This window comes from Salmo salar, chromosome 24, assembly GCF_965601325.2.
Source record: "Salmo salar chromosome 24, fSalSal1, whole genome shotgun sequence".
NCBI classification, from domain to species: domain Eukaryota; kingdom Metazoa; phylum Chordata; class Actinopteri; order Salmoniformes; family Salmonidae; genus Salmo; species Salmo salar.
Window position 1 is genome coordinate 33,380,135 of NC_138314.1, and position 72,089 is coordinate 33,452,223.

The following is a 72,089-nucleotide window of genomic DNA, read 5'->3' on the forward strand; positions in this document are numbered from 1 at the left end:
TAAATTCACCGGAAGTTTTGGGTGGGAATGCATGTCTGAACACCACATGCCAATGTAAAAAGCTGTTTTTGGATATAAATATGAACTTGATTGAACAAAACATGCATGTATTGTATAACTTAATGTCCTAGGAGTGTCATCTGATGAAGATCATCAAAGGTTAGTGCTTCATTTAGCTGTGTTTTGGGTTTATGTGACAATAATGCTTGCTTGGAAAATGGCTGTGTGATTATTTGTGGCTATGTACTCTCCTAACATAATCTAATGTTTTGCTTTCGCTGTAAAGCCTTTTTGAAATCGGACAATGTGGTTAGATTAACGAGAGTCTTGTCTTTAAAATGGTGTAAAATAGTTGTATGTTTGAAAAATTGAAATTATTGCATTTTTGAGGTTTTGTATTTCGCGCCACGCTCTTCCACTGGCTGTTGAAAAGAGTGGGACGGTGACGTGCCACCTAGCCCATAGAAGTTAACAAAGAGCTGCAGTTAGTTTCAGAGTTGGTGGCAAGGAATAAGTTAGTCCTACACATTTCTAAAACTAAAAGCATTGTATTTGGGACAAATCATTCACTATACCCTAAACCTCAACTCAATTTTGTAAAAAAAATAAATGTAAATTGAGCTTGTGGAGGTGACTAAACAGCTTGGAGTAACCCTGGATTGTAAAATGTCATGGTCAAAATGTTGATATAACAGTAGCTGAGATGGGGAGAAGTCTGTCCATAATAAAGAGCTGCTCTACCTTCTTAATAGCGCTATCAACAAGGCAAGTCCTAAAGGCCCTAGTTTTGTCGCACCTGGAATACTGTTCAGTCGTGTGGTCAGGTGCCACAAAAAGCGACTTAGGAAAATTGCAATTGGCTCAGAACAGGGCAGCACGGCTGGCCCTTGTACTGTATGTACACAGAGAGCTAATATGAATAATATGCATGTCAATCTTTCCTGGCTCAAAATGGAGGAGAGATTGACTTCATCACTACTTGTATTTATGAGAGGTATTGACATGTTGAATGCACCGAGCTGTCTATTTGAACTACTGTTGCACAGATCGGACACCCATGCATACCCCACAAGACATGCCATAAGAGGTCTCTTCACAGTCCCCAAGTCCAGAACAGACTAGTACTAGTACGGTACTACATAGAGCCATGACTACATGGAACTCTATTCCACATCAAGTAACTGATGCAAGCAGTAAAATTAGATTTAAAAAACAGATAGAAATACACTTTATGGAACAGCGGGGACTGTGAAGCAACACAAACATAGGCACAGACACATGCATACACACACATGATAACATACGCACTATACACACACGTACACATGGATTTTGTACTGTAGATATGTGGCAGTGGTGGAGTATGGGCCTGAGGGTATACAGAGTGTTATGAAATCTGTGAATGTATTGTAATGTTTTTAAAATTGTATAAACTGACTTCGTGGGGCAACAGGCAGCAGTTGTTAGCTAGTTGGGCCAGTTACTGAAAGGTTGCTGGATCGAATCCCTGCGCTGACAAGGTAAAAATCTGTCGTTCTGCCCCTGAACAAGGCAGTTAACCCACTGTTCCCCAATAGGCTGTCATTGTAAATAAGAATTTGTTCTTAAGTGACTTGCTTAGTTAAATAAAGGTTAAAAATATATATTTTGCCAGACCCCAGGAAGCTAATGGGGATCCATAATACAAACACACCATCTGTGCTGATGTAATTACTCAGACTTGAATGACTATGTCACGACTTCCGCCGAACTCGGTCCCTCTCCTAGTTCGTTCGGCGGTCGACGTCACCGGCCTTCTAGCCATCGCCGATCCACCTTTCATTTTCCATTGGTTTTGTCTTGTCTTCCCTCACACCTGGTTTCAATTCCATCAATTACATGTTGTGTATTTAACCCTCTGTTCCCCCCATGTCCTTGTCCGGAACTGTTTCTTGTAGTGCTTGTGTACGTTATGCTGGTGGATACTGGGTTTTGTTCTGTTTACAGTGGTTTTTATGTTTATTAAACGACACCATTGTAAATCAGTTTTCACTCTCCTGTGCCTGACTTCTCTGCCGCCAGTACGCACCCCGTTACAGACTAGAACATTGTTAGTAGGACACCAACAAGGTGTAAGGATATGCCTATCCACATGGGTGGTATGGGATGTGGAGTACAGGCTACCATACGCCTAAATAAATATTTTAAAGGAACTATTTATTGATGATTTGTTTCCATCTTAAATATGGGTTCATTGCAATAAACCGTGCGTACAACACAGTAACAGGCATGAAAGGGAAGGCAATCAGGCCAAAATCGATGGAGGAGCATGTTGTCGTGTGGGGAGGCGTCACATTCAAGTGGATTACCAAGTCCCTAGGAGGGGTGCATCACTTGAGTGGGTTGAGTCACTGACGTGATCTTCCTGTCCGGGTTGGCCCCCCCCCCCCCCCCCCCCTTCGGTTGTGCCGTGGGGGAGATCTTCGTGGGCTATACACGGCCTTGTCTCAGGATGGTAAGTTGGTGGTTGAAGATATCTCTCTAGGTGTGTGGGGGCTGTGCTTTGGCAAAGTGGGTGGGGTTATATCCTGCCTGTTTGGCCCTGTATCTTCGGACAGGGCTAAAGTGTTCCTCCTGTCTCAACCTCCAGTATTTATGCTGCAATAGTTTATGTGTCCGGGGGCTAGGGTCAGTTTTTTCTATCTGGAGTATTTCTCCTGTCTTATCCGGTGTCCTGTGTAAATTTAAGTATGCTCTCTCTAATTCTATTTCTTTCTTTCATTCTCTCGGAGGATCTGAGCCCTAGGACCATGCCTCAGGACTACCTGGCCTGATGACTCCTTGCTGTCCCCAGTCCACCTGGTCGTGCTGCTGCTCCAGTTTCAACTGTTCTACCTGCGGCTATGGAACCCTGACCTGTTCACCGGATGTGCTACCTGTCCCAGACCTGCTGTTTTCAACTCTCTAGAGACAGCAGGAGCGGTAGAGATACTCTGAATGATTGGCTATGAAAAGCCAACTGACATTTACTCCTGAGGTGCTGATCTGCTGCACCCTCTACAACCACTGTGATTATTATAATTTGACCCTGCTGGTCATCTATGAACATCTTGGCCATGTTCAAATCAAATCAAATGTATTCATATAGCCCTTCTTACATCAGCTGATATATCAAAGTGGTGTACAGAAACCCAGCCTAAAACCCCAAACAGCAAGCAATGCAGGTGTAGAAGCACGGTGGCTAGGAAAAAGTCCTTAGAAAGGCCAAAACCTAGGAAGAAACCTAGAGAGGAACCAAGCTATGAGGGGTGTCCAGTCCTCTTCTGGCTGTGCCGGGTGGAGGTGGGGGCGAAGTGACTATGCATAGGTAACAAACAAACAGCGTTGAGCAGCAGTGTACAAGAGGGGGAGGGGCGGTGTCAATGTAAATTGTCCGGTGGTGATTTTTGTTAATTGTTCAGCAGTCTAATAACTTGGGGGTAGAAGCTGTTGATGAGCTTTTTGGTCCTAGACTTGGCGCTCCGGTACCGCTTGCCGTGTGGTAGCAGAGAAAACAGTCTATAACTTGGGTGACTGGAGTCTCTGACAATTTTATGAGCTTTCCTCTGACACCGCCTATTATATAGGTCCTGGATGGCAAAAAGTTTGGCCCCAGTGATGTACTGGGCCGTTCGCACTACCCTCTGTAGCTCCTTACGGTCAGATGCCGAGCAGTTGCCATACCAGGCGGTGATGCAACCGGTCAAGATGCTCTCGATGGTGCAACTGTAGAACCTTTTGAGGATCTGGGGACCCATGCCAAATCTTTTCAGTCTCCTGAGGGGGAAAAGGTTTTCTCATGCCCTCTTCATGACTGTCTTGGTATGTTTGGAACATGATAGTTCGTTGGTGATGTGGACACCAAAGAACATGAAACTCTCGACCCGCTCCACTATAGCCCCGTCGATGTTAATGGGGGCCAGTTCGGCAAGCCTTTTCCTGTAGTCCACGATCAGCTCCTTTGTCTTGATCACATTGAGGGAGAGGTTGTTGTCCTGGCACCACACTGCCAGTTCTCTGACCTCCTCCCTATAGGCTGTCTCATTGTTGTCGGTGATCAGGCCTACCACTGTTGTGTCGTCAGCGAACTTAATGTGTTGGTGTTGGAGTCGTGTTTGGCCACGCAGTCGTGGGTGAACAGAGAATACAGGAAGGGACTAAGTACACACCCCTGTGGGGCCCCAGTGTTAAGGATCAGCGTGGCAGACATGGTTTTGCCTACTCTTACCACCTGGGGGTGGCCCGTCACGAAGTTCAGGATCCAGTTGCAGAGGGAGGTGTTTAGCCCCAGAGTCCTTAGCTTAGTGACAAGCTTCGTGGGCACTATGGTGTTGAACACTGAGCTGTAGTCAATGAACAGCATTCTCACATAGGTGTTCCTTTTGTCCAGGTGATAAAGGGCAGTGTGGAGTGTAATTGAGATTGTGGATCTGTGGATCTGTTGGGGTGGTACGCGAATTGAAGTGGGTCTAGGGTGTCCGGGAGGATGCTGTTGATGTGAGCCATGACCAGCCTTTCAAAACCCTTCATGGCTACCGACGTGAGTGCCACGGGGCGGTAATAATTTAGGCAGGTTACCTTCGCTTCCTTGAGCACAGGAACTATGGTGGTATGCTTGAAACATGTAGGTTTTACAGACTCGGTCAGGGAGAGGTTGGAAATGTCAGTGAAGAGACTTGACAGTTAGTCCGCACATGCTTTGAATACACGTTCTGGTAATCCGTCTGGCCCAGCGGCTTTGTGAATGTTGACCTGTTTAAAGGTTTTGTTCACATCGGCTACCGAGAGCGTTATCACACAGTCATCCAGAACAGCTGGTGCTCTCATGCATGCGTCAGTGTTGCTTGGCTCAAAGCGAGCATAAAAGGCATTTAGCTCATCTGGTATACTTGCGTCACTGGGCAGCTCGCGTCTGGGTTTCCCTTTGTAGTCCGTAATAGTTTTCGAGCCCTGCCACATCCGATGAGCGTCAGAGCCAGTGTAGTAGGATTCAATCTTAATCATGTATTTGCTTGTTTGATGGTTCGTCTGAGGGCATAGCGGGATTTCTTATAAGCACCCAGATTTGTGTTATTAAAACAAAACTGCTACCACAGGATAGGTTATGTAGCGGGCAGACGGCAGAATATGAAGACGTGGTCAGTACATTTATAATGGCCTGCTAGAGTTCACTCAGCATGCATTAGATAAAGAAGGACTACAATGATTGCATTCTGAAGGATTACAGTATCACAGTATTCTTTCTAGAGAAAGAGATGGTTGCACTGAATTCATGGAGCATCAGGAATGATAATGTACTAACCAAAGAACCTAATTCAAGATATTACATCAGATTCAACATTCCTACATAACAGTTGCAGTGAATGGTGTGCAACAACCTGAAGGTAGAGATGCTGATGTGTGATGTCTTCATTCATAGGCATCGTTGCTTCTGTGTTGTTCGTCATCATTATTCACAAAGTGAAACAAATCATTTTCTCAGTGTTGGGAGAAGTGGGGACAGCTAATAAAGCGTGTTGTGTTTTGTGGCAGAAGTTCAGTCAGCGATGTACGGCGCTGTGTCCAGACCAGCTGTTCCCCTCTGCCAGACGGAAAGATGTTATTACAGTCTATCTCCGTTGCCATGGAGAGGTAATTGTGGGTCCAGATGAGCTACAATAGCAAAATGAGAAACTCCACTGGGCACAAACTGGTTGAATCAATGCTTTTTTCAATGCATTTTGTCAACATAATTTGTCAACATATTGTGATATGGAATCTACATGGAAAATACATTGGATTTGAAAAAAGTAATCAACTGTTGTTTTGAGGGTAAACATTCTACCACAGGATTATGTCATCATGCTAACCACATTTCAACATAGACAAAATATGTTCCATTTGTACCTTTAAAATAACGTCACATTTAAAACGTTATATCCACTATTGGGAAAAACAATGGCTGGGCAGCACCTCATACTAGAGAATGTATCTATCTACCGTACAGCTACCATGTGGTCTCCCATCCAGGGTTTTAACCAAGCCCAGCCTTGCTTAGTTATGTTTGTCACTGACTATTACCAATGTGTGATCAGGAGAGTGATTGGTGAGAGGAGCTCTACTTAAAAATGAAATTGTTGCTATCAAAGTCATTCCAAAGTGTAGGTTTAACAGAGCAAATGAACTGTGACCATACTCTATCATTCCTATATCATGATGAGATATCTGTAATTACACATTTAGATAACAACTATACCAAAAATCAGACATTGTTTTTTCATTTGGTTGTGCTTTTAAATAGTTGAAAGCATAGTAATACCACATTCGAAAGTAAACTAACTTTTGGCTGTCTTTTTGAGTGGGTGAAAATAAATTGTAATCTCATTGATCAATGTCTCAACAAAATATTACCCAATTATACACGTTGAAATTACGTGATATGCCCTGTTGGACATGTCTTTAATGTACTTTCTTTCCTATTTTTTTATCGTCTGGGTTGTACTGTGTTTTTGTGTTAGATTGTCCTATGCCCCATTGATCAAACAGTTGAACATGTAATTTGGACATTGAGATTTGTAGCACTTATCTAAATATATGTGAAATTAACAAATTGCAAATAGGAGACTATATCTCAGATAATCATTGTTTTGACAAGTAACCTGCTCATTCAAAGGTGAATAGGTCCTCTGGTTGATGCTATTCTCAGACATGGATGTCTCCGAAAAAGACCCTTTCCCACACTTCTTTAAACTGAAAACCTGTGCATTTTATAAGCTGCATTGCAAAAAGGGGTTCAATTGAGGCATCTTATTCACAAGTTTATTTTCAGAGATTGAGAGAGTCAATGGTAGAACAAAGATCTTGTTTATTTATATGAATGTTATTGCAGATACAACACATATGCAAGCTCAACAGAATAAGATGTCACAATTGATCTCTCTAAGAAACAGACAGTAGACTTGTGAAGTCAAATGGAATAAAACAGCCAGTGGATATGTCACTGGCTCATAGATACATTGTTTGGTACATTCTCTTGTGATTGTTATAGTTATTCTTTTTGCCAGACAGAACTATATGAGCTAGACAAATTATGTCAATACAATCCAATCTACAAAGACAGGCTATCACAGTAAATATCAATACCAACAATAAGAACATATATCAACCCCAATGACAATAAGAAAGTAAAAAGCCTGCCTTCTAACAGTGCTAAACTAGTCTCCTGCACTACAGCATCAAATATTGCAAAATACATCCGGAGAAGAAAACCATTTTGGTCAGTAAAAATGCCCATGCAAAAACAAGATAGAAAAAGAGAAAATACATCGTACCATCACAAAGACACAGAAATGAAACAGGGTGCTTCCAACAGTCTGTAGTCGGTGTTCCCAGATATACAGTATTTTGTCATTGACTCGTGGTTTGACTGGATTCTTGAAACTGTGCTCCATTGGGCCTCCTTTATCAATCATACTCAGATCCTATAATGTCCATGTAGATGACTCCATGCAAACGACAGGTTGTGTTATATTGGTTCCTGAGAGGTTGTATTGCGCAGGAAAGACTGAGTACATGTTTTGAGGTGCCATTACACATTTTCCAAGTTATGTTGCTACCAATACATGGGGATAGAATTGGATTTCTATTCTGCACATGGCTCTGTGTTAGGACGATCACTAGTCTCCACCTTTACAGAAGCAGGAATCGAGTTACATGGAACATTGCTGCTACATTTGACCATCTTTACCATCTGATCATGTAACATAATTAATTAATTCATTCATTAATGAGGATCCCCCACCTGGGGAAAATGGTCATGATTGTGTGTTTGTGTCCTACAGTTTGGCTTTATACAGGTTGATAAACAAGGCCCGGGATATAATCTCTCTTCAATTCCAAATGTAATTCAATTCAAAACTATGATACAATAGGCTGCACTATCTGTGATGAAATAAAAACAAGTGAAGAGTGTGTAATTCCATAAAAACACAATCATTATAAGCCATTTGAAGTCATCTAAAACAAGAAAGGCATGACATTTTCTGTTCCTGTTCTACTCTTTGTTTCTATACATTATATATCATTAGGTACTGTATTTCTTGTTACTGAGTAAAATATAGGATACTTCTCTACTTCCACAGTTACATATAGTATCTCCTCTACTTTGAAGCATCCGTGGACCAGACCTGGGTTCAAATTTGCATGATATAGCCGGGCTTGATTAGGCTTGCCTGGTATAATGGAATTAATACAATTTTTGCAAAACTGCAAACCCTGCCCATCTGGCACTCCAGGCAGGCTAACACAAATGTTAAATGTATTTGAAAGTTATCCAATAGTATTTGAACCCAGGTCTGCCGGTGACTGAGAAGGTAACAGCATGGCTAGCTATCTACTGCTCCTGCTCTGACCGAATGACATGGAACAAGGTGACATTGTAAAGCACCTGGTGACCGTTATTCCATGCGTACAGTGCTCTGTCTTTAGGGTTATAGTCCAGCATGGAGATGTGAGAGTACTTATTCTGGAATGGTATGTCAATGTACTCGTAGGTGGACGAGTTGGTGCTGAAGGCATAATACACCTTGGTCCCACCGGAGTAGCCATTGGTGACATACAGCGTGCCACAGATCATGAAGGCCTCTCCTGCGCTCCTCTTGGGGTGGTTGGTAGTCCAGCTCTTGACGATCTGCAGGGTGTTGGGGTTCAGTTTACTGATGACAATGTTCCCTGCGTTCTGATTGGTGGCGTAAATGGCCCAGAGCCCGCCCTCGTCCACCATGAGGTCGATGTCTGAGTGGCCGCCCCAGGAGTAGTGGTACATGTTGTTGTAGCCAGCGTAGTCCAGCTGGCGTGACTTGCTGATGACGGAGGTCTTGAAGTCAAACTTGATGATGGTGTGGCTCTGGAACTTGTTGAAGTAGATAGAGCCATTGTAGACCACCTGGCCAGTGCCTGACCACGGGTGGGGGAGACGGTGAGATGTAAAGTTGTCGGAATTCATGAAGTCATAGATGGACTTGTACTCCCGCACAAATCGGTTGTTGTGGTAGCCATCCATGTACCACACCTAGAAAGGAATACAAGAGCATTAGAAACTCTATCTCAGGTATAGTATGATATTGAATTTAGCAAGAGATCAGGTAGTACATGGATAGAGTATGTCCACCCCAATGTCAGGGGTATTCCTTAATGAATTTAACAACACAAGTTCGGCAGGACAATGAGTGATATCTTAGTATGTGCAACACATAAAAATTTACAAATAACTTTTATCCAATCCTGTGATTCATGTCTTTCATTCCCTAGAATGACATAGTTTACTGCAATGACAACCAGGACATGTAGCTACCTTCCAGATTAGCCTCAGAATGTGTTGTGGTGCTAACTTCTCTTTTCAGGCCAGTGAGCAAATCCCAGACAGTGAGGCATGAGAACACATTACTAAAGTTGTGATCCATTCTGGTCAATAATCACTGGTTTATATAAAACCTGTTAATACAAACATACAAGCTAACATTTACAGATTATATTTTACAACACTGCAAATCTGTACTGAGTGTCATCTAATTGCATAATTGATAACAACGTTTTTGGTGAGTCTGTGTTAACTGTATAATGAATAGCATAGGCATTGCAGAACCAGACCTACCCTAGTGTCATCTTCAGGAGCCAGGGGGTCAGTCATCCAGGATCCAAACCTTGATCCAGACGTCTTAATGGTAATTGGATCGCTGATCCCTGTCAGCTTCCCACATGCTGCAAGAGCCAAAGACACAATGCAAGATACTGCATTCATCTCTGGACTATCAATGGTGTTAATAGGTTGGAAAACATTGTGTGTGTGTGTGCGTGTGTAGGTCAGTGACCAACTATACCTACTATACTTTTTGTTGAAAATGATAATATCAATTTGACTTGTTTATGTCACGCCCTGACCATAGAGAGCCCTTGGTTCTCTATGGTGTAGCAGGTCAGGGCGTGACTAGGGGGTGTTCTAGTCAATTATATTTCTATGTTTGGGTTTGAGTATGGTTCCCAATTAGAGGCAGCTGATTATTGTTGTCTCTAATTGGGGATCATACTTAACCTCCCTGGGCAAGGTGGGATGCTTAATATTCCAACCGGGTGACGTTGTATTCATTCAAAGACCGAAAGAAAAACATGGAGTCGTCTCGTGGACGCGCATCTCCAGTGTCATTGTTCCCTGCCTGACCACTCACAAAAACTCCTGCTGTTTTTCGCCCAGAGACTGCAGAGACGTCATTCCACTTTCTGGCGCCTTCTGAGAGCCAATGGAAGCCTTAGAAAATGTCACATTAGAGCAGAGATGCTGTATTTTTGATAGAGATGCCACAGAAGGAGAAGAAATTGTCAGACAGGGCATTTCCTGTATGGAATCTTCTCAGGTTTTGGCCTGCCATATGAGTTCTGTTATACTCACAGACACCATTCAAACAGTTTTAGAAACTTTAGAGTGTTTTCTATCCAAATCTACTAATTATATGCATATTCTCGTTTCTGGGCAAGAGTAGTAACCAGTTTAAATCGGGTACGTTTTTTATCCGGCCGTGCAAATACTGCCCCCTAGCCCCAACAGGTTAAGGAGTTCCTGTTCCCACCTGCATTGTGGGATATTGTTTTTGTGTTAGTGTGTTGAGCACTATGACTTCACGTTCATTGCATGTTTGTTGTTTTCTTAGTTTCACTGTATATTAAAGATGTGGAACTCAACTCACGCTGCGCCTTGGTCCGTCCTTTCCAACGAGCGTGACAGAATATCCCACCCACGCAGGACCAAGCAGCGTGTAAATGAGGTAAAGGAGTTTTGGACTTGGGAGGAAATCATGGGAGGACACGAGAGCCTTCCTTGGCGGGAGTCGCCAAGGAGCATAGGGGGACAGCGATGACGCCGGGGACCGCGGCCACAGAAACCCCAAGATTTTTTTTGGGGGGGGGGCACATGGAGCGGTTGGCGGAGCAGCGGGGAGCGCCAGAGCCCGAATGGCAAACTCTGGAGGAGTTCAACGAGGGATACCGGAGAGAGGTTTTGGCGAGGAGTATGCTGCAGCGCAGGTGCGTTGAAGAGCGCCTTCTCAGCCCGGTACCATCTGTGCCGGCTCCACGCACCAGGCCACCAGTGCGCCTCCCCAGCCCGGTACGTCCTGTGCCTGCTCCCTGCACTCGCCCTGAAGAGCCAGAGACCGTCAGAGAGGCGATGGAGAAGTTGGGAGAGAGAGAGATGATGGTTTGGTGTGTTCGGCACCACATTGGCCCTGAAGAGCGTGTTACCAGTCTGGTACAACCTGTGCCGGCTCCACGCACCAGGTCTCCAGTGCGCCTCCCCTGTCCGGTACGTCCTGTGCCAGCTCCCCGCACTCGCCCTGAAGTGCGTGTCACCAGTCCGGTGCCACCTGGGCCGGCTCCACGCACCAGGCCTCCAGTGCGCCTCCCCAGTCCAGTACGTCCTGTGCCAGCTCCCCGCACTCGCCCTGAAGTGCGTGTCACCAGTCCGGTGCCACCTGTGCCGGCTCCACGCACTAGGCCTCCAGTGCGCATTCACAGTCCAGAGCTTCCGGCGACGGTTCACAGTCCAGAGCTTCCGGCGACGGTTCACAGTCCAGAGCTTCTGGCGACGGTTCACAGTCCAGAGCTTCAGGCGACGGTTCACAGTCCGGAAACCCCGGCAACGGTCCACAGTCCGGAACCTCCAACGACAGTCAACAGTCCGGAACCTCCAGCGATGGTCAACAGTCCATAACCTCCAGTGACGGTCAACAGTCCGGAACCTCCAGCGACGGTCAACAGTCCGGAACCTCCAGCGACGGCAAACGGTCCGGAACCTCCAGCGAAGGTCAACGGTCCGGAACCTCCAGCGATGGTCAACGGTCCGGAACCTCCAGTGACGGTCAACGGTCCGGAACCTCCAGCGATGGTCAACGGTTCGGAGCCTTCTGTGACGGTCATCGGTCCGGAACCTTCGGTGATGGTCATTGGTCCGGAGCTTTCGGTGACGGTCAACGGTCCGGAGCTTCCAGGGACGGTCAACTGTCCGGAGCTTCCAGGGACGGTCAATGGCCCGGAGCTTCTAGTGACGGTCAACGGTCCGGAGTCCAAGCACAGTGTCCAGTCCCGCTCCATGGCAGGAGCCTTCCTCTGCGTCGGTGCCCAGTCCAGGCACGGCATCCAGTCCAGCTCCAAGGCCGGAGCCTTCCTCTGCGCCGATGCCCAGTCCAGGCATGGTGTCCAGTCCCGCTCCTTGGCAGGAGCCTTCTACTGCACCGGTGCCCAGTCCAGGCACGGCGTCCAGTCCTGCTCCATGCCGGAGACTTCTTCTGCGCCGGTGCCCAGTCCAGGCACGGCGTCCAGTCCAGCTCCAGGGCAGGAGCCTTCCTCTGCGCCGGTGGCTGGTCCAGGCACAGTGTCCGGTCCTGCTCCATGGCGGGAGCCTTCCTCTGCGCCGATGCCCAGTCCAGGCACGGCGTACAGTCCCGCTCCGAGGCCGGAGCCTTCCTCTGTGCCGGTGCCCAGTCCAGGCATGGCGGCCAACCCAGCTCCATGGCCAGAGCCCTCCTTTGCGCCGGTGCCCAGTCCAGGCACGGCTTCCAGTCCCGCTCCAAGGCCGGAGCCTTGCTCTGCGCCGGTGCCCAGTCCAGGCACGGCGTCCAACCCAGCTCCATGGCCAGAGCCCTCCTTTGTGCTGGTGCCCAGTCCAGGCACGGCTTCCAGTCCCGCTCCAAGGCCGGAGCCTTCCTCTGCGCCGATGCCCAGTCCAGGCACGGTGTTCAGCCCGGTGCGATGGCCGGATCCGGGGTCTGAGCGGGGGCTACGACCTGCACCGGAGCCGCCACCGACACTAATCACGCCCCCTACCCTCCCCATTTGTTTTCAGGTTTTGCGGCCGGAGACCGCACCTTTGGGGGGGTACTGTCACGCCCTGACCATAGAGAGCCCTTGGTTCTCTATGGTGTAGCAGGTCAGGGCGTGACTAGGGGGTGTTCTAGTCAATTATATTTCTATGTTTGGGTTTGAGTATGGTTCCCAATTAGAGGCAGCTGATTATCATTGTCTCTAATTGGGGATCATACTTAAGGAGTTCCTGTACCCACCTGCATTGTGGGATATTGTTTTTGTGTTGAGCACTACGAGCACTACGACTTCACGTTCGTTGCATGTTTGTTGTTTTCTTAGTTTCACTGTATTAAAGATGTGGAACTCATCTTTCCGACGAGCGTGACAGTTTATCCAGCTTTAGTATTACAATCTATTGATCAGTTTGGTGATTTCTTCAGGTTTTGACAATACTGTTTAAGCTGGAGGTTTTCTAGAAAGAACTGTGTAGATACTGTATAAATGTATGTACCAGAATCTAGATCTCCTGCTTTAGCCACCGATTTCTCTGCCTCAGAATGATGTATTCGGACAGAAAGGTCCGTTTTCATTATTCATAAGTAATGTTATCATTTATCAATGACATTGAAAGGATACTGTTGTACAGAGACCACACAACCACAAGGTGTGAGCCAAAGATGAGAAATGGGCAATTCCAAGGAGTGATGCCCAACCTTTTGGCTTGTAGTCTCTTTGTACATCCTTTCAATGTCATAGATAAATGATAACATTACTTATGAATAATGAAAACGGACTTTTCAGTTTTTACAAAAACCACACACTCAATTGCTCCCCTCTTCAAATGCTATATTAAGAACAGGAACAGTCAGTGCAATATTAAAGTTTGAGTCAATTCACACAATTCCTCCCCCTAACTTCATGTCCAGAAATAAATGTTGGGGGTTACACAAATATCTGCCCCCATTTTCCCAAGATAACAAACTAGCATATAACGTTCTGAGATACATATGTTTCTTAGAGCTTGGTGAGAACGTGGTTGTCCTATGGTTATTTTGCATACAACCTTCCCACAATTTTCAGGTAACGGTGCAGGATAGTTGCTTGGCTTTGGTACATTCTCAGCACATTTAAGGAACTTGACAAAAAAACTAACATTTTCTTGGTATTTCATTACTTTAACAGAACGTTTCCTAAAAGTTAAAATATGGTTACATTTCATTAAAATGTTGGTCATGTTCTGGGAACGTTCTCTAACTGGTTTGACATTGGGAATATTCTCAAATAGTTCAGAGAACGATAAGAAATAACGTTCTTCTGTGGAAATGTCTGTACTGCAGCATTACGTTTCCTACAGAGTTGCATTCAACAAGGGAAATAGTTTGTGAATTGTGGCTAATGTTAGCTAACATATTCGACTTGTTTTGTATTAGCCACGACTGTTCGCTAACGTAAGCTAACAGTCTGAGAAGGTAGAGTGCGGCGAACTTAAGTGTCTGTTTCGGGTCTAAACTGCCACTAAAAATAATCAAGTGGCCATGTAGACTTTCTACTACAGTTGAAGTCGGAAGTTTACATACACTTAGGTTGGAGTCATTAAAACTCGTTTTTCAACCACTTCACAAATTTCTTGTTAACAAACTATAGTTTTGCCAAGTCGGTTAGGACATCTACTTCGTGCATGACACAAGTAATTTTTCCAACAATTGTTTACAGACAGATTATTTCACTTATAATTCACTGTATCACAATTCCAGATGGTCAGAAGTTTACATCTTGGAAAATTCCAGAAAATTATGTTATGGCTTCAGAAGCTTCTGATATGCTAATTGACATCGTGTGAGTCAATTGGAGGTGTACCTGTGGATGTATTTCAAAGCCTACCTTCAAACTCAGTGCCTCTTTGCTTGACATCATGGGAAAATCAAAAGAAATCAGCCAAGACCTCAGAAAAAAAATGGTAGACCTCCACAAGTCTGGTTCATCCTTGGGAGCAATTTCCAAAAACCTGAAGGTACCACGTTCATCTGCACAAACAATAGTACGCAAGTATAAACACCATGGGACCACGCAGCCATCACGCTACTCAGGAAGGAGATGCGTTCTGTCTCCTAGAGACGAACGTACTTTGGTGCGAAAAGTGCAAATCAATCCCAGAACAACAGCAAAGGACCTTGTGAAGATGCTGGCGGAAACAGGTACAAAAGTATCTATATCCACAGTAAAACGAGTCCCATATCGACATAACCTGAAAGGCCGCTCAGCAACGAAGAAGCCAGTGCTCCAAAACCCCCATGAAATAGCCAGACTACGGCTTGCAACTGCACATGGGGACAAAGATCGTACTTTTTGGAGAAATGTCCTCTGGTCTGATGAAACAAAAATAGAACTGTTTGGCCATAATGAACATCGTTATGTTTGCAGGAAAAAGGAGGAGGCTTGCAAGCTGAAGAACACCATCCCAACCGTGAAGCACGGGGGTGGCAGCATCATGTTGTGGGGGTGCTTTGCTGCAGGAGGGACTGGTGCACTTCACAAAATAGATGACTTCATGAGGATGAAAAATGTGGTGTATATATTGAAGCAACATCTCAAGACATCAATCAGGAAGTTAAAGCTTGGTCGCAAATGGGTCTTCCAAATAGACAATGACCCCAAGCATACTTCCAAAGTTGTGGCAAAATGGCTTAAGGACAACAAAGTCAAGGTATTGGAGTGGCCATCACAAAGCCCTGACCTCAATCCTATAGAAAATTTGTGGGCAGAACTGAAAAAGTGCTTGTTTTCTTTGAAATGGGTTCTGTTTGAATAGACTAAAATGAACAGCTTAGTATTCGTTAAAAAAAACATCCTCACTCCATCACGGTGGTGCAGTGGACTAATTCCATGGATTCACAACAGAAGATTATATGTTCAAATCTCACTGATGCTGTGTTACAATAAAAAATAAAGGTGTTTGCATGATTAATGCCTAAGGAAATGCATTTCCATCTGTGCTCAGAGTTTAAAAAAAAGTTAACTCAAAATAAGCTAGTAGTGTTATTAAAAGTCTTATTGATACATTCAGTGAAAGTTAAGGAAGTAATTCAAAAACCTCAAAATAACCTATTATTACCGTTCTCAAAGTGTTAATAAAACTTTCAGGAAACAAGAGTAAATTTCCACTTCTGTTCTCAGAACATTTAAAAAAACATGAAATTTTACTAGTCAGGAAACAGTCATTCTTTCCCACAACCAATGTGAAACCAAAAGCAGTTGTTCCCACAACTTCGAAGGAACCAAATGTGCTAGCTGGGTAGTGTATGCTGTCTACCATAGCTATAGTACTTGGAGAGTTATTGCTGAGCGCTTGAAACAAAAATGGATAATCCTCTGAAATTGAAGTGAGCCCTTCTTTAATCTCTAAGAAGTTGCCAGCACATTGGCTCTACTCCCTGCCTACAGCGTCATCCCTAGAGCTACAGTCAGCATCCTAACAGTCAAAGCACAGTGGCACAAAGGAAAACGACTTCAATGCCTCATTCCTTACAATTGGATTTCTTCTACCTATTTCCTCCTATTTTATTTTGAATCATGTATTTTGCACCATTCATCGATTTGTTCAGCCTTTCACTTACTGTTAGCCTGTCACGACATCAATCGAATAAATATGGTGACAGATAGGATACTGTATATGCTGGGAGAGCCCTTGGTTTAGACACACATCATGCCATCTACTTTGCCCTTGTATACAATCCTGTGGACAACCCATGCAACAAAGAGACTACTGAGAGAAATAATCTGTCAGTTGTTACATCCTGGTACTATTTTTAGATGACTGTCGCTACAATGGTGTGAAGCTTTTGGCCAAGAAGTGGACATAAGCTCACAGCTCATTTCTGGCACACATAACATGACGTGCTAGGGATGTAGTTTCGGTTTAATAGGATTACATTAGCAAAACTTAATCCAAATCACCATCTAACAACTCTAAATCCTAACATGTTTAAATAGCATCTAACCTGACATATGAGAACTGTTTGTCTTTTTTCATCAGCAATATTATTATGCATTGATGTGTAGTCAAGGCACGTGATTGCCTAACATCAGAGAATGACTGAGTATGTTAAAGCTATAATGTAGAGCATGTACCATAGGTGCGGTGGATAGACAGAGATCTGTTGGTGTGAGAAGAATGACTACTATAAATCTGATTGGCCCGTTGCACAAGGAAGCAAAGAGGGTGTTTCGGTGTTCTCTGAGCCTACCTAATTTTTGCATGCATGCACGAAGCCTCTCTTCAAGATTTGACACTCTGTTTTGTAGCTCCTCGTAGTCATAGGCGCCGATCTCCTCCTGGAGTTCGTTTAGCACAGACGTCAGATTCTGGAGCTCCTCTTTAAACCGCAATACCAATTTTGCATCAGCTTTGTACTCCTCCAACACTGGTATCAATGGCCTAAGTTCCTCCATTTTCGCTTTTATTGCCTGAAAGGTTAAAATAGGCTTGGTTCAGTGTTATGCGAGCAAATGGGTGTTCCACACCTGTCTTGCCCTACTCTGGCTGTCTCCCTATGGTGAGTTCAGAGTGGACCTAACACATTCAACAGTATCATGAACGGATGTGACATCATCACAAACATAAGCAGCATGAAACAAGTCCTCGGTACACCAAAAACAATTGGGAAAATATTTTATTTTCACCTTTTAAAATGCAACATCTTAGGGTTACATGCTTTTGTGTCACATACAACAATGTTTCTGTATTTTTTTGTGATAACCAGTTATGCATTGACAAAACTAAACAGGATATGGAATTGAATAAAACAAAAGTAATATTAATTTAAAAAAAACTGAACTAAATCTATTGATGGAATGCATTGACAGTAACATGCAGAAATGCAAAGAGTAGTGCAGGTCTGAGGGTGAAAAGGGTGCTAGTTTTCAAATAAACTGCATGGTGCAAATAGTCAGTGGTCAAGTTCAGGGATAGAACACTGGAATAGAACTGCCTCTTCAGTCTCTGCAGCTTTGATATAATTTCCTAAAGTTAGCCCTGCAAGCAAGAAAATGAGATACTGTTGAGTGTTGAATAATCTAACTCACTAGCCTAATATACACACACAAAACGTGCAAGGGTCATCACTCCCAGGGTTGCTCATGACAGACACATAGCATAAACATAGCATTGGTGAGGATAGGTGGGGAACACACACAAACATACACACACTAACAAACATAAACGTCATCAAAATAGTTGATGACGTTAAATTTTAATTCCAGAGACAAGCATTTAGGTGTACGGGTTTCATACACAGCAGGGGCTGTATGTATCATGCTTCTCAGAGTAGTAGTGCTGATCTAGGATGTGAATGAATACTATTATATGGACAGTAAGGACCTGATCGTAGCTCAGCACTCCTACTCTGAGAGGCTTGATAAATATGGACCCAGAACTCCACTTACAGCACATCTTTGTACAATGTTGTCTATGTAAGATTAGGGTTCCAAAATTCCAGGAACATTAAATAAATTCCCTGGTTTTCCCGGAATCGGGAGGGAATAAGCAGGAAATCCGGAATCCTCCAACCAGGATTTCAGGAAAAACAGGAAATGTATTGAAAGTTCCCGGAATTTAGCAACCCTAAGAGAAATGTTGACATACCTTGTATTGCCTGGCAATGTTCTGCTTGTGGTTCTCCTCCACCTGTTTAAACTTGGTCTCCAGACCTTTCAGCTGGACCTCCATCCTCTCCACGTACTGCAGGTCTCTCTGGGTCCGCTGGTCTAGCACCTGGATAGACTGGGTCATGTTCTGGACCTAACACAGGGGAAAATAGAAAAACATGTCTCTTAAAGCTCTAAATATACCTAAATACAGCCCTAAACACTTGTGTATTCGGGTCTTCCCAGGCTTATTATTTAATTCCATTTTTGGAATGAAAATAAACAAATTATACACCCAATAAACGCAAAGATATAGACTTTAGCCATCAATGCTCCTTTAACAATGTTGGTGTATGACACATTTTCTTGTAGATATGGTGTGGATAACTGACTGCAAAATCTGACACTGTATAACTCTGACGTGTCTAGACAGAGAATACAGCATTTCAGGTGCTCAAGAGCAACTAACTGTTATGTGTACTTAAAGATCAAGCCGAATCAGAAAGACATCCATTTCTGACCCCAAATGACCCACAGCAGTGATAGAGATTGAGAGTATGCCATACATGGACTGCTGGTTGTTCCACATCAAGGTGCCAAAGTTGCACAACATCTGGCCTCCAAAAAAATCTACTGTATAAGACTGAATGTCAGATCATATCAAATGATGATGACAGAAAATCAATATTGGCAATACAGGGTGAACTGAACTGCTATTGTCAAGAAGCCATACAAGTAACTCTTGTCCTCTGGCCAGAGGCTGCTGCTGCTGAGAAGATGATGTAGAGAAATGAGAGAGGGAGAGTGGGAGATATGGTTGTCATGGTGCAACTGGTGAATGGTGCTTGTTCTAGTGGAGGTCTGGTAGTGGGGGGTTATGGGTACTGTAGTACATCATGCTACATGGGGGGGGGTTACTTTTTCTAGCAGCTGTCGGAGCTGTTTGGTCCTGGCGTCCCGCGAGCACATGGACTGTTGAGGTGCCACCACAGTGCAGACACAGCGGCCCTCCGTGTCCTGGGCTGAGCTGTACACCTGCCATGACTCCTCAGGGTTGGCTGGGAGCACCTAGGATGGACAGACAGGGTGAGAGAGAGAGAGAGAGAGAGAGAGAGAGAGAGAGAGAGAGAGAGAGAGAGAGAGAGAGAGAGAGAGGGAAAGACAGACAGACCGGGAGAGAGACAGGACAGGGTGAGAGAGGGAAATACAGATAGGGAGAGAGAGAGATAGACAGGGAGAGATAGGGACAGACAGACAGACAGACAGACAGACAGACAGACAGACAGACAGACAGACAGACAGACAGACAGACAGACAGACAGACAGACAGACAGACAGACAGACAGACAGACAGACAGTGAGAGAGATAGACAGACAGGGAGAGAGAGGGAAAGACAGATAGGGAAGGAGAGACAGACAGCCAGACAGGGAGATAGACAGACAGTGAGAGAGATAGACAGACAGTGAGAGAGATAGACAGACAGGGAGAGAGAGGGAAAGACAGATAGGGAAGGAGACAGACAGCCAGACAGGGAGATAGACAGACAGTGAGATAGATAGACAGACAGGGAGAGAGAGGGAAAGACAGATAGGGAAGGAGAGACAGACAGCCAGACAGGGAGATAGACAGACAGTGAGAGAGATAGACAGACAGGGAGATAGACAGACAGTGAGAGAGGGGGAGAGACAGATGAATGAAAAAAGGTTATTCATATAGAGATGTGATGTGACAGCATTAACGTGTTTACACCATACTGTGCTGGTTCAGACATTTCTCTTTCACATTGTCCTCTCCAGCACGGTTCCAGCAGCAGTGGAGGGTGCGTAACCAAGCCAGTACAGTTCAGCTTGCTTTGGCTTGGCAGGGCACGACTCACCGTAGTGTGTAGGGTTTAACATAGACTACATTACTACTCTTATCTAAAACATATTAGTTTACTCCAAAATTATGTCATTACATTTTTTGAGGTTTGGACAAAAAGCATGATCTCTGCCAAGAAATGTGTACCAGTTTGATGCAGAATATTTTCACCACAGGGATTTACATAACCTTTTTCTTAGATGATGACATATGGTTACATAAAATGCCATCTGTAGTGATGAACCTTGCCGTATGCTCCCGCCTAATCTCTGACCATCAACATGACTATCCATATTCTAAAGACAATGGGGCTGACAAAAGGAGTTGACATCAAATTGAGGGAAACAACTTTGTAAATCTACTGAAATAGCTTTGCTGGATTGTGATGATATTAAGTCATAATCTAGTATTTCTAAATACTTAATGTAGTTTACAGGAATGTAATCTGTGCCATTTATGTCAAGGAAACCTTACATGTTCAACCCTCCAATAAAGTAATGGCGTAAAGTCATTCAATATATATATACATATGCCATTTCGCATTTTTATCCAAAGCGACTTAAAGTCCATGCGCGCATACATTTTATGTACGGGTGGTACGGGGTATCGAACACACTATCCTGGCGGTGCAAGCGCTATGCTCTGCAAAGTGAACTACAGAGGACCAAGCCTATTTAGCACTAAGCCTTCAGAGGAAAAATTCGATACAGAGGATTGGATTGGTTACAACTTTACTACTACATGGTTGAACCCAGAGCCATAAATAGACATATGAACAGAAATATGGCTCTAGATTAACCCTGACAAGTAGTGACATGCAGTGTATTATGCTAAAATCCATTGTCTACAATGTGACTACATTATCTGTTAGTGTTCTTATATAATGTAGCATTATTCTGCTCTTTTTATTCAATTACATTAGTCACAGACAATCTCAGAACTGTTATAATTGTCCATCTTTGCCACACTTATTCTCCAACATATATCAGTTAAACCATTTAGCAAAGAATGTGTGAAAGTTGTTGAAACCTGCACTATGGCTAACAAGAATAGTAAGGTAACGGTTTGCCGTTTTTTCAGCTAACGTTATATGTTTATTGATAGGCCTACTCGTTTTGGCTATAGTCATTACAGTCCTTTTTTTTTGATGCAGAAGCAACACCTGTTTTTTTCTTTCAATTTCCAACCACTACTAAATAACTATTGTAATCTACCCTCTGCAGTACATGGTTCTAATTGTTCCTGTATCTGCTGTCACTCACGCCGGTGCTCCGGTCCGCTGTCCCTCCTGATGCTACCGAGAGCTTGTTGGTGTTAAGTCCCACCAAGGACGGTAACGTCTGCGACATCCAGTTAGTAATCATAGCCATCGTGCTCAACACCACTCCAATCTTCAGTAAAGGCACCGACATATCTGCGCTCTTGTCGTATTACCAAAAATGTCCTTGTCCACATTCCAGTGAAGAACTAACTAGACAATTCATATAGCCAATCATTGGATGCAACGGCGGGACAGCAACAGCGGTGCGTTTAGGTTTGAACATCTTTGGCTGACAGGTGGTTTCTGCTCTCTTCAAAAGCCACCTTGATGATGGCTCAATGCAGTTGTTGGAAAATGTGAAGTGGTTCTCCCGCAATCGCTTTCGAGTTTAGAAGATGACAGGGTTTCAGTCGCCTCTCCCATTCGCTGAATTCCCCCGCCCACCGCGCACGGATAAAACAACCTTCCGTTGAAATGAAGTTCATGGCGCCACGCTTTGGCGCTTGCCACAGCGGAACAGGACTATGTACCTTGCCACCAAGTACAAGAACATGCCATGACAGGAAAACAATATCTAAATAGCATAACTTCAGACATTAAAGTCAATTGTGTGATATATTCAATTTAAGTATGAAACCCTGCAAACGCAATGGAGACAAAACGAACCTAAACGACATTTTCAGACTGGATAGCGTAATTGTGTAGGTTGGCTACTTTAATAACGGTGGCTTGATGACTCTATGCGGACAAGAACTGGAATAATCCAATCACATTGAAACCATCAGCCACAATTTTTGACGAGTGCCATAGAAAGAAGGTCCGTGGCGCAATAATGGGATATTCAGCATCTGTACTGAAATGCAGTTAATGCACTGTCCTTGGCCTGTTTTAACCAACCAGGTCCAGGGATATCGAGGGACATTCCGCCACCTTGTCGTTACGAACGGTATTGCACGTCACTTTGTCAGGTACTTTAGCCTAGTATTGCGTTTTAAAAAAAAAACAAGATAAGCTTTAAAAACGATATATTTCTGTTTATTTTTGTCTTTCATGAGTTACAGACATTTGTATTGCATCATCTCTTGTTTTGTTGCTTCTTTTTGTCTTTCTGTTTAAAAAATATAATATATTTCTTCCACATTTAATAAGCTATATATATTTATTTTCTTTGTTTGTTGTTGGTTATATTGCGCTAGTTGTTTGGGATCAAAAAGAAGGTGTTAACATACAATACATTACATCACATTTACTGTTCATAATACTAACTAGACAATTGATTATAAGGAATTCAAAAGTCAATAATCTTCCTGGTATTGCCATAGCCTGCCATACCAGCATCATGAATGCGATAAGAATGATTAGTTGAATGAATCCGACATTTGGTGCCATTTCATTCAACTAATCACGAGCTTGATGATTAGTTGATTAAGTATGCGATCAAGTATCTTAGTGCTAGTCTAGAACAAAAGCTTGAACCCTTGTTGTCCAGGAAAGTTTGACAGGTTATATTGTGGCAGCCAGGAGGAGGCGCTGTGGCACTGTGAGTGCAATGCATATCTGACTAGAGAAACAATTCCTTAGAAAGATGGAGACAAGAAGAACATGTTCATGGAGACCATTACAAATTAATACGAGTTATTGATCATAGCAAAAGTCAAATATTTTGTAATTGTTTAGAATTTTAGAGCAATAACAGCAGTCTATTATTATTGTGTTGAAATAGTTTTGTTTTCATATTTCTGTCTGTAGTGCTAGTATAACCAGAAGAGTCTATTCGTGTTAGGCTACAATCTGGGGTGGAATCTGGTTAATGCATTGCTTTAATAAGATTTCTAATTAAGCCTTTTATCTGACATATTTCTTATATTCGGACTATCAAATCACATTACAATTGTCTAGATGCAGGATGTCAGTGTGAAATTTCTCGCGTATTTCAATGTAGACATTATAAAGTAGATTACCCTATCGCTCACATAGCTTAATTGGAGTGAATTTGGAATTAGTTCGATGCATTGAATGTGAAACGCCAATTGAAACATTTCAGTATAGCCTACCCTACCTCACTGATTAAATAAATAGATGATTTGGATTTTGTCCAATTTTTGTTATAGATACAATAGATAGTTTGTCTACAGAAATGCCTCTGAACGCACATTAGCGCTTATCAATTTTACGAGGATGATGGAATCCCTTTATCTTTCATCATAATCTATTTTAATCTCTTAATCTCAAGGCCTACAACGTTGTTAAATAGGTAATTTGTAGGATAATTTGCTAAGCATGGTTTGGGTATCTTAAATGGGGAGTAAAATGGCGTTTATAAACCTACTTGGGTGAGTTCCGTGCCCATCAAGACAAGGAGGGTGAGACTCAGGAGCTTGTTAGTAGGCTGCATCGCTTGCCTCCGATAGCACTAGATCCAGTGCTTTCACATGCAGATTGTCTTTTTCCACTGTAATGTCTTCTTCCTCTTTTACACGTCGTCTTGCAATCTTCGTTGCAGCGCTAAACACAAAATTAAAGGTAAAGAACAAATCTAGTGTGAGGAGCAGTCACTGCATGATGTTCAATTCATCTCAGTGCGTTGTGCAGAAGATCCCTTTCCTTCTGTCTTCCTTCTGTCAGCCACCTCGCATGAGAAGCATGGAACGAAAAAACAATCGCAAAAGTTGGCTCCGCAAAACAAGGACAGGGGTGTGTGTGAGAATGCGGGAGGGAGCTGGCTGTGGTGCTGAAACCGGATGTGACAGGAACGGGCGTGTGGAATTCAAGAATGATTGGGCGGGGTTGGAGTGGGCTCATATGAGAAGAGAGGTTCTATAACAGGTTTTTATAGAAAGAATGGGGTTAATAACATGCAGAATCCTACATAATGACTATGATTCAATGCAAAAATGGGTCCTGGGATCTGCTGAGATGTGAAGTCAGACCATACTTAATAGTTGTAGGCTACAGCATAGTAGCATTCCCATATTGCTGTTTGCTTAAACATACCTCTCAAAATAGTTTTGCATGAAATCATGGCATCCATCTAAAGCTTAGGCTGCACCCTTTGTCTTGGTTACTATGTTCATGCTGTGAATACTCACTAAAGTCATGTCTTACATGCCTATCTCATATGAACTCTTTGTAGTTCAACCCTGTGATAATAGATTCCTAGATTCCTGTCTCTAGATTCCTTTTCCCCCTGTCCAGGTCTTTAGATGGCATTTCCTAATCTCCCTCCGTCCTCTTTACCTTCCTTGATATTTTCTAAAAGGGTACAGGGAAACAAGAAAAGGAGGGGATGTAATGGAAAGTGAGGTGCAGAAGAATGTGTGGTATAACCAGCCAATGTCACAAAGAAGACACAAGTCAAGGAAAGCAGTTTGTCTTTTTGCACCCAGTTCAGAAACTGAATAGTAGCCCTGCTGGGATTTTATTTCCCCTATGAACTGTCGGCTAGTGTAAATAGCTCCTCTATCAAACCATGTCAACCTGAAACACAGTGGTATTTCTGTTACTAGATGGGAGTCTTGCTATAATGAAACAGTGATATTTCTGTTACTAGATGGGAGTCTTGCTATAAGTAAACAGTTGTATTTATGTTACTAGATGGGAGTCTTGCTATAAGGAAACAATGTTATTTATGTTCGTACAGTTATTTCAATTACTAAAACATGTTACTAGATGAGATTCTTGCTATAAGGAAACAGTTGTATTTCTGTTACTAGATGGGAGTCTTGCTATGATGAAATTAGGATATGGAGATTGGGGTTTTGTTTAAGTCTCTGGAATATTTCCAGTGTTTCAAATCCTTCCGGCAAACTATCAATGCTGAATTAATAAAGTACAGACATTTTGTTCTTTGGTGTTTTCCTTCCTACATCTGCCTCCTACAGGGTTGGGGATCAATTCCAAGGGGCATGAGATATAGAATTCAATCACACATTCAGAGCAGCCTGCAAATCATGCCTAAGTGATACACACACATGCACAAGGTACTGCATGCTTCCACATCTGTTGCACTGCTGTGTAAAAATCTTGAAGCGATTTTAAAGCAAGCACGGTGCTGTGCCTACCCAGAAATTGTACTGAACAAGCAGTGCCTTTTCCCCAATCCAAGAAGGAGCCTCAAAGACAAAATAGAATAGCCTAGGGATGAGGTGGCCCACTTTCTGACACTTCTTTCTGTTCTCCCAATTGTCCTAGTAGTATGGGGACACCACTGTTTGTGTTCGTACAGTATTTCAGACAGTAACACAGGCTATTAAAGACCATTGAGACATTGATCATATTTGATCATTTAAAGTGACAATATGCAGTAGCTACATCCATATTTGGACTTGTAAACTAAGGATGTTTTTTGACGAATATAACTTATAAATGCCTCGGGAGCTTAGTTCAACTGTCGTACCCCATCACAACCCAAAATATAAGCTTGTTTTACTACAATGTTTGTAAACAAATTAAATGTAAACAAACACTGTATAGCCTCAAAGCATGGTTAAAACTATAATTGTGATATCATGGATGGTCAGTTATTGCATCCATAGCTCTGTCTATGATTTTGAGAGTGGTTACATTTCCCTAGCCCCATCCCTCATCTTTTTAGTGAAACAGTGGTGGGTAGAATGCTTTGTTATTGTTTCAACTAATGATTACCACTTTAAAAAGCTCAGAGTGGTATACTTTAATGCAAGCTAGATCTACTCAGGCTTTTATAAAACTAATCAGCTTCAGTTAGCTTCACATTCCAGCTCAGGCTTCACCCAAACTATGACGATGGATTTTGCACGTCCACCTGCCGCTAACGTCTTTTATTATGTTATACCACAGTATTGTTGAATACTTGTTTCTGATTGGCAAGAAGGGCATTCTAGAATGGACATTAAAACCAGATAATATTAAACATTTTGGTGACTTTAATATTCACATGGAAATGTCCACAGACCACTCCAAAAGGCTTTCAAAGCCATCATCGACTCAGTGAGTTTTGTCCAACATGTCTCCGGACCTACTCACTGCCACAGTCATACTCTGGACCTAGTTTTGTCCCATGGAATAAATGTTGTGGATCTTAATGTTTTTCCTCATAATCCTGGACTATCGGACCACCGTTTTATTACGTTTGCAATCGCAACAACTAATCCGCTCAGACCCCAACCAAGGATCATCAAAAGCCATGCTATAAATTCAACCCAAAGATTCCTAGATGCCCTTCCAGACTCCCTCCACCTACCCAAGGACGTCAGAGTAGAAAAATCAGTTAACCACCTAACTGAGGAACTCAATTTAACCTTGCGTAATATGATGCAGTCGCACCCCTAAAAACAAAAAACATTTGTCATAAGAAACTAGCTCCCTGGTATACAGAAAATATCCAAGCCCTGAAGCAAGCTTCCATAAAATTGGAACGGAAATGGCGCTACACCAAACTGGAAGTCTTCCGACTAGCTTGGAAAGACAGTACCGTGCAGTATTGAAGAGCCCTCACTGCTGCTCGATCATCCTATTTTTACAACCTAATTGAGGAAAATAAGAACAATCCAAAATGTACTTTCAATACTGTCGCAAAGCTAACTAAAAAGCAGAATTCCCCAAGAGAAGATGGCTTTAACTTCAGCAGTGATAAATTCATGAACTTCCTTGACGAAAAGATCATGATCAATAGAGAGCAAATTACGGACTCTTTAAATCTGTGTATTTCTCCAAAGCAAAGTTGTCCTGAGTCTGCACAACACTGCTAGGACCTAGGATCAAGGGAGACACTCAAGTTTTTTAACACTATATCTCTTGACACATTGAATGAAAATTATGAACATAATAAACGGCTCCCTATCCACTGGATGTGTACCAAACTCACTAAAAGTGGCAGTAATAAAGCCTCTCTTGATAAAGCCAAACCTTGACCCAGAAAATATTTAAAAAACTATCGGCCTATATTGATTCTCCCATTCCTCTCAAAACCTTTAGAAAAAGCTGTTGCGCAGCAACTCACTGCCTTCATGAAGAAAAACAATGTATACGAAACACTTCAGTCTGGTTTTAGACCCCATCATAGCACTGAGACTGCACTTGTGAAAGTGTTAAATTACCTTTTAATGGCGTCAGACGAGGCTCTGTATCTGTCCTCGTGCTCTTAGACCTTAGTGGTGCTTTTGATACCACCGATCACCACATTCTTTTAGAGAGATTGGAAACCAAAATTGGTCTACACGGACAAGTTCTGGCCTGGTTTAGATCTAATCTGTCAGAAAGATATCAGTTTGTCTCTGTAGATGGTTTGTCCTCTGACAAATCAACTGTACATTTCAGTGTTCTTCAAGGCTCTGTTTTAGGATCACTATTGTTTTCACAAAATATTTTACCTCTTGGTGATGTCATTCGTAAAACACAATGTCAACTTTCACTGCTATGCGGACGACACAGCTGTACATTTCAATGAAACATGGTGAAGCCCCAAAATTGCCCTCCCTGGAAGCCTGTGTTTCAGACATAAGGAAGTGGATGGCGGCAAATGTTCTACTTTTAAACTCGGACAAAACAGAGATGCTAGTTCTAGGTCCCAAGAAACAAAGAGATCTTCTGTTGAATCCGACAATTAATCTTGATGGTTGTACAATCGTCTCAAATAAAACTGTGAAGGACCTCTGCGTTACTCTGGACCCTGATCTCTCTTTTGACGAACATATCAAGACTGTGTCAAGGACAGCTTTTTTCCATCTACATAACATTGCAAAAATCAGGAACTTTTTGTCCAAAACTTATGCTGAAAAATTCATCCATGCTTTTGTCACTTCTAGATCAGAATACTGCAATGCTCTACCTTCCGAGTACCTGGATAAAGCACTAAATAAACTTCAGTTAGTGCTAAACATGGCTGCTAGAATCTTGATTAGCACCCAAAAATTTGATCACATTACTCTAGCCTCTCTACACTGGCTTCCTGTTAAGGATAGGGCTGATTTCAAGGTTTTACTGCTAACCTACAAAGCATTACACCGGCTCGCTCCTACCTACCTTTCCGATTTGGTCCTGCCATACATACCTACATGTACACTACGGTCACAAGACGCAGGCCTCCTTACTGTCCCAATCATTTCTAAGCAAACAGCTGGAGCTAGGGCTTTCTCCTATAGAGCTCCATTTTTTATGGAATGGTCTGCCTATCCATGTGAGAGACGCAGACTCAGTCTCAACCTTTAAGTCTTTATTGAAGACTCATCTCTTCAGTAGGTCCTATGATTGAGTGTAGTCTGGCCCAGGAGTGTGAAGGTGAGCGTAAAGGCACTGGAACAACAAACTGTCTTTGCTGTCTCTGCCTGGCCAGTTCCCCTCTCTCCACTGGGATTCTCTGCCTCAAACCCTATTACGGGGGCTGAGTCACTGGCTTACTGGTGCTCTTCCATGCCGTCCCTAGGAGGGGTGCGTCACTTGATTGGTTTGAGTCACTGACGTGGTCTTCCTGTCCAGGTTGGCACCCCCCCAGGTTCGTGCTGTGGGCGAGATCTTCGTGGGCTATACTCGGCCTTGTCTCAGGATAGTAAGTTGGTGGTTGAAGATATCCCTCTAGTGGTGTGGGGGCTGTGCTTTGGCAAAGTGGGTGGGATTATATCCTGCTTGTTTGGCCCTGTCCGGGGGTATCGTCGGACGGGGCCACAGTGTCTCCCGACCCCTCCTGTCTCAGCCTCCAGTATTTATATTGCAATAGTTTATGTGTCGGGGGGCTAGGGTCAGTCTGTTATATCTGGAGTATTCCTCCTGTCTTATCCGGTGCCCTGTGTGAATTTAAGTATGCTCTCTCTAATTCTCTCTCTATCTCTCTCTCTCTCTCTCTCTCTCACACTCTCTCTCTCTATCTTTCTCTCGGAGGACCTAAGCCCTAGGACCATGCCTCAGGACTACATGGCCTGATGACTCCTTGCTGTCCCCAGTCCACCTGGTCGTACTGCTGCTCCAGTTTCAACTGTTCTGCCTGTGGTTATGGAACCCTGACCTGTTCACCGGATGTGCTACCTTGTCCCAGACCTGCTGTTTTCAACTCTCGAGAGACAGCAGGAGCGGTAGAGATACTCTGAATGTTCGGCAATGAAAAGCCAACTGACATTTACTCCTGAGGTGCTGACCTGTTGTACCCTCTACAACCACTGTGATTATTATTATCTGAACCTGCTGGTCATCTATGAACATTTGAACATCTTGGCCATGTTCTGTAATAATCTCCACCCGGCACAGTTAGAAGAGGACTGGCCACCCCTCATAGCCTGGTTCCTCTCTAGGTTTCTTCCTAGGTTCTGGCCTTTGTAGGGAGTTTTTCCTAGCCACCGTGCTTCTACACCTGCATTGCTTGCTGTTTGGGGTTTTAGGCTGGGTTTCTGAACAGCACTTTATGACATCAGCTGATGTAAGAAGGGCTTTATAAATACATTTGATTGATTTGATTGATAACGGGACAGTTGGTAGGCAGTTGGGACAACAGTTGGATCAGTTGGAAAATATATTGTGACACCTTGCAATCATGACGCATTAAGCGTCTATACATGCAGACCGTACTTTCTACAAAGGCACAGAAAGCTAAACCAACAACTACACACAAACTGAAATTTTATACATTGTAAATGCAGGTCCAATGAGGAAAAAACATAGCTAGTTAGCGTTGATTGTTTTTGCAGGGACATATTTTTTTGGGAACATCTGATGACCTAACATGGTGAGTGATGAAGATTAATTTCTCCTGTCCCATCCTCCGCTAAAGCTGTCAAATCCTCCCACATGTTTCTAGTTTGACCAGATGTTTTCAGTAACTGATATTTTGAATTCGGTTATGTCACACCCTGATCTGTTTCACCTGTCTTTGTGATTGTCTCGACCCCCCCCCCCCCCCTCCTGGTGATGCCCATCTTCCTCATTATCCCCTGTGTATTTATACCTGTGTTCTCTGTTTGTCTGTTGCCAGTTTGTTTTGTTTTGTCCAACCTACCAGCGTTTTCCTCTCTGTTCTGTCTCTCGATTGTTCCTCTTTTCTAGTTTTCTCTGTTTTGACCTTTTCTGCCTGGCCTGAGCCTGAGCCTGCCTGCCGTCCTGTACCTTTGCCCCACCTATCTGGATTACTGACTGCCTACCCCGACCCTGAGCCTGCCTGCCATCCTGTACCTTTTCCCCACCTATCTGGATTACTGACCCATGCCTGCTCTTGACCTGTCTATTGCCTGCCCCTGTTGGATTAATAAACTGTTGTTACTTTGACGTTGTCTGCATCTGGGTCTTACCTGAAATGTGATAGGTTGTCATATTTCTATTTGCAGGTTCATAGTCTGAGAGGAGGTGCTCCCATAATAATGTGATTTGTACCACATACAAGGTAAAGTATTGGATTCTTCACACACCACAATAGGATAGTATCCCATTAAATGAAAGCAAGCTTTGCTTTTATACTTACAAGACCATCAGGCTTGATTATGTGAGCTGTTTTGTCTTGTAGTAATGTGGTGCATGCCTGTAATTCCTTAAACCTTTATTTGAACAATACATATCATTGGTCAGTAGGCTCCCAACATAACAGGTGGTAGTGTATTGGACACAGTAGCTCAGATAGATAGACCCTGTTTGCATTCCTGATTTCTGTAACTGTTAGCTTACCTGGGTAATGTTGATATAAGCTCAGAACCACTCAAGCTCTGTCAGGTTGGATGGGGATCGTCGCCTCACAGCTATTTTTAGGTCTCTCCAGAGATCGATCGGGTTCAAGTCCTGGCTCTGGCTGGTCCACTCAAGGACATTCAGAGACTTGTCCCGAAGCCACTCCTGCGTTGTCTTGGCTGTGTGCTTAGGGTCGTTGTCCTTTTGGAAGGTGAACCTTTTCCCCAGTCTGAGGTTCTGAGTGCTCTGGAGCAGGTTTTCTTCAAGGATCTCTCTGTACTTTGCTCCGTTCATCTTTCCCTCAGTCCTGACTAGTCTCCCAGTCCTTGCTGCTGAAAAACATCCCCACAGCATGATGCTGCCAACATCATGCTTCACTGTAGGGATGGTGCCAGTTTTCCTCCAGACTTGACGCTTGGCATTCAGGCCAAAGAGTTCGATCTTGGTTTCATCAGACCAGATAATCTTGTTTCTCATGGTCTAAGAGTCCTTTAGGTGCCTTTTGGCAAACTGCAAGCAGGAGTGGCTTCCGTCTGGCCACTTTACCATAAAGGCCTGATTGGTGGAGTGCTGCAGAGATGGTTGTCTTTCTGGAAGGTTTTCCCATCTCCAAAGAGGAACTCTGGAGCTCTGTCAGAGTGATCATCGGGTTCTTGGTCACCTCCCTGACCAAGGCCCCTCTCCCCCGATTGCTCAGTTTGGCCAGGTGGACAACTCTAGGAAGAGTCTTGGGGGTTACAAACTTATTCCATTTAAGAATGATGGAGGCTACTATGTTCATGGAGACCTTCAATACTGCAGAATTTATTTCATACCCTTCCCCAGATCTGTGCCTCGACACAATCCTGTCTCTGAGCTCTACGGACAATTCCTTCGACCTCATGGCTTGGTTTTTGCTCTGACATCCGTTCTCAACTGTGGGACGTTATATAGATAGATGTGTGCCTTTCCAAACCATGTCCAATCAATTGAATTTACCACAGGTGGACTCCAATCAAGTTGTAGAAACATCTCAAGGATGATCAATGGAAACAGGATGCACCTGAGCTCAATTTCAAGTCCCATAGAAAACAGTCTGAATACTTATGTATATCATTTGTTTCTGTTTTTTATTTTTAATACATTTGCAAAAAATATTTAAATCTGTTTTGGCTTTTTCATTATGGGGTATTGTGTGTAGATTGATGAGATTTTTTAGTTATTAAATCCATTTTAGAATAAGGCTGTAACATAACAACATTTGGAAAAAGTCAAGGGGTCTGAATTATTTCTGAATGCACCGTACACTGTTGTAGCAATGTGTAAATAGTTAAAGTACAGAAGGGAAAAAACTATAATATGGGTTGTAGTTACAATGGTGTTTGTTCTTCACTGGTTGCCCTTTTCTTGTGGCAACAGGTCACATATCTTGCTGCTGTGATTGCACACTGTGGTATTTCACCCAATAGATAAGGGAGTTTATCAAAATTGGATTTGTTTTCAAATTCTTTGGGGGTCTACGTAATCTGAGGGAAATATGTGTCTGATATGGTCATACATTTGGCAGGAGGTTAGAAAGTGCAGCTCAGTTTCAAGTAGTTTTCAACATGCTTTGGACATGTTGCGGCCTCTGGGTCACACAGAAACACGCCATTTTCGATGGGCTCATCGGGGGAGGTTGGGGTGGATAAACCACAGTTATTCTAGCCGCGCTTGCCGGTTCATGTAGTCTGACACATGGGTTTACAGGTTATGCTCTAACTCTGCTTCTGTGCAGGCAATTTTCTAAATTCCGTTTGCCACGTGTTCAGGGTCAGCTGTAGGACTACAGATATCAACATGAAAAGATTGAACGGTCCCCTTCGTATCCTAAAGGGGAAGTATGAACTTCCATTAAATAGGGCTGAAATCCCAAAATGGGCAGGCTAAATCATCACAGAAAGGGAAACAAATGGCATCAACATAGTCTCTATGCCAAGCCGAGTTCAAGGACATGCCCCACTTGACCGTAGCTCGTTCGGTCTGACCGCATAGACCGTGCAAAAAAGTAGGCCCAAAATGAAACCTGACCTAAATTTGAGGTGATTTTTGTGACAGTAGCAGAACCTTTAAGGCTAGAAGCACAATTCAACCCCAGGACCGTTCCTAAGGTCCTCCCGATCTGTGCAAGCCTAATCTTGACCGTGTGGAATTAACACTTAACAGTTTGCATTGACATCTCTTCCTATAGGAATACACCTGTTATGGCTAGGGGGCAGTATTTTCACAGCTGGATAAAAAAAACGTACCCGATTTAATCTGGTTACTACTCCTGCCCAGTAACTAGAATATGCATATAATTATTGGCTTTGGGTAGAAAACACCCTAAAGTTTCTAAAACTGTTTGAATGTTGTCTTTGAGTATAACAGAACTCATATGGCAGGCAAAAACCTGAGAAGATTTCATGCAGGAAGTGGCCTGTCTGACAAGGTGTCGTTCTTCTTGTCTCTGTTTATTGAAGAGTGAGGATCTTAGCTGTCCCGTGACACTTCCTACGGCTGCCATAGGTTCTCAGAAGGCGGCAAAACGCTGAATCGTGGCTTTGCAGGCTCTGGCTGAAACAAAGTAGCGCGTTTGGGTAGTGGCTGGTTACAGTACTGTGAGACTCAGGCTCGTGCCCGCGTCGACCGAAAGCTTTGTTTTCTTTCCTCTGTTTAGCTAAATGGACATTCCCGGTCGGAATATTATCGCTTTTTTACGAGAAAAATGGCATAAAAATTTATTTTAAACAGCGGTTGACATGCTTCGAAGTACGGTAATGGAATATTTAGATTTCTTTTTGTCACGAATTGCGCCATGTGCGCGACCCTTCTTTACCATTCGGATAGTGTCTGGGACGCACGAACAAAACGCCGCTATTCGGATATAACGATGGATTATTTTGGACCAAACCAACATTTGTTATTGAAGTAGCAGTCCTGGGAGTGCATTCTGACGAAGACAACAAAAGGTAATCAAACTTTTATAATAGTAAATCTGATATTGGTGAGTGCTAAACTTGCCGGGTGTCTAAATAGCTAGCCCGTGATGCCTGGGCTATGTACTTAGAATATTGCAAAATGTGCTTTCACCAAAAAGCTATTTTAAAATCGGACATATCGAGTGCATAGAGGAGTTCTGTATCTATAATTCTTAAAATAATTGTTATGCTTTTTGTGAACGTTTATCGTGAGTAATTTAGTAAATTGTTAGCAAATTCCCCGGAAGTTTGCGGGGGGTATGCTAGTTCTGAACGTCACATGCTAATGTAAAAAGCTGTTTTTTTATATAAATATGAACTTGATTGAACAAAACATGCATGTATTGTATAACATAATGTCCTAGGTGTGTCATCTGATGAAGATCATCAAAGGTTAGTGCTGCATTTAGCTGTCTTCTGGGTTTTTGTGACATTATATGCTAGCTTGAAAAATGGGTGTCTGATTATTTCTGGCTTGGTACTCTGCTGACATAATCTAATGTTTTTCTTTCGCTGTAAAGCCTTTTTGAAATCGGACAGTGTGGTTAGATAAAGGAGAGTCTTGTCTTTAAAATGCTGTGAAATAGTCATATGTTTGAAAAATTGAAGTTTTTGTATTTTTGAGGAATTTGTAATTCGCGCCACGCCTATCATTGGATATTGGAGCAGGTGTTCCGCTAGCGGAACGTCTAGATGTAAGAGGATAACTTCAACCTGATGCCTATGTGAGTTATGATTGCCATATCAAACTGTCTTCAATGACAATCCATCAGGCCACTATGAGGATTACCTGTGTTGATGTCAAGCTTCCTGGAGCAACCGGAAGTGGATAAATTGACCCTAAAAGTGGTTTTGATTTCACAACCTACAGTTAGTGAAAAACACTGCATTCAACCCTCTGTAAATCAGTTAGTTCTCCATGTAAAGACTTGAAACTTGCAAAAATGACGACATTTAGGAAAGTCCCAGAATCACAAGACTAGGTGCATTGAAACCGCCTCGGCCCATAGAGACTGACCCTACACGTTTCTGTCTGATAGCTCGTTCAGGGACCACGTAGCAACCCCCAAAATCAGTTACTTTTTAGCACTAATTAAGGTTGCTGCTCGGGCTCCGAATGACCTATTGACCCGGAACTCGGGATTCGGGGATGCCTCAGCTAGGCCTACACACATAATGTCAGAATTGGACCCACAGCTCAACCGTAATTATGTTTTTGAAGGTTTTTTAATGTTTTTGACAGAAGGCGGTATGAATTGTGGGCCGGTTCTGAAATATGGGATAGTTGGCTTCTAAAAGAGTTGGATAAAGTGAGTTCGGTGTCAGTATGTATAAGTTTGGTGTCAGTATAATATCTTATTGACTGATGGCTGACTTGTTGGCAGTATAATATATTGAGGGATTTACCACCACCAAATGGACAGGCTAAAATCAACACCAACGAGCGATGGAGAGGACCCACTATCAATACTAGGCCATCTTGAGTTCAACGAGCCAGACAATTGGGCACTTCAGCAGTATATTAGAGCATGTCCAATTCATGATAGTAAATGCCCATTGTAATACATTGCAAATGGACAGTGTACAATTGTACATTTCCAATGTATTTAATGAGGGATTTACCATGACTAAATGGACAGGCTGAAATCAACATCAACGAGCGATTGGACAGTGTCCCTAACACATATGCTATATTGTCTGACTTCCTATGATCAAATATGGCAAATGGACATAACATTCTGATTTGGTACTTTCAATACTGATATATGCCATTTGGACATTTCTTATGCCATTTGGACATGGTTCACTGACTTTTGGGTTCGGAAGCCGACTTCCTATGATCATATATGGCAAATGGACATAACATCCTGATTTGGTACTTTCAATACTGATATATGCCATATGGACATTTCTTATACCATTTGGACATGGTTCACTGACTTTTGGGTTTGGAAGACGACTTCCTATGATCATATATGGCAAATGGACATAACATCCTGATTTGGTACTTTCATTTCTGGACATTTCTTATGCCATTTGGACATGGTTCACTGACTTTGGGTTCAGAAGCCAACTTCCTATGATCATATATGGCAAATGGACAAAACATAGGCCTTATGTACAAACTCAATAAAATAACACAAATGTATATCCATACGGTTACTACATATGTGTAATTGATAAACATTTTGAAAATGTCCAAAAAGTACTTTGTATGAGGTTTTAAAATTTCACCCTGGAGACCTGACTTTGTGACCATTTTTCATATGAAATCCTACGGTGGAGCGTGCTCGCCCCTATGGGATTTTTGGTTTATGACACTTGGCATTTGCAATGTTCCGCTTGCAATATGTTTTTGATGAACTGCCGTCCATTTGAGTGGTATTTGCGCTTGTGTATATGGTTCATCCAATGCCAATAAGTAGCCATTAATATTTGTAAATTTCATGGGCTCACTGAGTCTGTACATAGTCAAAGCTTTCCTTCATTTTGGGTCAGTCACAGTGGTCAGGTATTCTGCCACTGTGTACTCTCTGTTTAAGGCCAAATAGCATTCTAGTCTGCTCTGTTTATTTGTTAAATCTTTCTTATATATGTAATTATCTTTTTGTCTTCTCATGATTTGGGTCTAATTGTGTTGCTGTCCTGGGGCTCTGTGGGGTCTGTTTGTGTTTGTGAACAGCGCCCCAGGACCAGCTTGCTTAGGGGACTCTTCTCCAGGTTGATCTCTCTGTAGGTGATGGCTTTGTTATGGAAGGTTTGGGAATTGCTTCCTTTTAGGTGGTTGTAGAATTGAACGGCTCTTTTCTGGATTTTGATAGTTAGCGGGTATCGGCTCTGCATGCATTACTTGGTGTTTTACGTTGTACACATAATATATTTTTTGCAGGTTTCTGCATGCAGAGTCTCAATTTGGTGTTTTTCCTATTTTGTGAATTCTTGGTTGGTGAGCGGACCCCAGACCTCAACAATAAAGGGCAATGGGTTTTATAACCGATTCAAGTATTTTTAGCCAGATCCTAATTGCTATGTCAACTTTATGTTCCTTTGGATGGCATAGCAGGCCCTTCTTGCCTGGTCTCTCAGATCGTTCACAGCTTTGTGGAAGTTACCTGTTGCGCTGATGTTTAGGCTGAGGTATGTAGAGTTTTTTGTGTGCTCTAGGGCAACGGTGTCTAGATGGATTTGTTTGTGATCCTGGCAAGATTTACTGTCAGGGCCCAGGTCTGACAGAATCTGTGCAAAAGATCTAGGTGCTGCTGTAGGCCCTCCTTGGTTTGGGACAGAAGCACCAGATCATCAGCAAACAGTAGACATTTGACTTCAGATTCTAGTAGAGTGAGGCCAGGTGCTGCAGACTGTTCTATTGCCCTTGCCAATTTGTTGAAATATATGTTGAAGAGGGTGGGGCTTAAGCTGCATCCCTGTCAGTCCCACGGCCCTGTGGAAAGAAATGTGTGTGTTTTCTGCCAATTTTAACCGCACACTTGTTGTTTGTGTACATACATTTTATAATGTTGTATGTTTTTCCCCCCAACACCACTTTCCATTGCCAAATTTAGTCAAAAGCTATTTTGAAGTCAACAAAGCATGACAAGACTTTGCCTTTGTTTTGTTTTGTTTGTTTGTCAATTAGGGTGTGCAGGGTGAATATGTGGTCTGTCGTATGGTAATTTAGTAAAAAGCAAATTTGACATTTGCTCAGTACATTGTTTTCACTGAGGAAATGTACAGCTGTGCTGTTAATGATAATGCAGAGGATTTTACTAAAGGCTGCTGTTGACGCATATCCCACGGTCGTTATTGGGGTCAAATTTGTCTCCACTTTTGTGGATTGGGCTTATCAGTCCTTGGTTCCAAATATTGGGGAAGATGCCAGAGCTGAGGATGATGTTAAAGAGTTTAAGAATAGCCAATTGGAATTTGTGGTCTATATTTTATCATTTCATGTAGGATACCATCAGCACCACAGGCAATTTTGGGTTGGAGGGTTTGTATTTTGGCCTGTAGTTCATTCAATGTAATTGGAGAATCCAGTGGGTTCTGGTAGTTTTCAATAGCTGATTCTAAGATTTGTAATTGATAATGTATATGTTTTTGCTGTTTGTTCTTTGTAATAGAGCCAAAAAGATTGGAGAAGTGGTTTATCCGCACATCTTTGTTTCTGGGTTTCTATATTTGTATTTGAATAGGTTTCTCAATTTCTTTCTTAGGTTTTGGCATTCTTCATCAAACCGTTTGTCATTGTTGTTAATTTTCTTAGGTTGTCTGCTTGAATTTTTTTGATTTGATAGGGAAGCTGAAAGGTCAAATATACTGTTTAGGCTTTCTACTGCCAAGTTTACACCTTCATTATTACAGTGAAATTTTATGTCTAAAAGGGATTGAATTTGTTGTTGCCTAATTGTTTTTTGGTAGGTTTCTACAATACTTTCCTTCCATCTTTGGCATTTCTTAAAATTGTGCAGTTCCTTTGGCTTTGATGTGTCACAATTGAGTATTGCTCTGTTTAGTTAGACTGTTATTTTGCTGTGATCTGATAAGGGTGTTAGTGGGCTGACTGTGAACGCTCTGAGAGACTCTGGGTTGAGGTCAGGGATGAAGTACTACTGCCAAGGGGATGAGCTGTAGGTGTACCTACCATAGGAGTCTCCTCGAAGCCTACCATTGGTTATGTACAGACCCATCGTGCGACAGAGCTGCAGGAATTGTGACCCATTTTTGTAGGTTATTTTGTCATAGTTGTGTCTAAGGGGGCATATTTGGGAGTGAATACTGTCACCTCCAGGTAGGTGTTTGTCCCGCTGTGTGCTGAGAGTGTCAGGTTCTTGTCCAGTTCTGGCATTTAGGTCACCATACACTAGTACATGTCCATGTGCCTGGAAATGGTAGATCTCCCCCTCTAGGATGGAGAAGCTGTCATAGTTAAACTATGGGGATTCTATTGGGGGGATATAGATAGCACACATAAGGACATTTTTCACTGTTGAGTTAATTTCCCTTTTAATTTCTAGCGAGATGTAAAATGTTCCTGTTTTGACTAATTTAATAGAGTGGGTTAGGTCTGCTCTACATCAAATTAGCATACCACCTGAGTCTCTTCCCTGTTTCACACCTGGTAGTTTGGATGGTGCTACCAGTTCTTTGTTTCCTAGAGGGCAACCAGTGGATCTGTCTCCTCTATACCATGTTTCTTGTAGGATGACAATGTCTGTATTTCCAATTTCTTTGATGAAGTCTGGGTTCCTCCTCTTTAGGCCAAAGGCAGATGACCTCAGACCTTGTATATTCCAGAATCAATCAATCAATCAATCAATCAATCAATCAATCAATCAATCAATCAATCAATCAATCAATCAATCAATCAATCAATCAATCAATCAATCAATCAATCAATCAATCAATATCTCTCTCTCTCTCTCTCTCTCTCTCTCCTCTCTCTCTCTCTCTCTCTCAACTGAATTCATACGTCCTTTTCTTGAATTGCTGTAATATACATAGCTATAAATGACTATTGCATAATTTATCTTGCTCACCATAACTTTGCCTTTGTTTGTAAGTGTCTGAAAAACAGAAAGCTGTGTTGCTGTTTAAACACAAGTGGTAATTAACAGAATTGGTAGATGGTGGTAGCTGGTGCCGAGCCATACATTTGTTCTCTTGTGCGTTTCCGCTGAGTGAATTCAGGACAGCTTGACCAGAGTCAGAACAGTGAGGTGTGAAGCGCTGTCTTTGAAGTATGAGTCCGCTTAAAACAGCCTACCATAGGAACATCCAATACAATACCCCTCTTGCACCTCCTATTTCACTCACCCTCCCCAATACCCTGCTTTAAACACCATTTTGATGGTTGTGATTTGTGTACATGCCTTTTTGAATTCCATTTGTCTCCATGGTTCACTTCTACACATTCACATTTTTTCTCACTCTCTTTATGTTCGTTTTCTACACTGATTTAGCTCAGCTTTCAGATAATGGTAGCCACAGTAGAGATTGCCAGTGTACCAGCATCATAAGAGAACACCACCTATGTATAGTTCAAACTGTATCTTATTTATATTCTAAGCATGCACGCTGTATTTTGGGGCAGATTTTCACATCTGAAATAGCTCTCCCTCTCCTTCGGCCAATGCGTGTTGTGGTGAGAAGTTACTTCCAAATAACAGCTTACTTTTCATTTTCCCACCAAAGTGTGTAGCAGGTCATCTCCGATGAGAAACATTTATTAAAACCTCAGCTGTGCCATTTTAGAGGTCAATTATTGTGGATTGTGCTGCTATGAGGATCCTTATGCCAGATTGTTTGACACATCCTTATATCAGTTAATTCTCACACGTACATTTCCCCCCGTTTAATTGCAGGTGGAAAGGGCAACTGAGAGGCCAAACACATCTTAAAATCAATAAATTATACAGCACTTTTGGGTATCAAAGCTGAAATTGGCTTTTCTTTTTTGCTGAGTCATTTTAAACCAGCTCGGCAGTTTTCACATCTGGGTGATCATTCTGCCATGGTGTTGCTTCCCAACTGTTATAGGCTCATTTGGCCCACCGCAGATCTTTTTGACAGGCTGCCTGTCATCCAATCACTCTTCGCTATCATTTCCTGGTGGCCTCGACATCCTCTGTCACATGACAGGATAAAGCCAATGTAACGGCCGTCATCAGAATGAGACCAAGGTGCAGCGGTTGATGTGTTCATCTTGAAAATTAATGCAAAAATTAACACTTTACAAATTAAACCACAATGACAGCCGACAGTTCCGTCAGGTACTTACAACTAAGCAGAAAGCATTCACCCACAAACCCCAAAGGAAAAACAGGCTGCCTATGTATGACTCTCAATCAGCAACAACGATCTACACCTGTTCCTGATTGAGAGCCATACACGGCCGAAACAAAGAAAACCACCAACATAGAAAAAGAAACCTAGAACGCCCACCCATGTCACACCCTGGCCTAACCAAAAATAGAGAACAAAAATCCCTCTCTATGGCCAGGGCGTTACAGCCAATCAGTCCATGGAGATGTATTTTGCATTCTACAAATTCATTTACAAGGGTATTTCTCTTCGGTAACTGTGCTTCTAACAGATAGGATAGTACTCTGTATAGCTTGTACTGTATAACATGAAGTTTGTACTGTATAACATTAAGCTTTCCGTTCAAATTACGCTTCAACAGAATGTTCTCCAGGAAAAGCATGCACATTTTGTGTTTTATTGTACTCTTCAACTAAATGCGCAACACAGCATATTTGACCAGGAGCGCTCTTCAAAGCCTTTGGCTTGAAATGGTTTCAAATGCAATGTGTAAATGTTTGATATGTCCAATGCTCAAATGTCTTTGAGTTTTGAAGCGAAGTGGAATGATTTCATTTGATGTGGATCTGCTCAGTAGTGATGATGTTTCCAGATGAGCTGAGTAGGCTGTGTTCTGACCCATACTGAGTATGATCGGCAGAAACACAATGGAATACGTTCAGACGGACTCAGTGAACGTGTCGAGCAATTTCTCCATCAGTGGTTTATTTGGACATTTCTGGCCTTGGAGTTCTTTTTATCAAGCCCCATATCGTGCCTGATAGCAGAGAAAACACTGATTAGAGTAATGGTTCATTTGAGCTCTGCTACAGTACTGCTATTTTTAGCATTATGGTAATACTTTACAGATTAGATTGTTCAATAAGAAGTTTTCAAAATGTATTTTGACAAATTGCAAAAAATGAAAGAAATCGATTGATTAAATATTTATCAGCCTACCTTTATTAAACAAGGACTTTCCTGGACTTCATAGGATTAAATATTACTTGAATTATTTGCACTATAGGTCTCTATGACGTGTGTTTCAGTGGAAGAGATGGCCATTTAAATCAACTATGCTTCCTCCGGCTGAGCTTACCACTCGTTTCAAGACAATTTGCAGTTTCACTTAAAGTAATCACCAGTACATTATCCAACCGAGAGACTGGATTCCGGAGACATTCTGAATAGTATTCTGAACTAAATGGGGACACTGTAGCTGTGTCCCCATTTCAAAAGACCGAATCATGTTCAAATAATGTACTGGCCACGATTGCAATGAGCACTTGGATGAATGCACCAATTTCCTCTTTCTGAAAAAGATACCATTTGCTTTTGTCGAGCCTTGTCAATATCTCCGCCCAGAAGTAGTGAGCTGCATAATGAATCAAATGGCAGTGTCCATTGAAAATGGGAAGCAGAGGGAACCAAGATGCTTTACAGTTAATGACTATACTGAAATCAACAAAGCATGACACTATTCATTCTAGTCTGGCCTTCGGCTTGGCGAGCCTGCTCTTTGAACCTGAGGTGTTAAATTAACCCATTTCCTTGGTGATAGCGCAGAGCTCCACACAGGTACTAAATCAGGAATGCTTATCATTTATTCAAGGGCCTTTGCTGTCTTTTCCTGAATAAATTTGCTCACCGTGATCTGGCTTGGGGGTAGTAATACAATAAAGGATATTCTTTTACCTCAGGACTATTGTTTCACAACGTCCGTCATTGGTACCCTAACATATTATGAGTTTAGTTTGCGCACTGACTGCACACTAATTTCTCAAAACATAATATGTTACTTTCAACACATGTGGATAATATCTTTACAAAGTATCAGTATTAACAGACAAATGACATTAATGACAGTTGGATCAAGCCGGCAGGTTGCCTAGTGCTTAGAGCGTTGGGCCAGTAACCGAAAGGTTGGTGGATTGAATCCTCAAGCTGACAACATGAAAATCTGAACAAGGCAGTTAACCCACTGTTCCTAGGTCGTCATTGTAAATAAGAATTTGTTCTTAACTGACATGCCTAGTTAAATAAAGGTTAAATAAAAAAAGCCTAACAAATATAAGATTTTGGTTGAGACCAAAAGCAGGATGCAGACAGAGTGGCTCCGCAAGACCTGGGTTGTGACAACATCCCATTGACATACACTACCGTTCCAAAGTTTGGGGGTCACTTAGAAATGTCCTTGTTTTCCATGAAAACATACATGAAATGAGTTGCAAAAGGAATAGGAAATATAGTTAAGATGTTGACAAGGTATTAAATAATGATTTTTAATTGAAATAATAATTGTAACCTTAAAATATATAATCCTCCATTTGCAGCAATTACAGCCTTGCAGACCTTTGGCATTCTAGTTGTCAATTTGTTGAGGTAATCTGAAGAGATTTCACCCCATGCTTCCTGAAGCACTTCCCACAAGTTGGATTGGCTTGATGGGCAGTTCTTACGTACGATACGGTCAAGCTGCTCCCACAACAGCTCAATAGGTTTGAGATCTGGTGACTGTGCTGGTCACTGTATTATAGACAGAATACCAGCTGACTTCTTCCCTAAATAGTTCATGCATAGTTTTGAGCTGTGCTTTGGGTCATTGTCCTGTTGTAGGAGGAAATTGGCTCCAATTAAGTGCCGTCCACAGGGTATGGCATGGCGTTGCAAAATGGAGTGATAGCCTTCAAGAGCCCTTTTACCCTGTACAAATCTCCCACTTTACCATCACCAAAGCACCCCCAGACCATCACATTGCCTCCACCTTGCTTAACAGATGGCGTCAAGCACTCCTCCAGCATCTTTTCATTTTTTCCGCGTCTCACAAATGTTCTTCTTTGTGAGCTGAATACCTCAAACTTAGATTAGTCTGTCCATAACACTTTTTTCCAATCTTCCTCTCACCAGTGTCTGTGTTCTTTTGCCCATCTTAATCTTTTGTTTTATTGGCCAGTCTGAGATATGGCTTTTTCTTTGCAACTCTGCCTAGAAGGCCAGCATCCCGGAGTCACCTCTTCACTGTTAACATTGAGACTGGTATTTTGCGGGTACTATTTAATGAAGCTGCCAGTTGAGGACTTGTGAGGCATCTGTTTCTCAAACTAGACACTCTAATGCACTTGTCCTCTTGCTCAGTTGTGCACCGGTGCCTCCCACTCCTCTTTCTATTCTGGTTAGAGCCAGTTTGCACTGTTCTGTGAAGAGAGTACACAGCGTTGTACGAGATCTTCAGTTTCTTGGCAATTTCTCGCATGGAATAGCCTTAAATACTCAGAACAAGAATAGACTGACGATTTTCAGAAGAAAGTTCTTTGTTTCTGGCTATTTTGAGCCTATAATCGAACCCGCAAATTCTGATGCTTATTAATTTTTTAATGATCAATTAGCCTTTTAAAATGATACATTTGGATTAGCTAACACAATGTTCCAAAGGTATGCCAAGGTACAAAGGTATGCCAATTGGTATTGGTATGTTATGCAGATCACATCACATCCTCCCTTGCCTCTTCAAATGATTCCAACCTCCTAGTGTGGAAATATACAGTTGAAGTCGGAAGTTTACATACACTTAGCTTGGAGTCATTAAAACTCGTTTTTCAACCACACCACAAATTTCTTGTTAACTAAATATAGTTTTGGCAAGTCGGTTAGAACATCTACTTCGTGCATGACACAAGTCATTTTTCCAACAATTGTTTACAGACGGATGATTTCACTTATAATTCACTGTATCACAATTCCAGTGGGTCAGAAGTTTACATAGACTAAGTTGACTGTGCCCTTAAACAGCTTGGAAAATTCCAGAAAATGATCGCATGGCTTTAGAAGCATCTGATAGGCTAATTGACATGATTTGAGTCAATTGGAGGTGTACCTGTGGATGTATTTCAAGGCCTACCTTCAAACTCAGTGCCTCTTTGCTTGACATCATGGGAAAATCAAAAGAAATCAGCCAAGACCTCAGAAAAACAATTGTAGACCTCCACAAGTCTGGTTCATCCTTGGGAGCAATTTCCAAATGCCTGAAGGTACCACGTTCATCTGCACAAACAATAATACGCAAGTATATACACCATGGGACCACGCAGACATCATACCGCTCAGGAAGGAGACACGTTCTGTCTCCTAGAGATGAACGTACTTTGGTGCGAAAAGTGCAAATCAATCCCAGAACAACAGCTTTGGACCTTGTGAAGATGCTGGAGGAAACAGGTACATAAGTATCTATATCCACAGTAAAATGAGTCCTATATCGACATAACCTGAAAGGCCGCTCAGCAAGGAAGAAGCCACTGCTCCAAAACCGCCATAAAAAAGCCTGACTACGGTTATGGGGACAAAGATCATACTTTTTGGAGAAATGTCCTCTGGTCTGATGAAACAAAAATAGAACTGTTTGGCCATAATGACCATCGTTATGTTTGGAGGAAAAAGGGGGAGGCTTGCAAGCCGAAGAACACCATCCCAACCGTGAAGCACTGGGGTGGCAGCATCATGTTGTGGGGGTACTTTGCTGCAGGAGGGACTGGTGCACTTCACAAAATAGATGGCATCATGGGGGAGGAAAATTATGTGGATATATTGAAGCAACATCTCAAGACATCGGTCAGGAAGTTAAAGCTTGGTTGCAAATGGGTCTTCCAAATGGACAATGACCCCAAGCATACTTCCAAAGTTGTGGCAAAATTGCTTAAGGACAACAAAGTCAAGGTATTGGAGTGGCCATCACAAAGCCCTGACCTCAATCCTATAGGAAATTTGTGGGCAGAACTGAAAAGCGTGTGCGAGCAAGGAGGCCTACAAACCTCACTCAGTTACACCAGCTCTGTCAGGAGGAATGGGCCATAATTCACACAACTTATTGTGGGAAGCTTGTGGAAGGCTACCCGAAACGTTTGACCCAAGTTAAACAATTTAAAGGCAATGCTACCAAATACTAATTGAGTGTATTAAACTTCTGACCCACTGAGAATGTGATGAAAGAAATAAAAGCTGAAATAAATCATTCTCTCTGCTATTATTCTTACATTTCACATTATTAAAATAAAGTGGTGATCCTAACTGACCAAAGACAGGGAATTGTTACTAGGATTATTTGTCAGGAATTGAGTTTAACTGAGTTTAAATGTATTTGGCTAAGGTGTATGTAAACTTCCAACTTCAACTGTTTATAAAACACAGGAAAACCAGGTTTTTGACTGCCCTTGGCTGTCACGCCTTGACCTGAGAGAGACGTTTTGTTTCTCTATTTTGGCTAGGTCAGGGTGTGATTTGGGTGGGCATTCGAGATTTGTAGTTATTTGTTCTATTCTATGTTTTCTATTTCTATGTTGTCAGGTTCTAGTTTTGTATTTCTATGTTGGGTTTTGTTTGGGATAATCTCCAATTAGAGGCAGCTGGCCCTCGTTGTCTCTAATTGGAGATCATACTTAAGTAGGTTTTTTTCCCACCTGGGTTTGTGGGAGATTGTTTCTGAGTTAGTGTATGTTTCTACTCTGCATCACGGTTTGTTGTTTTTGTTCGTTAAGTTCATTGTGTATGTATTGCAAAGTTTCACAGTGAAAATAAAATGTGGAACGACACACACGCTGCACTTTGGTCCGCTTTTCCTTACGACAACCGTGACATTGGCCTTTAAGGTTTCCGGTAAACAGGCTAAATTATCCATGTCTACACTGTAATTCTGATCAATTTGATGTTATTTTTATGGACCAAAAAATTGCTTTTCTTTCAAAAACAAGGACATTTCTAAGTGACTCCAAACTTTTGAATGGTAGTGTACAAACACATTGTGGAGACTGAATGGGAAACAATTGTTTTTACATCTGAAAAGGCACCCTATCCTCTATGTAGATAATTACATTTAACCAGAGCCCACATTGTGGCGGATTAATCAGAATTAGTTGGGTAACATAGATAATTAAGATGTTTTATTTGTATAATATGCTTATGTGAGATATTTGTCATTAGAATGTATCCCTTTGGATAATGAATGTTGGCAGTTGCACTTTTCCCTTAGCTGGGGCTCAGTCACTTGGGGCCCAGAGAGGGGAGAGGTCAGGCTTGTCTTTCACATGTTCCTGGTGCTATGCAGAATATCAGAAAGGGAAGAGGACAGAATGGAACATTGTCTTCATATGTGAATGTGTCTTTACCTATTCTTAAACCATGTGAAGGGATGGCGTGATTAATGGGGAACCAATTACTTGTCTCCACAATGTCTGTGCGCAAGTCACTCCCCTCAGTGAGCTTGTTCAGGAGTGGGATCAAGAGGGGGTTTACTTGAGATGGGAGTATCTAGAGTTGACAAATGATATATGCCATTGGATGAGTTGGTGTTTTTGTACTATGAAGTACCAGGAACGAGATTAGAACCTCGTTTTAGGGACCAAACTGAACGATAATTTATAGCGAATGTTATCTGGCTAAGGGATACTCCTTTCTCAAGTATAAAGTCCCTTTGTGAACTGTTTCTAAGATCTGTGGTTCGTCATGTAGGTTGAGAGGGGTGTATCTTTGCTATAAAAGATCTTTGTACTTTTGTGTTGTCACTTTCAATGGTTCATTAGAGATGGCGCATCATTGAAAGTCAAAGTGCTTTTGCAAAACTCTTATTATTAAAGATGTAGTTTAAGTATAACTCACTGGTGTGTGAAGTTTGTAACTCTCCTCATTTGGTAATGCAGAAATTAGCCACCACAACATCCACTTGGTTAATGTGTCTGGAAATGCTGACTCTCCAACAGTGGTGGAAAAAGTATTCAATTGTCATACTTGAGTAAAAGTAAATATACTTAAGTATCAAAAGTAAATGGAATTGCTATAATGTACTTAAGTTTCAAAAGTAAAAGTATAAATCATATCAAGTTCCTTATATGAAGCAAACCAGGCAACACAATTTTCAAGTTTTTTTTTATTGACGGATAGCCAGGGGGCACACTCCAACACTCAGACATAATTTACAAACAACGCATTTGTGTTTAGTGAGTCCGCTAGATCAGAGGCAGTAGTGATGACCAGGGATGTTCTATTGATAAGTGTGTGAATCTGACCATTTTCCTGTCAAAATGTAACAAGTACTTTTTGGTGTCATGGAAAATGTAAAATGTACGTTATTTTCTTCAGGAATGTAGTGAAGTAAAAGTAAAAGTTGCCAACAATATAAATAGTAAAGTAAAATACAGATACCCCCAAAAACAACTTAAGTATTACTTTAAGGTATTTTTACTTAATAAGTACTTTGCACTACTTTACACCACTGCTCTCCATCAAACCCTTCAACATGTTAGCCTGGGTCCTCATAGGCTATGCAGGTTTATAGTCTATCATATGAATCCTACAGACAAATATCATATGTGTGTTTTGAAAAACATGATATAGACCGGTCTACCAGTTTTCTTTAACTACTTGTAAGGTTTCGACTGTCTCTTTTAGACCTGAATGGGATGAGGGTTTAATTGGCTTGGATCCACTGCGTGTGTGTGCCAAAATGGCAGGAGAGATGGACTTCTCTAAACTGCCATTGATTCCTTTTTACATGGGCCTTGGCAGCAGAGAATGTTTTTCCTTTCAAAGGTCAAGCACTATATGGGATGTACTGCTCTGCTCTAATCTTTAATGGTGTGAATAATTAGAGAGAGAGCGAGAGAGATAAGATTGTTTTCAGAGTATAGACAGAAAGGCTTGAGAATTCATTGACATCCCTTAGGCAAGAGCAGGACCTCAATCAAACGTCCGAGGAGGTGGTCCCTAACAACACAATTATTTTTACTTTGAAGTAGCAAGATTATTAGTGATAACCACACCAAACAAAAAAGCAACGGCAATGTCTACACTAAAGAGATACATAGTATTCTGTAGTCTAATCTACTCCTTCAGAACAAATCTGATTGCTCTAATATACAGCACTTTCCATCTACTTTGTTTCAGTCCCTTCCCTTCTACTAGAACAGCAGAACGAAAAGAAACAGCTTTGCATCTGGAACTGAGGCTGATTAAATGAAAAACAAGAGAATGATCCCTTCCATCACAATCTAGTCCTCTGTTTGCTTTTCAATAACAACTATCCAATTGGAAAAACTACTCAATAATGAGGTCTTTCCTAGGGTATGCTTGATTGGAGTGTGATGACCGATTCCAAATCGCTCCTTACTCCTCCCCATTGGCCCTAATAATCCGATGTTGGCAGATCTGTAGGGTCTGGATAGGTACTGGCAGTGTACTAATAGAGCTACCACCATATCGCTTCTACCTTACAGATCAGCAAACACTGAAGGGTTAGTGACAGGGAAAGGGGTAGGATGTGATTTATGCCTGGTGATAGAAGTGTGAGTGGAGGAAGGGGAGGGGCTTGTGACAGGAAGTTGTAGTGTGATGTGCCAACCTCCTTGTACTCCGTGCCCACCCATGGTGACCAGCAGGGTCTCACTGGGGAGACCATCTGCCTGACTCACGAGCCATGGGACGTTTGGGAACAAACATACCATGCACACACCCGGGTTCCCACCCACTCATGCACAGCATGGTCAGTCACAGACAGAAGCATCATGGCCAAGTCCCTCAGAGAGCAACCTTTTGATGTATTCCCATAAGCACTACCACTGGACCACACTGCATTTTTTAGCTTCAAGCCTGTGTTGTAGAATATGCATTTTTTACGCACTCTGAAACATGTCAGAAGCATCTCATTACTATATATCTCCTGTTTGTCTTGTGTGGACTGGTGACTGCATTACTGTTTTTTCGAGGATACATTTAGCTCAGAAATGCAGTAAAGGAAATCAAACATGCCATCCTCTTTGTCACACAGATAGATACGGATATGTATTTTCGTTAGGTTTCCTCATTCTCTGATGGAGAGAGGGTGATCACACATTTCATCTGCATGCAGGTGGTAGTAGTGGATGGAACGGGAGTGTTCCTCTGACTGTCACTGGTCAGGCTGCCAACTGAGGAGTGCAAAAGCCTTGGAGTCATGACCAGGTGACATCAGCCATGTATGGCTGCCAGGGAGAACTGTGTGTGTGTGTGTGTGTGTGTGTGTGTGTGTGTGTGTGTGTGTGTGTGTGTGTGTGTGTGTGTGTGTGTGTGTGTGTGTGTGTACATGCATGTAGAAGTAGGAGCAAGATGCTGTTTGGCTGAGCTTATTGAAAGCATAGTGACGTTGTAAGTTGTAGACAATGTTTGTCTATCCAGTCAGTGTATCAATTGCTTCTTTCAATAACTGCAATGCATTGTGGTTATTACAGTAGTATGATGTTGTATAGAATTACAGCCAAGTGTTTAGCTACTCTAACCTCCATTGACAACATGGCTCCTTAAGACAGGGGTCACACTGTATGGTCTGTTACATCCAGAGGTTATTTCCAGCCAGAAAAGACATTGGTTTAATGAGTAGGTTGACTGAAGCATAATTCAACCTTCCTAAAGTGTGTCCCACAGTGAGTTCCAGTCGGATCATTACTGTACAGCTACTCCAACATGCTCTTTTATAGATTGAGCTGTCATTGTTCTCTGTGTTAATGCTTCCCGCTCATTTATCATGGAATACGGCAGGGTTTCCAGAACCAGTGTTCATTCCTTCTATAAAGGGCTTGAGTTATATAAATGTGATTTACCTGCAAGACTTGGACTTAATAAATGAGTCATAAGAAGAGGCCATAGTGCCTCTTGATAACAGGTACGGGTATTTATAGTGCACGGCTACGGCTGGTAGGTCAAGGTGATTTTCAAAGATGGGGACATTGTTTTAATTAAATATTAAATTGATGAAAATGGTCAGTCATGGTTCATTTAATAGATGGTTTGATCGTCCCAATGGAGGTTTGATTCCATAGGCGAGCAATGAAGGTGTCTGTTTAATTTTTTTTTAACTATGCAATTCCAGTGTCTTTGCCTCAGCTCCTCCTCCTCCTTTTACAAGCAGATGGCTAACGTGTAGGGGGGCTGTAGTGTGTGTGCGTATGTGTGTGTGTACGTGAGTGCGCGCATGTGTGTGTGTTGGGGGGAGGGGGTGGTGGTGGGGTTTGGGTTGTGGGTGTGTGTGTGTGTGGGTGGGGAGAAGGGGGGGTTGGGTTGTTGCGATGTGTGTGTGGGTGCGTGTGTGTGTGGGAGGTGGGTAGTATCTGTTGCATTCAGGTCCTACAGATCCTACAGGAAATACCCTATACATTCCTCCTGAATTAAAATGGTGTGACATCCCACACAAGAATTCTTTAGAAACCATTATGTATGGACAAAATATGCTGCTCAAACAATATTAGCAATGAGGCTACTTGCAGAATCCAAAGCAGAATAATTTCTCAGCATTTAAGCTACTTGATGCTCTGTTTAATTGTTTTATACCAGATGATAACTGTGTGTTGTTACATCTGTGTGAAAGCTTAAGAACCCTTAACGCAGCATTTCAAAAACTCGGTCCTGGGGCCTCAAAGCAAAAACTCTGAGGTATTCCTTTAACTCCAGAGGTTTTCTTAGACTGTACCTGTACCATAGACGTTGTAAGATCTTCAGTACAGGCAGGGTTGGGTAGGTTACTCTCTAAATGTAATCCGTTACAGTTACTAGTTACCTGTCCAAAATTGTAATCAGTAACATAACTTTTGGATTACCCAAACACAGTAACGTAATCTGATTACATTCAGTTTGTGAGGACCGACGCTGGAGTAGAGAAGCAGGTACGGGGAGTCAAACATTTAATCGGAACAGATATGGAACAAGACAAGAACAGCATCAGCACACGGGTATACAAGGACAAATGACAATCAATGCTGAAGCGGGGAACAGAGCGGGGAACAGACAGATATAGGGGAGGTAATGACAGAGGTGATTGAGTCCAGGTGAGTCCAATAATCGCTGATGCACGTGACGGGGGAAGTCTGGTGTGCGTAATGATAGTGGCAGGAGTGTGTAATGCTGAACAAGCCGGCTAGGCGTGAAATCCCGACGAATCGGCAGAGGCGTGAGAGCCTGGTGAGCCGGCCGAGGCATAGGAGCCTGACGATCCGACTGAGGCATGGGAGCCCCATGATCCGGCGGAGGAGTAGCAGCCTGATGAGCTGGCTGGGCGTAAAAACCTGACGATCAGGCTGAGGTCTGACGTGTGATGGGCGCCTTCCGAGCCAACCGGGGCAAGAAACCTCTCAAGTCAGCTAGGGCGTGACAGGCCGGCGAGCTGGCTTAGGCACCCCTGGGATGCTGGCCTTCTAGGCAGAGTTCCTCTCTCCAGTGTCTGTGTTCTTTTGCCCATCTTAATCTTTTGTTTTTATTGGCCAGTCTGAGATATGGCTTTTTCTTTGTAACTCTGCCTAGAAGGCCAGCATCCTGGAGTCACCTCTTCACTGTTGACGTTGAGACTGGTGTTTTGCAGGTACTATTTAATGAAGCTGCCAGTTGAGGACTTGTGAGGTGTCTGTTTCTCAAACTAGACACTTTAATGCACTTGGCCTCTTGCTCAGTTGTGCACCGGGGCCCCCCACTCCTTTTTCTGTTCTGGTTAGAGCCAGTTTGCGCTGTTCTGTGAAGGGAGTAGTTCACAGCGTTGTACAAGATCTTCAGTTTCTTGGCAATTTCTCGCATGGAATAGCCTTAGTTCCTCAGAACAAGAATAGACTGACGAGTTTCAGAAGAAACTTTTTACTCCTTATATTTTCTCTGACACCCAAAGTCCTCTTTACATTTTCAATGCTTAGCAGGACAGTAAAATTGTCTAATTCACTCACTCAAGAGAACATCCCTGGTCATCCCTACTGCCTCTGATCTGGCAGACTCACTAAACACAAATGCTTAGTTTTAAATTATGTCTAAGTGTTGAACTGTGCCCCTGGCTATGCGTAAATTTAAAAAACAATACAATTGTGTTGTCTGGTTTGCTTAATTTTAAATGATTTATACTTTTACTTTTGATACTTGAGTACATTTAAAACCAAATACTTTTAGACTTTTACTCAAGTAGTATTTTACTGGGTGACTTTCACTTTTACTTGAATCATTTTCTTTTCAGGTATCTTCACTTTTACTCAGGTATGAGAATTGGGTACTTTTTCCACCACTGCCATTAAGTCTAGCAAAAGTGTGCATTAGGCCTATGGATTTTTTTTAACAGATGAATTTGATTGAGCAATAAAAGCCACACTTTTATTACATAGGCTGGGATCCACACTATGCAGCTGTTGCAAGAGCTCATTTTTCACTGGCTGTCCACTGGTTTCGAAGAAACAATGATTGATAGACAGCTTCAACCATTATTGGGTTCAAATACACATTTAGATTTGTGAGCAGCCATCCACAACAACCACAAACCGTCAGGCTCAAATAGCTAAATGAGAGAGCAGCAGAGTGATTCACATCAATGCGCTATGTAGATATCAATCATAAGTGATATCCGTATTGCCGTAGACTACATCACTGCTCTCATCCTTACCTCCAAGCGTTTATTCAAGTTGGATAATCTTTGGATACCGACAGCAGTCGCACCATTGGAAGACATAGCTTGGACTGCAGCCTACAAAAGCCTATTCCTGCTCTTTTCCCACGATCCATCATACACATTTGGTGTGCCATCAGTGTAGTCTCTGACTTATGGTCAGACTCGCTCACGTTGAACAAATTTAAATGTGTGCCTTTCTTCAATGCTGATTTGAAGTCATTGAGAAAACATAGAAGTGTCAAATATTTTTTTTAGCAAACATCCTTTCTGAATTTAAAAGTAATCCACAAAGTAATCATCTAGTTTTTCAAAAGTATCTGTAATCTAACTACAATATTTTTGCTGGTACCGTAATGGATTACAGTTACAGTTTTAAGTAATCCCTTACATGTAACGGATTACATGTCATCAGTTACTCCCCAACCGCTAGTACAGGTATGAGAAAATGTCCATGGCTCAAGCCTCTCTCTCCCATTGTCAGATTGACAATGCCTGAAACTGAACATTAACCTGACCTCCATTAACATTAACAACACTAGCTTGTAGAGGTGGAAGCTGTGCACATGCATAGAAAGTGCAGCTTGAAGTAGAAATATCTTAGCAGATAAACAAGATCCATCTTGCATCCATAGCCAAAGATAAATGTGTTTAATGTAAAATTCCAAATCACCCACCCATTAGTCATGCATAACATTGGTATATTGAGATCAAAGCTTGTTTGGCATCGAAAAGCACAGGATTCATTGTAAAGCCAAATATATTTTGATAATTCTGGTGAACCGGTGCCATAAAAGGGTATCAAAACAAAAAAAGAAAGCACTGTGCATTGATATATAGTTGTTTTGACACGCTAGCTGGCACTAAAGCTTTCACTGGGCTGGCATATAGATTTATGTTGCGTTAATGTTGTTCCTGCAAACTGAAAAGCAACAACTTCAGGGACACATGGTAAACCCCCCAAACAGTCTCATAACGGTCTCTGGACTGCAGACTTTTCTGATATTATTTAAGTATTTACTGCAGTGTCATTGTTTTACGCCAGATTACGCCTGCAATTGTCGGTTGAGGGATGAGTGTGGCGTAGAAGTGACGCCACCTAAAGTAAGACAATGCTGCAGTGTATAAAAAGCATTTGGAAGGTTTGAAGAAATGATAGCCACTAAGCTCATTGCCAGTGGTGTAAAGTACTTTAGTAAAAATACTTCAAAGTAAACACATATAGAATCATATTGTAACCAAAAAAGTGTTAAACAAATGAAAGTATTTTATATTCTTCAAAGTAGTCACCCTTTGCCTTGACGGCAGCTTTGCACACTCTTGGCATTCTCTCAACCAGCTTCATGAAGAATGCTTTTCCAACAGTCTTGATAGTTCCCACATATGCTGAGCACTTGTTAGCTGCTTTTCCTTCACTCTGCAGGCCAACTCATCCCAAACCATCTCAATTGGGTTGAGGTCGGGTGATTTTGGAGGCCAGGTCATCTGATGCAGCACCATCACTCTCCTTCTTGGTCAAATAGCCCTTATACAGCGTGGAGGTGTGTTTGTGTAATTGTACTGTTGAAAAACAAATGATAGTCCCACAAAGTGCAAACCAGATGGGATGGTGTATCGCTGCAGAATGCTGTGGTAGCTATGCTGGTTAAGTGTGCCTTGAATTCTAAATTCATCACTGACAGTGTCACCATCACACTTCCTCCTCCATGCTTCACGGAGGGAACCACACATGTGGAGATCATTCGCTTACCTACTCTGCGTCTCACGGAGTCACAGCAGTTGGAACCAAAAATCTCAAATTTGGACTGATCAGACCAAATTACATATTTCCACCGGTCTAATGTCCATCGTGTTTCTTGTTCCAAACAAGTCTCTTCTTCTTATTGGTGTCCTTTTAGTAGTGATTTCTTTGCAGCAATTCGACCATGAAGGCCTGATTCACGCAGACTCCTCTGAACAGTTGATGTTGAGATGTGTCTGTTACTTGAACTCAGTGAAGCATTTATTTGGGCTGCAATCTGAGGTGCAGTTAACTCTAATGAACTTATCCTCTGCAGCAGAGGTAACTCTGGGTCTTCCTTTCCTGTGGCAGTCCTCATGAGAGCCAGTTTCATCATAGTGCTTGATGGTTTTGCGACTGCCCTTGAAGAAACTTTCAAAGTTCTTAAAATGTTCCGGATTGACTGACATTCGTGTCTTAAAGTAATGATGGACTGTCGTTTCTCTTTGCATATTTGAGCTGTTCTTGCCACAATATGGACTTGGTATTTTACCAAATAGGGCTATCTTCTGTATACCACACCTACCTTGCCACAACACAACTGATTGGCTCAAACACATTAAGAAGGAAAGACATTCCACAGATTAACTTGTAATAAGGCACACCTGTTAATTGAAATGCATTCCTGGTGACTACCTTATGAAGCTGGTTGAGAGAATGCCAAGAGTGTGCAAAGCTGTCATCAAGGCAAAGGGTGGCTACTTTGAAGAATATAAAATCTTAAATCTATTTTGATTTGTTTAACACTTTTTTGGTTACTACATGATTCCATATGTGTTATTTCATATGTCAAGTCATCCAGCGGTTTGTCTCAGCTCCTGCTTTTCCCCAGTCTCTCTTTCTTGCCCTCCTGGTTTTGACCCTTGCCTGTCCTGACTCGGAGCCCGCCTGCCTGACCATTCCGCCTGAGCCTGCCTGCCGTCCTATACCTTTGCCCCTACTCTGGATTACCGACCTCTGCCTGACCTGACCCCAAGCCTGCCTGCCGTCCTGTACCTTTGCCCCACTACTCTCAACCTCTGCCTGCCTTGACCTGTCGTTTGCCTGCCCCTGTTGCTGTAATAAACATTGTTACTTCAACACAGCCTGTATTTGGGTCTTACCTGAAACGTGATAATACGAACTGGCCATGTCTGACCCAGCAGACTTGGACCAGCTCCATAACACCATCTCCTCCCAAGGAGCCACCATTGGTAGGCACGAGGAGTTGCTTCGCGGTCTGATGGAGGGGTTCCAGGCCGTGGCCAAACATCATGACCTAGCATTGGATACATTGCGAAAGCAATTCCGTGGGTTAACTACTAGGCAGTCTACCATGAAGGTAACCTCCCAGCCCCTCAGTAACCTGGCTGGTAGAAGCGCTGTCACCCCGGTTCCCGGGAATCCTGCTTACCTCCCCCTTAGCGCTACGATGGAGATGCCAGTACCTGCCGGGCCTTTCTCTCCCAATGCTCCCTCGTTTTCGAGCTGCAGCCTTCTTCGTTCCCCTCGGACCGCTCGAGGATAGCGTACATCATTACGCTGATGTCCGGGAGGGCACTTACCTGGGCCATGGCGGTGTGGGAGCAACAATCCGCCGTCTGCCTCAGTTTGGAGGTATTCGTGGCGGAGGTGAGAAAAGTTTTCAAGGCTCCGGTGTCTGGGAAAGAGGCTGCCGGAGGTTACTCCAGCTTCGGCAGGACTCCCTCAGTGTGGCAGACTATGCGGTGGATTTCCGCACGCTAGCAGCGGAGGGTGCCTGGAACCCGGAAGCGCTGTTTGACATGTTCCTGGATGGATTATCGGAGGAAGTAAAGGATGAGCTTGCACCCCGGGGTCTACCGACGGATCTCGACTCACTCATCACTTTAACGATCCGGATCAATGGACGGCTACGGGAACGTAGGAGGGAGAAAAGGCCTGAGTGCGGTCCCAATCGCTCACTCAAGTATCCCACCTTGCATCTGATGAACTCCGCAAGTCCCCGGTATCTACGTCCCCGAGAGGATCCAAGCTTACGCGAATTCCACCAAGAGCCTCCGAAAACTTCAGATTTGACCTCTTTCCGAGCCGATGCAGCTCGGCAGGGCTAGGCTGTCTTCAGCCGAACACGTACGCAGACTTAACACCCAGAGTTCTCTGTATTGCGGTACTGCTGGTCATTATGTGTCTACCTGTCCCTTCAAGAGACCTAGCTCATTTGTAGGAATGAGTACTCTGGTGGGTCTTAAGGACAATTTTGTTTCTCCCCCTACTCGCCCCCTCCTCCATGCCACCCTGCTGTGGGTTGACCAGTCCAAGTCTCTCCAGATACTCATTGACTTGGGGAGCCGATATGAGTCTTATGGGCGTTACCCTGGCGTCCGAGCTGGGCATCCCTACTCAACCCCTCTCCATTCCCATGAATATTAGAGCGCTGGACGGGTGCTCTATAAGCCGGGTCACCCACCATACCACCCCCATCAACCTACGAGTGTTGGGGAACCACAGCGAGACGATCCAATTCCTGCTAATTGAGTCTCCGCAGGTTCCTGTGGTATTGGGATTCTCTTGGCTCCAGCGATACAATCCCTCGATTGACTGGTCTACTGGTGCCATTGTGGGCTGGAGCCTGTTCTGCCACACTCATTGCCTGAAATCAGCTCTGCCTGCCCCAGGACGTCTTCCTGGGGGCTTGGAAATTGCCCCGAACCTCTCCGCCATTTCCACAGAGTTCCAGAACTTCCGGGAGGGGCTCAGTAAGGCCCGTGCCACATTCGCTTTCGCAACACTGACCGGGAACCCAAGGATATTAAGCCGGATGCGCTGGCATGCCACTATAGCCCCACGGCTACACCCCCGGAAGCCGAGACCTTTCCCCCCTGCTCCAAGATCATTAGCTCCTCTGCTGTTCGTCCTCTGTTGCCCGTACCCTTCACATATTTCCTACTTGTTATGTGTCTAGATGTAAACCCATGTCTCACAGCCCTTTGTCTCCTGTTTCCAGGCCCACCCCTCTCCCCCGTCCAACCCGCATAAAAGGGTGAGACGTCTCCTGAAGGTTCGACCTCGGGGCAGGGGATTCCAGTACCTGGTTGACTGGGAGGGTTATGGCTCAGAGGAGACGTGCTGGGTCTCCACTAGGAACATCCTGGACCCAGGCCTCATCTCTGAATTCCAAAGCCGGGACCCCTCAACCAGGTATGCGCCCAGGTAGGACGCCAGGTGGCGTCCCTAGAGGGGTGGGGGGTACTGTCATGCCCTGATCTGCTTTACCTGTCCTTGTGCTTGTCTCCACCCCCCTCCAGGTGTGGCCCATCTTCCCCATTATCCCCTGGGTACTCATACCTGTGTTCTCTGTTTGTCTGTTGCCAGTTAGTCTTGTCTGTCAAGTCAACCAGCATTTTGTCTCAGCTCCTGCTTTTCCCCAGTCTCTCTTTTTCTCGCCCTCCTGGTTTTGACCCTTGCCTGTCCTGAGAAGGACGAATTTCGGGATGTAGCTCTATCACCTTTCACCCTGCGGAAGTGCGACATCGGCGGATGCGGTGGATTGACTCTAGGGGGTTAAAAACCTGCTGTATGTCAAATATTGTGTGCTATAGCTTGGAAAATAAATAAACGTGACTCTGGGTGACAACATAATTATGTTTGCTTCCAACATTAGGGTTATTTTCCTAAAGAAGTTAAATCCTCTTTGTGTTTTGTTTCCTTGCCACGATACTAACAAGTGTCACGACACTGGTATTGTACAGGCCATAATTTAATTAGCTCTGTTAAATCTACTCTTTGGAATTACTTCGATAGAAACAGTGAATCTATTTCATTTTTAGGGGAGAACTCTCAATAATCATCCTCACGATTGCACATTGATAATCGTCAGTGACAAATATCATAGCTACGCAGGGCTGGGCTTGGTTAAAACCCAGAGGGTAGCTGTAGATAGATCAATTCTCCAGTAGGAAGAGTTGCCCAGCCTATCTTTTATTTTCTCTTCTGATAGTGGAAATAACGTTGAAGATCTGACCTTGTTTTAAAGGTACACATTCAACATATTTTATACTAGCTTTGTCTATGTTGACATTTGGTTGCCATGATTACATAATTCTGTGGTTGAAATTTCACCCTCAAAACAAAAGTTTATGTTGAGTACTTTTTCAAATCCAATGTATTTTCCACGTAGGTTCCACATAATATGTTGACAAATTACATTGAAACAACATTGATTCAACCAGTTTGTTCCCAGTGGGGAATAGCAGTGTGCTCCACTCATTATCCACTTGTTTATTTCATACCCTCATCTTTCAGGTAAGAACTGTCTCTAACATGTATATTTGTATTTATTATGGATCTCCATTAGTTCCTGCCAAGACAACAACTACTCTTCCTGGGGTTTATTATGGATCCCCATTAGTTCCTGCCAAGACAGCAGCTACTCTTCCTTTGGTTTATTATGGATCCCCATTAGTTCCTGCCAAGACAGCAGCTACTCTTCCTGGGGTTTATTATGGATCCCCATTAGTTCCTGCCAAGACAGCAGTTACGTAGGCATGTGTCGGCGTGTGTCTGTGCCTGTGTGTGTGTCTCTTCACAGTTCCCGCTGTTCCATAAGTTGTATTTTTATGTTTTTTAAATCTGATTCTACTGCTGTTACCTGGTGTGGACTAGAGTTCTATGTAGACATGGTTCTACATAGTACTGTTCTTGACTTGGGGATTGTGAAGAGACCTCTGGTGGCATGTCTTGTAGGGTTATGCATGGGTGTCCGAACTGTGTGCTAGTAGTTTAAACAGACACATCGGTGCATTCAGCATGTCAACACTTGTTACAAAAACAAGTAGTGAGGAAGTCAAGGTTTCCTCCACTTTGAGTCATGAGAGATTTAAATGGATATTTTTAATGTTAGCTGTCAGTGTACATTTAAGGGTCTGCTGTGCTGCCCTGTTCTGAGCCAATTGTAATTATGTGGCACCTAACCACACTTCTGAACAGTAGTCTAGGTGCGACAAAACTAGGGCCTGTAGGACCTGCCTTGTTGATAGTATTGTTAAAAAGGCAGTGCTTTATGATGGACAGACTTCTCTTCGTATTAGCTACTGTTGTATCAACATGTTTTGACCATGACAGTTTACAATCTAGCGTCTCTCCAAGCAGTTTCCACATTATTTATTACGTGATTTAATTGAGGTTTAGGGTTAAGTGAATGATTTGTTCCAAATACAATTATTGTAGCTTTTGAAATATTTAGGACTAACTTATTCCTTGCCACTCATTCTGAAACTACCTGCAGCTGTTTGTTAAGTGTTGCAGTGATTTCACTCGCTGTAGTAGCTAACGTGTATAGTGTTGAGTCATCCGCATACATAGACACACTGACTTTACTCAAAGCCAGTGGCATGTCATTAGTAAGATTGAAAAAATTAAGGGGCCTAGACAGCTGCCCTGGGGAATTCCTGATTCTACCTGGATTATGTTGGAGAGGCTTCCATTAAAGAACACCCTCTATGTTCTGTTAGACAGGTAACTCATTATCCACAATATAGCACGGGGGAAAAGCCATAACACATACGTTTTTCCAGCAGCAGACTATGATCGATAATGTCAAAAGCCACACTGAAGTGTAACAAAACCATTCACACAATCTTTTTATCATCAATTTCTCTCAGCCAATCCTCAGTCATTTGTGTAAGTGTCGTGCTTGTTGAATGTCCTTCCTTATAAGCGTCCTGAAAGTCTGTTGTCAATTTGTTTACAGTAAAATAGCATTGTATCTGGTCAAACACACAATTTTTCCCAAAAGTTTACTAAGGGTTGGTAACAGGTTGATTGGTCGGCCATTTGAGCCAGTAAAGGGGGCTTTACTATTCTTGTGTAGCGATATTACTTTTGCTTCCCTCCAGGCTAGGGGGCACACACTTTTTAGTAAGCTTAGATTTAAGATATGGAAAATAGTAGTGGCAATATCCTCCGCTATTATCCACAGTAATTTTCTATCCAATTTGTCAGACCCCGGTGGCTTGGAATAGTACAAGTGCTTCTGCCTTGGATTTATCATTCATAACATTTTGCACCTTAGATCAGATGCATGTGTAAATCAGATGGAGATGTCATCTCAAAATGTGTCTGGCCATCCCAGAAGTCACCACACTTAAGAGAGACTATTTCGAAGCGGATTTAGTCATGTATCGACTTTTTCTCCCTATCATCGCCATTCCTAGACATAGCTAACTAAGGATTACAGCTCTTGTTTGATGTAATGGGCAGAACGCTGTCTTCCCGGAATCTCGGGCCTTCGATTTAACTGCTAATTGAATCTCTAACAAGGTTTTAGGGATGGCCGATTGCTAGCCCTTTTCACTGAAGAAAATGAGTTCTTTTTTTTTCAAATTATATTGGCTTGAGAGAGAGACAGCCACTCTTAGGTGGTAATTGGGTGTGAAAATACAAAATGTGGATGTTCAACTGTGATCAGTGCAAGGAGAAAGTCTCTCCTTTCACACACTGGACTGTAATCAATGAGGAGTCTCACGATTTGGTATACACTGTAATCGTGTAGGGCACAGGACGTGTATGTCACTGAGAATGTTTTAAAACTTTTGGCAACGAAAAGAGAAAATTTGCATTTCTCATTGGACATTGGTCCAGGTGGTGAAGGTAGTCTCTCCAAGTTTCAGTATATTTTCTTCTGTTTGGTGCCTAATGAACATGATCCTGATGTCCAACTGATGGGAAGAGCTGCCTCTTCTTGACCCTCAAATGGGAGAATCAACGATGTACTCCATTTAAAATGGAATGTGATAAGATTAATCACATTCCACCATGACCACTTGGCCAAAACAGGTCAGGGCAGGTTACTGGCAAATCTTTACTTCCTGTATACAAACGGACACTGTGATATTTATTTTTTCTATTAGTATTCCTTACTATTTTCTTGGAGCTGCACCTGTCAACATGCTAATGCATTGTTAATGAGAACTTTCCCCACGCTTTGTCTGCTATCCACTCTACCACCAACTGTTAATAAGATAGAACATATTAGTACCCCAACCTCCTGCCTGTTGTGTAAGCCCTCTGCTACATTTATTTGTTTAATTCCCACTGGGAAAAATAGCCTGTTGAATCACAAACCACATCATCTATCCCAAAGTAAATGTTAGGAAACTCGATTCCTTGGTTTGCTATTGACATGTGCGGTAGGTGTATAATTGATTACTGCAGGAAAAGTAATAAGACTGTTTCACCAGCTTGCGAAACATTGCAGATACCTTATTAATTTTTAAACCAACTCACTGCATGGCCCTCTCCGAGCTGACACAATCAACAGCGCATTGAGCAGCTGCTCCTCTGTACACTATAGGCTAATGCTTTGCCATTGACTTTTGTGTGGATCAATATTTCTGATGAAAAAATGTGGCAGCAAGAACCATTATATAAATAATAGCCCTCGTGTTACAGATGGCATGTGCACACTCTTGGCAACCAACTGGGCTCCATGCCAGAGATAAGGTGTATTAACATGCATGGCTGACTCCAACAGAACAACTCCAGTATTGAGGAGAGCAGAGGAGAGGGGATCTGTAGGAGAGGAGAGGAGGGGAGAGGAGAGAGGTGTAATAGAGGAGAGGAGAGAAGAGGGGAAAGAGAGGAGATGAAAGGAAAGGAGCAGAGTAGAGAGGAGAGGGCTCCAGGAGAAGGAGTGGCTCAGACCTGGGTCCATTTTCAAAAAGTATATCAGAGTATAAGGGCTCTATTCATTCCATAGCGCTGAAGATCCGCTTTATAACATTATTGACAATTAAATGCAATGTTCCAGTGGTCACATAGACTGCTTTCACGCTAAATGCTCCATGTGTCGGATCAATTGAAAAAAAACGTTACATTTTTAGGCAGATACTTCGGCGATATGGATTGTATCAGGCCATTTAAATGTTGATCTAGCATATTTGCTAAATCCTTCAAATTGGTATAGCCTAACAGTTACCTGTATTTTTGTATTTTACTAGGGATCCTCATTAGCTGTTGCCAAGGCAGCAGTTACTGTACACTTCCAGGGGTCCAAACACATTAAGGCACATCATACAAAAAAACATTAAAAACTAAAACAGTACATCAAATAACATTACTGCACCACTACTTATCCACAACACAACAAATACAATATCACCATACAACATTGCCACAGTGCATGTGTGTGTAGAGTGCTTGTGCTAGCGTGTGTGTGTGTGTGTGTGTGTGTGTGTGTGTGTGTGTGTGTGTGTGTGTGTGTGTGTGTGTGTGTGTGTGTGTGTGTGTGTGTGTGTGTGTGTGTGTGTGTGTGTGTGTGTGTGTGTGTGTGTGTGTGTGTGCCTGTGTGTGTGACTCCTCACAGTCTGCGTTGTTCCATAAGGTGTAGTCTTATCTGTTTTTTTTATCTGATTTTTACTCCTTGCATGAGTTACTTGATATGCAATAGAGTTCCATGAAGTCGTGGCTCTGTGTAGTACTGTGCATTTCTGGGAGTTTTTCCTGGACTTGGGGACTGTGAAGGGACCCCTGGTGCCATGTCTTGTGTGGAATGTATGAGTGCCTTTCGACCCCACTTTCCCCACAGGATGAAGCCAACCCTCTCCGCCCGCTTGATGCGGAATACCTTGACAAACTCGTCAAGAATTTCTCCACCTTTGACCCCGTTCCAGGTCAGCCAAACGATACTGAGACGTTCCTAGCTCACATAGAGGACGCGTTGGGTGGCTACCCGAACGCTACGGGTTCTGACAGGGTTTACCTGTTGAAGCGAACATCGAATCGACACGTGACGAGGTTCTTTCGCCTACAACAGCAACACGTGCTAAATGTCTACGCTAAACTTGCCACAGCTTTGAAATTAGAATTCAGTGGTTCTGCGACTCGCAAACACGATAGCTCACTGGCTAACACGGTCAAACAAGCTCGGAACGAACACCCACAGGCTTTCTATCATAGGCTTCGTTCAGCTTACTTTGGCCTACTCACAGAAACAGGAATGGAAGAGCTGTTACCATTCAAACAAATGTTTCTGTTGAACATGTATCCCACCTTCGTTACCTACTTGGGCCCTGCAGCCCACGTTGGCTTGCCTATCTTACAACTCAGAGAGCTTGCAAGCACAGCTTTTGAGGCATCAAAAGCTCACAACGCTAAGAGCCCTGACCACTCGGTTTTGAAGTTTGACCAGGAGCACTCACTCCAGTTAGAGGGTGCATTATCAGGTATTGGAGTGTTGAGAGATGACGCACAACAACGGTTTCTACCACGAAACCACGAATCCATTAACCGCCGCGGTCGAAATAACTGTAAAGTATGTCGCCTTCAAAACGACTACCGCTACAATCGACCTGTTCGCTACGTTCCTGCACCCAACCCACACAAAGTGTCAGAGCACAAGGGTAACAAAGGGTTGAAGGACGATCAAAATGTAGACCAATGTTCTCCAGAAGTTCCACTAAGTGAAGAACTAAAGCGAGAAACATTTGAGAAAAGGGTAAAAGATAAGTCACAAGGACTAGACAGGGAATTACCGGACACCAGGTCCGCAGGAATTAACACCCATAGCAAGGACGTTAAAATGAAAATCTCTCCCGGTCTCACTCGAGACCCTATCCAGGGCCCGCTTGATCAAGAAACAAGCCCATGGGCTTTGTCTATAGACTCTGATACAAAGGTTGCGAAGAAAAAGGTCAAACGCTTCGTTAAAGCCAAGCCCACTCAAAATCTGAAAAGTCGATCTGCTTCCACCTTAAACAGAAATGACACATCACGTTGTTGCGAACGACCACTCCGCTTTGTGGGGAATATGTCCACTAAACACGAATCGAAACGTCCATACCTGGAAACAGTCCTGGAGGACTGCTTAACTTGTCATGCGCTAATTGCTTCGGGTGCGACAATATCACTCATCTCTCAAACATTGTTCGATGATCTCAAAAGAGCTTTGAAGCCAACTAAACGTTGGTTAAAAGTGGAACGTGCGACACTACACTTCGAGGGGTCACTCAGACTACCTCGCCTCTCACATTGAGAGTCATGCTGAAACTACACTTCCAGGACGTTTCGCTCATTCACCCTGTGTATGTTACCAGCCTCGAAACTGTACCCCTGCTACTGGGAGCAGACTTGATGGATCGGTTACTCCCATTGATGGATTGGAAAACCAACCAGGTATGGTCACAGGCTACAGTGCCTTCACCACTGACCACACTGTCTTCCCCTAACGCTAGCTGCAATGCAGTCATTCACGAGGGGTATCTGTCAAAAGCACCCCTTGGGAAAAAGACGTTTAGAAACCTCTTGGTGCAGAATCCGATCCAAGGAGATATTACGATATCTCGACACATTCCATCAGCCAATCTGATTGACCATTCTTTTCATGATTTTGAGCCAGCTGTCTCTGTGAATAAGCAACTTCTCTCCTCCTTGCAGTCGTGCAATACGGTAGTTGAGATGAACTTCTCTTGCCCTTCGGACACTTCCGCAAGCACTGCAGCCGTCTCAGCAAGAAAAACATCGATGCGCAGAGTATACTCTGCTTCCGATGATACACCTTCCGCTTTGTTGGGGACTGTCACCTCTCACAATGACACTAATGGCGTCAGTCCAGCAACTGACCTGATGACTCCCACTGGTGAAACACTTTGCGATATCACAGACCGATATCCTCGTCTCAGTTCGAAGGTACTGAAGAGGTTGCCACACGCGGACGCGGTGGTGACTGACAGACCTCGACAGCCACTGAGCGTTTTGAAGTACAAACACCAGGAGATTTGGTTGAAAGGTTACAGCTATTCTCATAATAACGCGGCCACTGACAACTCGTACATAGGGTCCAAACTTTTTGTTTCTGCCTCGGACACCAACACCACCCGTTGGTGGGGGGGGTCCCGAGACACAAAGGGGGTAATAGTAGCCCAGACCCATGATGAGCCTTATCGAGGCCGGTGGGGGGGTCGAAACTACGGACAACACCGTACAAGGCCGCCAGAGCATAAATTAAATCTAGTTGTAAACTCCCCTTTAAGAACAGTGAGGAGCAGACACGCCCCTAGATGGGGATTATTTTAGAACACATCTAAGATAGTACTGAGGTGTACCACACTGGTCGTAAAGGAAGTCCAGTGGACTTGTCCACCTCCAAAACAAATGGCAACAATAATCATTCCTTGCCATGTGTAGTAGCCACTACAAGACAACTAGTGAAATGCTCTAATCATGTATTCCTGTAGGATAACATTTCAGAATAAATCGGTAGGACAACTGGACCCCTTGAATACCAGTACCAATACCACAGTCAGTCCAGCAATACTCAGTCAGAGGATTAGTAAACTCACAAGTTAAATTGCTATTGATAATAGCGACATAGGAGTCACTCAGAGTGCAACACGGGGAAGGGAATCTCCATTGCACTCTTCCAATGGTTAACACATGCCACTAATAAATAGAACCCTCCGTTCAGGAGAAAAGTTATTAGAAGTCATGATCACCATGATCACACCACGTACGACTGGTCTAATACTTAGAGTACTTCCGTTGTGAGCTTAGCTCCTCCGTGGATAACATAGCTATGAAGTAGACTTCTTCATACCTACCGCCACTACAATAGTGGAAGACAGTGACTGGTAGTAAAACCACTACAGACTCCCTCGACACCAATTCTGACTGACCTCCAGGCATTGACCTGAAAAGTACCTGACTACGTCAGACTCATTCTTAACAAGTTGTAATCTGCCAGGATACTTGGTTTTCTTCCTTTGACATGTGCGCTTGTGTAAGCATAAACGTACATGCCCAACGGAACATCCAATTAGGATTTATGCTAGGATCACTTAAGGGTTCGAGCAAAATACCAGCCTTAGTAAAGTTGAACATTTATTTTGAGGCCTTTAACTCTACAGCTACAGCACTCAACAGTTTTCTTCTCAGAAGTCCATAGGTCATCCCTGTAGACTGCCCACAACTAGTGCCTTTCAGCTGTAGACTAATCATATAGTTATCAACTTAGGATAGTACCCTAAGCAACGCACCGCAAATTAAGAAAGCCCTAGATATGACATTAGACAATGCCATGATAGGGTCATTTTGCCAAGACCATGGAGGTAGATAGAATACATTCCAATTAGATGATTAAGGTGTCATAACTATATTTTGTTTTGTTTATGATTTCATTCATTTTGTTTCATTTTCTTCGGCACATAGAAAGTGATAGAGCCATAAACAACTTCCCCATAGAACCATCAGTTAGTGCCACAACGCCACTCATTTGGGGGGAAATGTAATGATATATTTCATGAGTGTGTGTGCGTTGTTAACATCTGCCTAAGTTACTGCCCAGATATTCCAGTCTGGACGACCAGACGGCGGGTCCGGAATGGCGATCCCAATCCGGACATCTGCTGCCGAGCCATGGAGCGGACTTCTTCATTTGCAGACACCCTACCCGGGTCGACCACCAGAGGGGGGACTACAACAGCGATCACCAACTGGACATCTGCTGCCCAGCCTTGGAGCGGACTTCTTTATTTGCAGAAACCCTACCCGGGTCGACCACCAGATGGGGACCACAACGATGGTCCACATCCAGGACAACCCACGGTCATTTTTATGTTGGTTTGCAACATGCAGGTTAATCGCAAGATTGATCCCAACATGCGGGGACTGTCATGACGTTGGCCTGTGGGTAAGGTTTATGACCCCCCCATAAATACCTTTCTCCCTTCCCTCTCTCTCTCTCTGACTCTACTGAAGGACTCTTGAATAGCCTTTGTTAAACATAGAGAGTCTGGGAACATCAAACAAGTGGTTGAAAGGAACCATATTTCGGTAATAGAACCAGTTGAAAATATGCGTTGGTACTTAATGTATATAATGTCTGTTCGGTTGTCATCTGAGACATTATGACTGATGACAGGACGGCATAAACTGTATCTGGGAAAGTCTACACATTCTAGTTATCAGATTCACATGGAATTGTTGTGCAAATTAAACGTTTGAATATGAAACTATTTGTGATAAGATTAAATGTAATTTTAGCTTCCAAATGAGAGAATTGAGTTTTCATAAGGTTAGAGCCCTGCTCAATCAGTGGCCCGCCCCTGTGAAGAGACATAGGTTTTAAACTATGAAACACACCCTTCTCCCCCTCCACTATATAAACCCTTGACGAAAATGTAAGCTCATGTTCCGGGTACGTGAAGTCTGCAGCCTCTGCGTTAAAAAGGACTAACATGTCAAGTACAGAACTAAGCCAACCTCAGCGTGAGCTTTGGTTGTGAATGGTATGAACTTTGAACTCTTATTCACTCCTAGCCGTTGAGTTAGCAGCGGCCGCTGTAAACGTGGGCTAGGAAAGGACGGACGACGTATCCAGCCTAACACACAACGAAGATACTACAACATATCCACTTTACCACCAGAGACATTCTTCCGAGGACAGGAAGATTTACATTTACATTTTAAGATCTCTGTTGGCCAGCACGGCCAGCATCTACAACCAACCTACCGAAGCGCAGCTCAGAGTAAATATTTATTGCATTTTCCTTTTCCAAATGGGCGGTAATTTAGAACGCATAAGATACTGTATTTACGATAGCACAGCTTCTCCCTTTGTTCCTCAGTCTTCCCGCTCTTTCATTCAAGCCCAACCCCCTCGCTTTGTGTAACAAGCCATCATACAGGTTCCGTCCACCAGGGACGTTTTCTGTATGACATAATTTGTATTCTGTGTATATGTAATTCTGTGTGATTAGTTAGGTATTTGGTAAATAAATAATTAAACCCAATTTTGTATTGCTGATTCAACTTGTTAGCCAGGGTTCGTGAAGATAAGCAAGAATTTACAACTTTCATATGAGACTGAAATAAGGTGACGATTAATATTGACTGCTATTGATGTAAAACATTACTAGGTCTTTAAGAGTTTATTCGGAGGATAACAGCTCTATAAACATTATTTCGTGGTGCCCCGACTTTCTAGTTAATTACATTTACATGATTAGCTGAATCAGGTAATATTAATTACAGAGAAAGGATTTTGTAGAATAGCATGTCATATCACTTAATCCGGCATAGCCAAAGACACGACATCGGGAAGGGTGCTTTCCTGGGCTATGGCAGTTTGGGAGCAACAATCCTCCATTTGTCATTATCTAGAGGATTTCTTGGCAGAGGCGAGGAAGGTGTTCGATTCTCTGGTATCCGGGAGAGAGGCGGCCCGAAAACTTCTTGAATTACGCCAAGACTCCCATAGTGCGTCAAACTACACTGTAGAATTACGCACGTTGGCCGACGAGAGTGCCTGGAATCCGGAGTCCCTTTTTGATATCTTCCTCCACGGATTATCAGAAGTAATAAAAGATGAGCTAGCTGCTCGGGAATTACCTGTTGATCTCGATTCCCTCATCGCTCTCACCATTAGGATTGATGGACGTCTACGGGAACACAGGAGTGAGAGGAGGTCTGGCATAGGTCACACTCGTTCATCCGCTGTGGCTCGCTCACCTCCGAGGGAATCTGGAAGTCCCTGAAGACTGTTTTTCTGAGAGGATCTGAAGCCACCCGAGCTCCTTCGAGAATCACCGACGACGGGTGAGTCGGCTACATCGGAATCTATGCGACTGGGAAGAGCTAGATTATCGCCTAGTGAACGTTCACATAGACCAAGCTCCAACAGTTGTCTGTATTGTGGTGCTGCGGGGCATTTCATATCTACCTGCCCTGTGAAGAGGCCTAAAGTACATTGGTTAGCCAGACTGGGAATCCTCTAATTCCTATTACCCATATCCCGTTTGCTGTTATGCTGCTGTGGGGAGACCAGTCAAAGTCTCTATGGGGGCTCGTTGACTCTGGGGCTGATGAGAGTTTCATGGACGCTACCCTGGTATCGGAACTAGGTATTCCCACTCAACTCCTCTCCGTTCCCATGGATGCCAGAGCACTGGACGGCTGTTCCATTGTTATGCAAAGCACAATTCCCATTAATCTGCGGATATTTGGTGATCACAGTGAGTCAATACAGCTTCTCCTCACATCCCTGTTGTTTTGGGATTTTCTTGGCCTCAGAAGCACAATCCCGATATTGACTGGACCACGGGTTCATTCCTGGGTTGAAGCCCGTTCTGCCATTCACACTGCCTAAAGGTGTGTTCCCTGGAACGTCTGCCTCCAGGGTTAAGATGGCTCTGGAGGAGTGGAGGCATTGGCTGGAAAGAGCGGAATTCTTTTGGGGGGTTTGGACTGATCATAAGAATTTAGAATACTTCCGCACTGCCAAGCGCCTTAACTCAAGGATCCAGGGGCGGGGGGGGGGGGGGAGGCTTGATGTTCCTTCTTGATTCGGCTTGGCCTCAGTCCAGGCGTACCTGTCATCCTGGTGCTCGTTGTACCCTGGCTTTCCTCTGACAACGCTTCTGGTGGCCCACCATGGCTCCTGATGTCTCGGCCTTCGTTGCCGCATGCATGGTGTGTGCTCAAAGCAAGGCTCCGCGGCAAGCTCCGTCTGGCCTCCTTCAGCCACTTCCTGTTCCTCATCGCCCCTGGTCCCATATTTCCCTGGTTTTTGTCACTTCCTGTTCCTCATCGCCCCTGGTCCCATATTTCCCTGGATTTTGTCACTGGGCTTCCTCCGTCAGATGGCAACACCACCATCCTGACGGTGGTTGACAGGTTCTCCAAGGCTGCCCATTTCATCCCTCTTCCTAAGTTACCTTCAGCCAAGGAGATGGCCCAGCTCATGGTGCAGCACGTCTTCCGAATCAATGGACTCCCGGTCGACATTGTCTCAGTTTTCATCCCAATTCTGGAAGGTGTTCTGTACCCTTATCGGGTCGTCGGCCAGCCTGTCCTCCGGGTTTCATCCCCAATGCAACAGCCAGTCAGAGCGAGCCAATCAGGACATGGAGACGGTACTTTGGTGTCTCGTTGTCATGACTTCCGCCGAAGTTGGTCCCTCTCCTTGTTTGTTCGGCGGTCGACATCACCGGCCTTCTAGCCACCGCCAATCCACTTTTCATTTTCCATTTGTTTTGTCTATGTCTTACACACCTGGTTTCACTCACCCAATTACCTGTTTATTATTTAACCCTCTGTTCCCCATGTTTGGTTGTGAGTGATTGTTTGTTGTATTGTGGTCCGTATTTGTGGGCTTGGTAATTCTCTTGTATTTTGATGACTTTGAGTAAAGTTACTTTTATTTACTCATCTCTGCTGTCCTGCGCCTGACTCCTCTGCACCAGCTACACATAGATCCTTACAGTTGTTGCCAGTAACCTCACCACCTGGAGTTAGCATCTGGTCTGGGTGGAATATGCCAGGAACACTCTCCCCTGCTCGCCCACTGGACTCTCCCCCTTCGAATGTTCCATGGGGTATCAGCCTCCGCTTTTCCCAGAGCAAGAAGTTGAGGTCAACATACCTTCAGCCCAGATGTTCGTCCGCCGCTGTCGGCGTACCTGGAAAAGAGCTCGGGCGGCTCTTCTCAAGACCACTTTCAGGTATCGTTGACAAGCGGATCACCACCGGACTCAGGCTCCCCGCTATCATATTGGTCAGAGGGTATGGTTGTCCACTACCCCTCTGGGTAGAATCCCGCACACTTTCCCCCCGTTTCATTGGTCCTTTCTCCATTTCTAGAGTCCTTAGTCCCACTGCTGTCCGCTTACTGTTGCCCCGTACCCTCCGTGTTCAGCCTACTTTTCATGTTCCCAGGATTAAGCCCTTGCCTCACAATCCTCTGTCTTCTGTTTCTAGGCCCATCCCTCCCCCCTGTCATCGACGGCCAGCCAGCGTATATGGTGAGACGCCTCCTGAGGGTTCGACCACGTGGCAGGGGTTTCCAGTACCTGGTTGACTGGGATGGTTATAACCCAGGGGAGATGTGCTGGGCTCCTGCTAAAGACATCCTGGACCCG

The 72,089-nt window shown here is 43.3% G+C and overlaps 1 protein-coding gene across 3 annotated transcripts; it reads right to left on the minus strand.

Moving 5' to 3' along the window:
• Positions 1–7,676: 7,676 nt before the first annotated feature.
• LOC106585777 (noelin) lies at positions 7,677–24,305 on the minus strand. Of its 3 annotated transcripts, none has more exons than XM_014172384.3 (6): positions 23,944–24,305; positions 19,411–19,560; positions 18,491–18,646; positions 17,094–17,313; positions 9,650–9,756; positions 7,677–9,067 (listed from the first exon to the last, which is right to left on the minus strand). In XM_014172384.3, exons 1-6 carry the CDS (start codon positions 24,007–24,009, stop codon positions 8,390–8,392), a joined length of 1,377 nt encoding a protein of 458 aa, XP_014027859.1. In that variant the 5' UTR covers positions 24,010–24,305; the 3' UTR covers positions 7,677–8,389. The 3 variants fall into 3 exon arrangements, with proteins under 3 accessions (XP_014027859.1, XP_014027858.1, XP_014027860.1); XM_014172383.3 differs by lacking the exon at positions 23,944–24,305 and adding an exon at positions 21,616–21,857; XM_014172385.3 differs by lacking the exons at positions 7,677–9,067; positions 9,650–9,756; positions 17,094–17,313 and adding an exon at positions 17,502–17,881.
• Between the last annotated feature and the right edge of the window lie 47,784 nt (positions 24,306–72,089).

Excerpts from the sequence above, each read along its gene's own strand:
- LOC106585777 (XM_014172383.3), bottom strand. The coding sequence starts at position 21,765 with ATGTCGGTGCCTTTACTGAAGATTGGAGTGGTGTTGAGCACGATGGCT. Across the intron at positions 19,561-21,615 it reads CAGCGGACCGGAGCACCGGC|GTGCTCCCAGCCAACCCTGA; the intron begins GTGAGTGACAGC and ends TGTCCATCCTAG. Across the intron at positions 9,757-17,093 it reads TGCATGCATGCAAAAATTAG|CATGTGGGAAGCTGACAGGG; the intron begins GTAGGCTCAGAG and ends TGGCTCTTGCAG.